This window comes from Lycium barbarum, chromosome 8 (genome assembly GCF_019175385.1).
Source record: "Lycium barbarum isolate Lr01 chromosome 8, ASM1917538v2, whole genome shotgun sequence".
Taxonomy (NCBI): Eukaryota; Viridiplantae; Streptophyta; class Magnoliopsida; order Solanales; family Solanaceae; genus Lycium; species Lycium barbarum.
This window is the reverse complement of record NC_083344.1, coordinates 48,853,445-48,925,533: the sequence shown is the minus strand read 5'-3', so window position 1 is coordinate 48,925,533 and position 72,089 is coordinate 48,853,445. Positions and strand designations below refer to the sequence as shown.

Here is a 72,089-nt window from a genome sequence, read left to right as displayed (position 1 = left end):
CTTCAATGTGACTATTACTTGAAGATTTGCAAATTCAAGTTTTGTTCCCAAAAGAAGACACCCAAACAAGGCCCTTACTTCATTAAGGGTAAAAGTGTAATAGTGTAGTTGTCTTCTTTTGAACCTTAGTATAAGTAGTAGTCTATTTCATTTGGAAGACTTAGTCTATGTTGAATATTGATGTTTTGAAATTGTGAACTCTTTTGAGTGTTGAGAGCTTGCTAAGCTAGAGATTGTGAATCTTGTGAGAGGATTGGTTATTAGGGTATCAAATCCCTATTGGTCATCCTAAGAGTTTGGTGCTCTTTAGTTCCTAAATTAGAGGTCAAGTTGATTCAAGAACTTTGGTTGCTAATTTGGGGTCTTTAGTTGTGTCAAATTATCTATCCTTTATGTGTCTTGTCCTTTTTTCTTCATTTTCGTATGGAATATTGTATCAATTGGTATCAGAGCTTAGTTTAGGTTTGTTCTACCAAATCTAATCTTGGGTTTTGATTCAACAAAAAAAAAAAAAAAAAAATGAATTTTCTTGTTGATTTTGTTGAATCTAGTGTTAGATTAGAGTTTCTTAGTGTTTCTAGAGTCTAAATCTTCAATTTCGAATCCATTTGGAGTTAGGGTTTGCGTTCCACCATTGTTGAGCTTCAAAGCTTCAAGAACTTGAAAGTGGGTCTTGTTGAAGAAGGTGAAGTTAAAGGTTGAAACCTATTGGGCTTTGTTCTCTACATTAAAGAGAACTTAAATCCGAAATTTGAGCCAATTTGGAGTTGATTTGAGGGTGGTTGAATTTTTGAAGTGTTCTTGTGTTCTTGAAGACCTTCAAATCTTCATAAGGAAGAAGACTCTCCAAAGGGCCATTTGATCCAAAAGTTGTCAAATAAAGTTGTGAAAAAGTGTTAGAGGGCCAAAAAAAAAAAACAAAAAAAAAATCAGAAATACTTAGTTCATCAAAAGTGTTTGTGGATCTAAATTTCTGATTTTTGCAAAAAAAAAAAAAAAAAAAAAAATTTAAGTCCCAACGTTGGCCCAAATGCGACGCCATATGCGACATCTGCGAGTCGCATGTATCACCCGCGAGTCGCAGGTGAAGTCGCGCCTGGTGACAGAGAGTTGAACGTTTTGGGGTGCCTCATCTGCGAGCCGCGGAACACCATCGCGGGTTGCACCTGCGAGTCGCAGGTGGTGTCGCACCTTGTGACAGAGAATTGACATTTTTGGCTGCATCAACCGCGAGCCGCGGATCACTATCGCAGGTTGAACCGCGAGTCGCAGGTGCTGCACAGGCGTCGCGGGTTGCGCATTTCAGGTTTTTCAACTTTAATTCTCTTTGATTTCAATTCTCAAAACAAAAATTTCTTGATCCTTAGTTGATGATATTGTGTCCCTAATCCTTTGGTATAGAAATTTAAAAAATTTCATTATTTCAAATTGATACCTTGGATCAATTGGGGCTTCCTGGTCGTGTTTTCAAGTTATCACCTACCCGGGTCCGAAATTTTAGTTATTTTCCCGATTTTTGCACTCCATTTTCTTGTGTCTCTTAACTAGTAGCCATTTAGTAGTTGTTCCTACTTGTGTTTGCTAGTTCTTGTGTCCGCATTTCTTTCGTGCCAATTCTTTCGTGCTTTGCTTCGCTTTTGCTTCGTTGTTAATTTCTTGGCTCAAGTGCGTTTGTTTTAATTGAGTCGTCCTCGTTCTTTTTGAGTCTACAAGAATCTATTCCGACCAAGAGTAGAATTTGAACCTTTGTGACTAGTCAACATTACAAGCACACAATCTTTGGCGGAAGCAATTTGTGAGGCAATCAAAGGTGCGCATACTTGAGCGATTGTGAGTTGATTTTACTAATCTAACGTGTTTGCTTGCTTTGTTGAGTGTCTTAATAGGTACCATGGCTACGGAGGATGAAACTCGAGTTCCCACCGGGGAACTCACACTAGCTGATGTAATGAGAGCCTTACAAGCCTTGAACGATAAAGTGGATAGTATGGGTGGTCGAATGGAAAACTTGGGAAGTAGGGTGGAAGCAATTGAAGGAGGTAGTAGGGAGGTCTCGTATTCGCCCCAAGTGCAATACCAAGGTGGCACAAGTGGAGCTACTCGAAGCACTTCACCTACAGTGTCACCCGGCACCTTCCATCATCTATATAACCCCACTTCCCAAAACACTCCTCAAAACACGACTCTTACCCCACCAAACAACATTCCCATAGGCCAACGGAACAACCTACTCCAACAAGATCAAGCTCCAAATGACCCACATCCAAATGACCCACCCCTAAATGACCCCCACCCAAATGCACCAATGCCACCCCAAAACCGTCCAAACATCCAACAACCAAATGAGGAAGGGATAGAGGAAGCTCTACTTGAGCACGAACATTATGGTGACCAAGGTTGGAGGCCACGAGGGCAAGCACAAGGAGGTTATCGAGGAAGGGGGGGAAGGCATGGTCCTAACCCTCACATGGGTAGGCAAAGAGGGTACCAAGCTCGTGAAGGGTACCAAGGTCGTGACCATCAAGGTTATGACGACGATGGAGATTTTAATAGGAATCACGGTTATGGCGGAGGGCGAGACACGAGTCTCAATTCCATCAAGGTTACTCTCCCAACCTTCAAAGGAAGTAGTGATCCCGATACATTCCTTGATTGGGTGATGCATTGTGATAGAATCTTCTTGACGAATGACATGTCCGAGGTGAAAAAGGCTTCTTACGCCATTGCTCAATTCGAGGGGTATGCCTCCACATGGTGGGAAACTCAAGTGAAGGCAAGAAGAATTATTGGGTTCCCGCCCACACCTACTTGGGATGAATTGAAGGAGGCCATGCGGCGTAAGTATGTCACCGAACGCTACAAACAAGAACAACTCAAGAAGGTGTATACCTTAAGGCAAAACAAAAAGAGTGTGGAAGAATACTATGATGAGTTTCAAATTGTCAAGATGAGAATCGACTTTGACGAGGATGAGTTAAATGCTATGACTCGGTTCCGAGCCGGGTTAAATGGTGACATTGTCTCCCAAATGAGACTCCACAACTATGAGAGCATTGAAGAAACCCTTCAAGCGGCTATTGAAATAGAGGAGGGTCTCAAGGAGGACAAAATCAATAAATCAAGGGGCTATGTGAGTTCATGGAACCATAACAAAGAACGAGGAGCTTTCTTCTCCAATTGGCAAAAGAATAAGGGCCCCATGCAAGAAGCCAAGAAACCATTTGTGAAGAATTCTCAAGTTGAGAAGCAAGTTGACAAGCAACCTCCGAAGTTTGCTCCGAAAGAAGGAGGTACGAAAACTCCTATTCAATGCTTTAAATGTCATGGCTTCGGTCATAGAGCAAGTGAGTGCCCTAATCGTAGAGCGTTTATTTTGAAAGACACTTATAGTGAGGATGAGGAAGAATGTGAGGAAGGGGATGAAGAGGGCAATCATGAGGATGAACATCATGATAGTGAAGGGGATGGTGTTGAAGGTGATGATGAGCCTATTGTAGCTCTATATGTGGTGCGACGAACCATGATAAGTAAAGCAATGGATGACCCAAGTCAACGGGAAAATCTCTTCCATTCCAAGTGCATCATTAACCAAAACACTAGCATCATGATCATTGATAGTGGGAGTTGTGCCAATGTTGCTAGTACCACCCTTGTTGATTTCTTGAAACTTCCCACCACCCGCCATGAAAACCCTTACAAACTTCAATGGCTCAATAAATGTGGTGAATTGAAGGTGACTAGACGAGCTATCATCAAATTCGCGGTTGGGAAGTATCATGATGAGGTGTTGTTCCCATGCAAGCGTGTCATCTTCTACTTGGCCGACCATGGCAATATGATAGGTCCGTCAACCATAATGGGCGAACTAACCAATACACCCTTGGCCACAATGGTGCCAAACATCTCTTGAATCCCATGACCCCCTCACAAGTGGGTGAGATCTATAACAAAATGAGGGAGTTAAAGGAGAAGGGACATGGTGCATTGCAAAAGAAGAATGTGGGGGACGAGGGAGTAGAGGAGAGTAGTTCTCAAGAGTTGAGTGGAAAGAAAGGAGAGCTTAGAGGAAAAACTAAGGTGTCGCTTTTGGCGAATTGTGGGGAAATTAGGGAGGAATTGGGGGAGCGTCAACCGGTGATTCTCCTCATGCATAGGGACTATGCATTGCACACTAATGAACTAACCCCTTCTTTTCCTAGCTCTATTTCTTCTCTTTTGCAGGAATTTGATGATGTGTTCCCAACGGAACTCCCAAAGGGGTTACCACCCGTGAGGGGAATTGAACACCAAATTGACTTTGTTCCGGGGTCTCAATTGCCAAACAACCCAGCTTATAGAGCTAACCCGGATGACACTAAGGAGCTTCAAAGGCAAGTGGATGAGCTCCTTGAAAAGGGAGTTGTGAGAGAAAGCATGAGTCCTTGTGCCGTGCCCGTGATCTTGGTGCCAAAGAAAGATGGATCATGGCGCATGTGTGTTGATTGTCGGGCCATCAACAAGATAACGGTAAAGTATCGCCATCCCATACCCCGTCTTGATGACATGCTTGATGAGTTAAATGGTTCATGTATATTCTCTAAGGTAGATCTTAGGAGTGGGTATCATCAAATCCGGATGAAACCCGGAGATGAGTGGAAAACCGCATTCAAGACCAAGTTTGGTCTATATGAATGGTTGGTGATGCCTTTTGGTCTCACTAACGCTCCTAGTACTTTCATGCGATTGATGAATCATGTGATGAAACCTTTTATTGGCAAATTCGTGGTTGTTTATTTTGATGATATTTTGGTGTATAGCAAAACCATGGATGAGCATGTTAGTCATTTAAAATGTGTGTTTGAAGTGCTTAGACAAGAACAACTTTATGCCAATGTTGATAAATGTTCCTTTTGTGTGGATGAAGTTGTTTTCTTGGGATTTGTCGTGAGCTCAAGGGGGGTTGAGGTTGATGAATCCAAAGTAGAAGCCATAAGAAATTGGCCCACTCCAAAATCCATTGGAGATGTAAGAAGCTTTCATGGCTTGGCTGGTTTCTATAGGCGTTTTGTTAAAGGATTTAGTACCATAGCCGCTCCTTTGACCGAGGTAATCCGAAAGGACAAACCTTTTTCTTGGGGTGTGGAGCAAGCTAATGCCTTTGAAACTTTGAAACAAATGCTTAGCTCCGCACCATTGTTGCAATTACCCGACTTTGACAAAATATTTGAGATTGAATGTGATGCAAGCAAAGTGGGTATTGGAGCCGTTTTAATGCAAGACCAAAAGCCCATAGCCTATTTTAGTGAAAAACTCAAGGGAGCGACTTTGAATTACACTACCTATGATCTTGAGTTGTATGCCTTGATTCGTGCTTTGGGAAATTGGCAACACTACTTGTGGCCTAAAGAGTTTGTAATTCGGACCGACCATGAGTCCTTAAAGCATCTTAAGGCCCAAGGTAAGTTGAACAAAAGGCATGCCAAATGGGTTGAATTCCTTGAAACCTTCCCTTATGTAATCCAATACAAAAAGGGAAAGGAGAATGTAGTGGCGGATGCCCTATCAAGGAAACATGTTTTGATTAATACCTTGTCTTCCAAATTGATGGGTTTTGAAAGCTTGAAGACATTGTATCCCGAGGACCCCGTCTTTGCCAAAATCTTTCTAGATTGCGAAGAATGGGAAAGGGAGAGGTGGATTAGGGATAGGTCTTCTACTCCCTATTCCAAGTTTGATGGTTTCTTGTTCAAGAACAAGCGACTATGTGTGCCCATGAGCTCTTGGAGGGAGTTATTTGTGAGAGAGGCACATAATGGGGGATTGATGGGACATTTTGGGATTGATAAGACTTTGGGGATTCTTGAGGAACAATTTTATTGGCCTCATATGCGGAGGGATGTGGCTAAGATTTGTGGCCAATGCATTGAATGTCGCGGCGCCAAGTCTAGACTCCTTCCCCATGGTTTGTATACCCCTCTCCCCACCCCTCAACAACCTTGGGTTGATATTTCGATGGATTTTGTGTTGGGTTTGCCTAGAACCAAAAGGGGTAAAGATAGCATCTTTGTTGTGGTTGATCGATTTTCTAAAATGGCTCATTTCATTGCTTGTCATAAAGTTGATGATGCTCCTCATGTTGCCTCTTTGTTTGTTGAACATGTGGTAAAGTTGCATGGTATTCCCAAAACCATTGTGAGTGATAGGGATCCAAAATTCCTTAGCCACTTTTGGAAAGAATTGTGGGGACGACTTGGTACTAAATTGTTGTTTTCTACCTCTTGTCACCCACAAACCGATGGCCAAACCGAAGTTGTCAATAGGACCTTGGGTTCTATGCTTAGGGCCATGGTTAAAGGAAAATTAACATCTTGGGAAGATCAATTGCCTTTGGTTGAATTTGCTTACAATAGAGTCATTCATAGCACTATTGGCATGTCACCTTTTGAAGTCGTTTATGGTTTTAACCCCCTAACCCCTTTAGATCTAACCCCTTTATCTCAAGATGTTGTGTTGAGTTTAGATGGAAACAAACGAGCCGAGGCCATGAAGAAGTTGCATGAGAAGGTGAGGCTTCACCTTGAGAAAAAGAATCAAGAAACGGCCAAGAGAGCAAACAAGGGCCGCAAACGAGTTGTGCTTGAACCGGGTGATTGGGTTTGGGTACATTTCCGAAAGGAGAGGTTTCCCAACAAAAGAAAGACCAAGTTGATGCCTAGAGGAGATGGTCCATTTGAAGTACTTGAACGACTCAATGATAATGCATACAAAATTGATCTTCCACCCGAATACCAACTTCATAACACCTTCAATGTGTGTGATCTCTCTCCTATGGTGGTGCAAGATGTTGATCCCTTAAATTTGAGGACAAATTCTCTTCAAGAAGGGGAGAATGATACAACTCGAATGGCATCAAGACCTTTTACAAGGAGCCAAGCGAGGGAACTTCAAGCTATGCAAGCATTGTTCATGAGGAGGGACATACTTGAATACACTCTAACACCTTCCCGGGGATTGCAAGTGTTCATGATAGCATGGGAGGATGTTTTGGAGAAGAGGTTGGAAGATGGTCATACTTCAATGTGACTATTACTTGAAGATTTGCAAATTCAAGTTTTGTTCCCAAAAGAAGACACCCAAACAAGGCCCTTACTTCATTAAGGGTAAAAGTGTAATAGTGTAGTTGTCTTCTTTTGAACCTTAGTATAAGTAGTAGTCTATTTCATTTGGAAGACTTAGTCTATGTTGAATATTGATGTTTTGAAATTGTGAACTCTTTTGAGTGTTGAGAGCTTGCTAAGCTAGAGATTGTGAATCTTGTGAGAGGATTGGTTATTAGGGTATCAAATCCCTATTGGTCATCCTAAGAGTTTGGTGCTCTTTAGTTCCTAAATTAGAGGTCAAGTTGATTCAAGAACTTTGGTTGCTAATTTGGGGTCTTTAGTTGTGTCAAATTATCTATCCTTTATGTGTCTTGTCCTTTTTTCTTCATTTTCGTATGGAATATTGTATCAGTGTTTGAGCACCTTCATTCGATAATGCACTATCATTCAAATCACAAGTGTCAACACTAGGTGGACACAAATCAACCTCGCAAGAAAGATCAATTCGGTCATCAATAGGATCAACTAGTGTAGGGACACTTTCAACAATGACATTATCAAGACATGGCAAGGATTCTCTTGGGAAGTGGCAAGGCTCAATGCAAGGTAAACTAACTTTCATACTCAAATTGGCATTAAGATCACTCAACAAAATAAGAGTATTAGGAGAAATTATTTTACCTTGATTCTCATGTAAGGGATCTTCCTTGCCTTGAGACACCAAAGGGACGCTCATTTGACCACGTGAATTAATGGTCTTGTCCGCCGTTCCTCCTTTCAACCACTTCCTTTTCAATGCCGCCCAAATCTCACTTGGGGTTTCTATAGGAGAGGGAACATGTTGAATTTGTGGCATCTCACAAGAGGGACTTTGCTTCTTCCCTTTTGACATTTTCTCTTGGGAAGTGGTTCTGCTCCTATAACCCTTTTCATGTGGTTCGGGATAATGGCCTCTCAAGCTCTCTTTCATGGCATCCCAAGTAGTGATTGGATCTCCCCTCTTGTATGCCCAATAGTGTGCAAGCTTCTTCTCAAAAGTCCCAATAGCCAATTTCATTTTCCTTTCTTGGGAATAAGGGTAACTAGCAAAGATTTCTTCCATCATGAACTCCCATTTCACATACCCTTCTCCACTAGCTTCCATAATCAAGATAGGCCATCTCACATTGGGCTCTTGCACATATGGAAAGAGAGGTTTCCTCCTTTCATCCATGACATACATACTCTTGCTCATATGGAATCTCATGCATGTGAAACCAAGGGCCACCTAAACATACGTGACAAGTATCCATTGGAAGCACATCACACCAAACCTCCTCTTGGTACTCACCAAGTGAAATGAATACCATCATACTCTTATCAACCCAATACCCTCCCTCGTCATAATAAGGACTTTGCCTATTCACACAAGGTAGCCTTAACTCTTCAACCGCACGAGGGGTGATGAAATTGGTGTAACAATCGTCATCAAGCACAAGGGTTCCCTCTCTACCACAAAGGTTTACCTTGGTCTCCAAGAATCGCCTCTCCATGGAGAAGTACCTGCAGAGAACACTTAGCAAACACGTTAGTAGTAAAGAAACCTCACCACACTCGTGTTTACACTCGTTTGTGCTCGGCTAGCACCACTCAAATGAACTCACGCACTCTTGCCTTTTACCACTCAAATGGATTGGCCGAGGTTGATTCTCGATTGGATTCGGTTGCTTGCAAGGTGCACAATTGCTACTCGAGATCGGAATGGATTCTTGTAGACTCAAAAAGAACGAGGACGACTCAATTAAAACAAACGCACTTGAGCCAAGAAATTAACAACGAGATAAAACGAAGAAAAGCACGAAAGAATTGGCACGAAAGAAATGCGGACACAAGAACTAGCAAACACAAGTAGGAACAACTACTAATTGACTACTAGTTAAGAGACACAAGAAAATTGAATGCAAAAATCGGGAAAATAACTAAAATTTCGGGCCCGGGTAGGTGATAACTTGAAAACACGACCGGGAAACCCCAAGTGATCCAAGGTATCAATTTGAAATAACGGAAAATTTCAAATTTCTATACTTTTTTTTTTGTTCCCTACCAAAGGATTAGGGACACAATACCATCAACTAAGGATCAAGAAATTTTTGTTTTTGAGAAATGGAATCAAAGAGAATTAAAGTTGAAAAAAACCTGAAAATGCGCAACATGCTACGCCTGTGCATCACATGCGACTCGCATGTACAACATGCGAGTGCGATGTGCGTTTCGCAGATGATGCAACCAAGGTGTCAACGCTCTGTCACAGGATGCGACACGAGATGCGACTCGCATGTTCAACATGCAATGGAATATGCGAGTCGCACATGCTGCCACCAAAATCCCAACTCTCTGTCATCAAGTGCGACACAACCTGCGACTCGCAGGTTCAACATGCGACTCGCATGTAGTGTCGCATATGGGCCAATTCGATTCTTTTTTTTTTTTTTTGCAAAAATCAGAAATTTAGATCCACAAACACTTTTGATGAACTAAGTATTTCTGAATTTTTTTTGTTTTTGGCCCTCTAACTGATACAACTCGAATGGCATCAAGACCTTTTACAAGGAGCCAAGCGAGGGAACTTCAAGCTATGCAAGCATTGTTCATGAGGAGGGACATACTTGAATACACTCTAACACCTTTCCGGGGATTGCAAGTGTTCATGATAGCATGGGAGGATGGTTTGGAGAAGAGGTTGGAACATGGTCATACTTTCAATGTGACTATTACTTGAAGATTTACAAATTCAAGTTTTGTTCCCAAAAGAAGACACCCAAACAAGGCCCTTACTTCATTAAGGGTAAAAGTGTAATAGTGTAGTTGTCTTCTTTTGAACCTTAGTATAAGTAGTAGTCTATTTCATTTGGAAGACTTAGTCTATGTTGAATATTGATGTCTTGAAATTGTGAACTCTTTTGAGTGTTGAGAGCTTGCTAAGCTAGAGATTGTGAATCTTGTGAGAGGATTGGTTATTAGGGTATCAAATCCCTATTGGTCATCCTAAGAGTTTGGTGCTCTTTAGCTCCTAAATTAGAGGTCAAGTTAATTCAAGAACTTTGGTTGCTAATTTGGGTCTTTAGTTGTGTCAAATTATCTATCCTTTATGTTTCTTGTCCTTTTTTCTTCATTTTTGTATGGAATATTGTATCAATTGGCATCAGAGCTTAGTTTAGATTTGTTCTACCAAATCTAATCTTGGGTTTTGATTCAACAAAAAAAAAAAAAAATCCGAAATTAAAAAATAAAATAAAAATAAAAAATAAAAAAAAAATCGAATTTTCTTGTTGATTTTGTTGAATCTAGTGTTAGATTAGAGTTTCCTAGTGTTTCTAGAGTCTAAATCTTCCATTTCAAGTCAATTTGGAGTTAGGGTTTGTGTTCCACCATTGTTGAGCTTCAAAGCTTCAAGAACTTGAAAGTGGGTCTTGTTGAAGAAGGTGAAGTTGAAGGTTGAAACCTATTGGGCTTTGTTCTCTACATTAAAGAGAACTTAAATCCGAAATTTGAGCCAATTAGGAGTTGATTTGAGGGTAGTTGAATTTTTGAAGTGTTCTTGTGTTCTTGAAGACCTTCAAATCTTCATAAGGAAGAAGGCTCTCCAAAGGGCCATTTGATCCAAAAGTTGTCAAATATTTCTGATTTTTGCGAAAAAAAAAAAAAAAAAAAAAAAATCGAGTTGGCCCACATGCGACACAACATGCGAATCGCATGTTGAACCTGCGAGTCGCAGGTTATGTCGCATCTTGTGACAGAAAGTTGAAATTTGGCTGCCTCATATGCGAGACGCATCTCACCATCGCATGTAGCACATGCGAGTCGCACATGGTGTCGCATCTTGTGACAGAGAGTTGATACCTTGGTTGCATCATCTGCGAACCGCACATCGCCATCACATGTTTCACATGCGAGTCGCATGTGATGCACAGCCGTCGCATATGGCGCATTTCAGGTTTTTTTTTTTATTTCCAACTTTAATTCTCTTTGATTTCAATTCTCAAAACAAAAATTTCTTGATCCTGAGTTGATGATATTGTGTCCCTAATCCTTTGGTAGGAAAAAAAAAAAAATTTCATTATTTCAAATTGATACCTTGGATCAATTGGGGCTTCCTGGTCGTGTTTTCAAGTTATCACCTACCCGGGCCCGAAATTTAGTTATTTTCCCGATTTTTGCATTCCAATTTTCTTGTGTCTCTCAACTAGTAGCCATTTAGTAGTTGTTCCTACTTGTGTTTGCTAGTTCTAGTGTCCGCATTTCTTTCGTGCCAATTCTTTCGTGCTTTTTCTCTTTTTTACTTCGTTGTTCATTTCTTGGCTCAAGTGCGTTTGTTTTATTGAGTCATCCTCGTTCTTTTTGATAACAAGAATCTATTCCGACCAAGAGTAGAATTTGAACCCTTGTGACTAGTCAACATTAACAAGCACACAATCTTTGGCGGAAGCAATTTGTGAGGCAATCAAAGGTGCGCATACTTGAGCGATTGTGAGTTGATTTTACTAATCTAACGTGTTTGCTTGCTTTGTTGAGTGTCTTAATAGGTACCATGGCTACGGAGGATGAAACTCGAGTTCCCACCGGGGAACTCACACTAGTTGATGTAATGAGAGCCTTACAAGCCTTGAACGATAAAGTGGATAGTATGGGTGGTCGAATGGAAAACTTGGGAAGTAGGGTGGAAGCAATTGAAGGAGGTAGTAGGGAGGTCTCATATTCGCCTCAAGTGCAATACCAAGGTGGCACAAGTGGAGCTACTCGAAGCACTTCACCTACAGTGTCACCCGGCACCTTCCATCATCTATATAACCCCACTTCCCAAAACACTCCTCAAAACACGACTCTTACCCCACCAAACAACATTCCCATAGGCCAACGGAACAACCTACTCCAACAAGATCAAGCTCCAAATGACCCACATCCAAATGACCCACCCCTAAATGACCCCCACCCAAATGCACCAATGCCACCCCAAAACCGTCCAAACATCCAACAACCAAATGAGGAAGGGATAGAGGAAGCTCTACTTGAGCACGAACATTATGGTGACCAAGGTTGGAGGCCACGAGGGCAAGCACAAGGAGGTTATCGAGGAAGGGGGGGAAGGCATGGTCCTAACCCTCACATGGGTAGGCAAAGAGGGTACCAAGCTCGTGAAGGGTACCAAGGTCGTGACCATCAAGGTTATGACGACGATGGAGATTTTAATAGGAATCACGGTTATGGCGGAGGGCGAGACACGAGTCTCAATTCCATCAAGGTTACTCTCCCAACCTTCAAAGGAAGTAGTGATCCCGATACATTCCTTGATTGGGTGATGCATTGTGATAGAATCTTCTTGACGAATGACATGTCCGAGGTGAAAAAGGCTTCTTACGCCATTGCTCAATTCGAGGGGTATGCCTCCACATGGTGGGAAACTCAAGTGAAAGCAAGAAGAATTATTGGACTCCCTCCCACACCTACTTGGGATGAATTGAAGGAGGCCATGCGGCGTAAGTATGTCACCGAGCGCTACAAACAAGAACAACTCAAGAAGGTGTATACCTTAAGGCAAAACAAAAAGAGTGTGGAAGAATACTATGATGAGTTTCAAATTGTCAAGATGAGAATTGACTTTGACGAGGATGAGTTAAATGCTATGACTCGGTTCCGAGCCGGGTTAAATGGTGACATTGTCTCCCAAATGAGACTCCACAACTATGGGAGCATTGAAGAAACCCTTCAAGCGGCTATTGAAATAGAGGAGGGTCTCAAGGAGGACAAAATCAATAAATCAAGGGGCTATGTGAGTTCATGGAACCATAACAAAGAACGAGGAGCTTTCTCCTCCAATTGGCAAAAGAATAAGGGCCCCATGCAAGAAGCCAAGAAACCATTTGTAAAGAATTCTCAAGTTGAGAAGCAAGTTGACAAGCAACCTACGAAGTTTGCTCCAAAAGAAGGAGGTACGAAAACTCCTATTCAATGCTTTAAATGTCATGGCTTCGGTCATAGAGCAAGTGAGTGCCCTAATCGTAGAGCGTTTATTTTGAAAGACACTTATAGTGAGGATGAGGAAGAATGTGAGGAAGGGGATGAAGAGGGCAATCATGAGGATGAACATCATGATAGTGAAGGGGATGGTGTTGAAGGTGATGATGAGCCTATTGTACCTCTATATGTGGTGCGACGAACCATGATAAGTAAAGCAATGGATGACCCAAGTCAACGGGAAAATCTCTTCCATTCCAAGTGCATCATTAACCAAAACACTAGCATCATGATCATTGATAGTGGGAGTTGTGCCAATGTTGCTAGTACCACCCTTGTTGATTTCTTGAAACTTCCCACCACCCGCCATGAAAACCCTTACAAACTTCAATGGCTCAATGAATGTGGTGAATTGAAGGTGACTAGACGAGCTATCATCAAATTCGCGGTTGGGAAGTATCATGATGAGGTGTTGTGTGATGTTGTTCCCATGCAAGCGTGTCATCTTCTACTTGGCCGACCATGGCAATATGATAGGTCCGTCAACCATAATGGGCGAACTAACCAATACACCCTTGGCCACAATGGTGCCAAACATGTCTTGAATCCCATGACCCCCTCCCAAGTGGGTGAGATCTATAACAAAATGAGGGAGTTAAAGGAGAAGGGACATGGTGCATTGCAAAAGAAGAATGTGGGGGACGAGGGAGTCGAGGAGAGTAGTTCTCAAGAGTTGAGTGGAAAGAAAGGGGAGCTTAGAGGAAAAACTAAGGTGTCGCTTTTGGCGAATTGTGGGGAAATTAGGGAGGAATTGGGGGAGCGTCACCCGGTGATTCTCCTCATGCATAGGGACTATGCATTGCACACTAATGAACTAACCCCTTCTTTTCCTAGCTCTATTTCTTCTCTTTTGCAGGAATTTGATGATGTGTTCCCAACGGAACTCCCAAAGGGGTTACCACCCTTGAGGGGAATTGAACACCAAATTGACTTTGTTCCGGGGTCTCAATTGCCAAACAAGCCAGCTTATAGAGCTAACCCGGATGACACTAAGGAGCTTCAAAGGCAAGTGGATGAGCTCCTTGAAAAGGGAGTTGTGAGAGAAAGCATGAGTCCTTGTGCTGTGCCCGTGATCTTGGTGCCAAAGAAAGATGGATCATGGCGCATGTGTGTTGATTGTCGGGCCATCAACAAGATAACGGTAAAGTATCGCCATCCCATACCCCGTCTTGATGACATGCTTGATGAGTTGAATGGTTCATGCATATTCTCTAAGGTAGATCTTAGGAGTGGGTATCATCAAATCCGGATGAAACCCGGAGATGAGTGGAAAACCGCATTCAAGACCAAGTTTGGTCTATATGAATGGTTGGTGATGCCTTTTGGTCTCACTAACGCTCCTAGTACTTTCATGCGATTGATGAATCATGTGATGAAACCTTTTATTGGCAAATTCGTGGTTGTTTATTTTGATGATATTTTGGTGTATAGCAAAACCATGGATGAGCATGTTAGTCATTTGAAATGTGTGTTTGAAGTGCTTAGACAAGAACAACTTTATGCCAATGTTGATAAATGTTCCTTTTGTGTGGATGAAGTTGTTTTCTTGGGATTTGTCGTGAGCTCAAGGGGGGTTGAGGTTGATGAATCCAAAGTACAAGCCATAAGAAATTGGCCCACTCCAAAATCCATTGGAGATGTAAGAAGCTTTCATGGCTTGGCTAGTTTCTATAGGCGTTTTGTTAAAGGATTTAGTACCATAGCCGCTCCTTTGACCGAGGTAATCCGAAAGGACAAACCTTTTTCTTGGGGTGTGGAGCAAGCTAATGCCTTTGAAACTTTGAAACAAATGCTTAGCTCCGCACCATTGTTGCAATTACCCGACTTTGACAAAATATTTGAGATTGAATGTGATGCAAGCAAAGTGGGTATTGGAGCTGTTTTAATGCAAGACCAAAAGCCCATAGCCTATTTTAGTGAAAAACTCAAGGGAGCGACTTTGAATTACACTACCTATGATCTTGAGTTGTATGCCTTGATTCGTGCTTTGGGAAATTGGCAACACTACTTGTGGCCTAAAGAGTTTGTAATTCGGACCGACCATGAGTCCTTAAAGCATCTTAAGGCCCAAGGTAAGTTGAACAAAAGGCATGCCAAATGGGTTGAATTCCTTGAAACCTTCCCTTATGTAATCCAATACAAAAAGGGAAAGGAGAATGTAGTGGCGGATGCCCTATCAAGGAAACATGTTTTGATTAATACCTTGTCTTCCAAATTGATGGGTTTTGAAAGCTTGAAGACATTGTATCCCGAGGACCCCGTCTTTGCCAAAATCTTTCTAGATTGCGAAGAATGGGAAAGGGAGAGGTGGATTAGGGATAGGTCTTCTACTTCCTATTCCAAGTTTGATGGTTTCTTGTTCAAGAACAAGCGACTATGTGTGCCCATGAGCTCTTGGAGGGAGTTATTTGTGAGAGAGGCACATAATGGGGGATTGATGGGACATTTTGGGATTGATAAGACTTTGGGGATTCTTGAGGAACAATTTTATTGGCCTCATATGCGGAGGGATGTGGCTAAGATTTGTGGCCAATGCATTGAATGTCGCGGCGCCAAGTCTAGACTCCTTCCCCATGGTTTGTATACCCCTCTCCCCACCCCTCAACAACCTTGGGTTGATATTTCAATGGATTTTGTGTTGGGTTTGCCTAGAACCAAAAGGGGTAAAGATAGCATCTTTGTTGTGGTTGATCGATTTTCTAAAATGGCTCATTTCATTGCTTGTCATAAAGTTGATGATGCTCCTCATGTTGCCTCTTTGTTTGTTGAACATGTGGTAAAGTTGCATGGTATTCCCAAAACCATTGTGAGCGATAGGGATCCAAAATTCCTTAGCCACTTTTGGAAAGAATTGTGGGGACGACTTGGTACTAAATTGTTGTTTTCTACCTCTTGTCACCCACAAACCGATGGCCAAACCGAAGTTGTCAATAGGACCTTGGGTTCTATGCTTAGGGCCATGGTTAAAGGAAAATTAACATCTTGGGAAGATCAATTGCCTTTGGTTGAATTTGCTTACAATAGAGTCATTCATAGCACTATTGGCATGTCACCTTTTGAAGTCGTTTATGGTTTTAACCCCCTAACCCCTTTAGATCTAACCCCTTTATCTCAAGATGTTGTGTTGAGTTTAGATGGAAACAAACGAGCCGAGGCCATGAAGAAGTTGCATGAGAAGGTGAGGCTTCACCTTGAGAAAAAGAATCAAGAAACGGCCAAGAGAGCAAACAAGGGCCGCAAACGAGTTGTGCTTGAACCGGGTGATTGGGTTTGGGTACATTTCCGAAAGGAGAGGTTTCCCAACAAAAGAAAGACCAAGTTGATGCCTAGAGGAGATGGTCCATTTGAAGTACTTGAACGACTCAATGATAATGCATACAAAATTGATCTTCCACCCGAATACCAAGTTCATAACACCTTCAATGTGTGTGATCTCTCTCCTATGGTGGTGCAAGATGTTGATCCCTTAAATTTGAGGACAAATTCTCTTCAAGAAGGGGAGAATGATACAACTCGAATGGCATCAAGACCTTTTACAAGGAGCCAAGCGAGGGAACTTCAAGCTATGCAAGCATTGTTCATGAGGAGGGACATACTTGAATACACTCTAACACCTTTCCGGGGATTGCAAGTGTTCATGATAGCATGGGAGGATGGTTTGGAGAAGAGGTTGGAACATGGTCATACTTTCAATGTGACTATTACTTGAAGATTTGCAAATTCAAGTTTTGTTCCCAAAAGAAGACACCCAAACAAGGCCCTTACTTCATTAAGGGTAAAAGTGTAATAGTGTAGTTGTCTTCTTTTGAACCTTAGTATAAGTAGTAGTCTATTTCATTTGGAAGACTTAGTCTATGTTGAATATTGATGTCTTGAAATTGTGAACTCTTTTGAGTGTTGAGAGCTTGCTAAGCTAGAGATTGTGAATCTTGTGAGAGGATTGGTTATTAGGGTATCAAATCCCTATTGGTCATCCTAAGAGTTTGGTGCTCTTTAGCTCCTAAATTAGAGGTCAAGTTAATTCAAGAACTTTGGTTGCTAATTTGGGTCTTTAGTTGTGTCAAATTATCTATCCTTTATGTTTCTTGTCCTTTTTTCTTCATTTTTGTATGGAATATTGTATCACTAACACTTTTTCACAACTTTATTTGACAACTTTTGGATCAAATGGCCTTTTGGAGAGTCTTCTTCCTTATGAAGATTTCAAGGTCTTCAAGAACACAAGAACACTTCAAAAATTCAACCACCCTCAAATCAACTCCAAATTGGCTCAAATTTCGGATTTAAGTTCTCTTTAATGTAGAGAACAAAGCCCAATAGGTTTCAACCTTTAACTTCACCTTCTTCAACAAGACCCACTTTCAAGTTCTTGAAGCTTTGAAGCTCAACAATGATGGAACGCAAACCCTAACTCCAAATGGATTCGAAATTGAAGATTTAGACTCTAGAAACACTAAGAAACTCTAATCTAACACTAGATTCAACAAAATCAACAAGAAAAATTCGATTTTTTTTTGTTGAATTTCAGATTTTTTTTTTGTTGAATCAAAACCCAAGATTAGATTTGGTGGAACAAATCTAAACTAAGCTCTGATACCAATTGATACAATAACGGATACGCGGAAGCAATAAATTAACAAGGAAAGTAAAGGATATAGATAGATTGATTGACACAAGAAAATGGAATTAAAAGCAACCTAAAGGTGTATCAAACCTAAAGACCTCAATTAATTAACATAAACAAGCACCAACCTCTTAGGATGACCTCAAGGGAATTGAATTCCCAAGCAACCAATCCTCTCACAATCAAAGATTCAACAAGAGCCATCCATGGCCTCTCTCATAAGTTTCTCTCTCTAGAGACAACTCTCAAAATCACTCATCTTTTCTTCCAAATGTCAAAAGTCCCCTAATGAAATGAAAGACAATGTATTTATACTAACTAAATAATAGAAGACCCTATTATTACATAAATGCCGTTAATGAGGCAAGGGCCTTGTTTGGCTAGTCTTGTGGAGATGGAAATCTTGAATTTGCGGATGTGCCTCTTGCGTATAGCCTTCCTTGCTCGGTGGCCACTTTAATGCTGTTCCATCTCCCATCCGTCCTCTCCATGCTATCATCCAAACTTTGGCTCTACGAGACGGTCCTTTAAGTGTCCTTGAGGCAACTCGTCTTGCATCATCTAGTGTACATGCCCGTAGCATATCTTCCAAAGTCTGAATAGTACGTTCGGCCTGTCCATCGGTCTGCGGATGAAATGCCGTGCTAAACTTCACTTGGGTACCTAGACCCTCTTGAAAAGACTTCCAGAACTTGGCTGTAAATTGGGCTCCTCTATCTGTGATAATGGATAGTGGAATACTATGGAGCCGCACAATTTCTTTGAGATACAACCTCGCATAATCTTCTGCTGAGTTTGTGGTTCTGACTGGAAGAAACTGAGCTGCTTTCGTCAATCTGTCCACAATCACCCATATGGAATCATACTTGCCTCGGGAACGAGGTAATCCTACAATAAAATCCGTATTGATAACTTCTGATAACAACGAGGTTAGGGAGATCCCAAATTTATAATTAAAATATAAGAAGTGCGGAAGCAAATATAGAAAAGAATCTAAAAAATAAAAAATAAAAGATATGGGAAATTCGAAGGAACAATCCACGAATTTCCAAGAACGTTAGTTCTAAAGTCTTGACAAGATCCAAGTAACAACGTATAGATTTATAGGAAGAAATCTAACGCCTTTACTTGAGATAACTAATCAAAAACAGTAGATTAGGATCCTGACCGCTTTGTGAGTAACTTAAGACAACAATTAGTTTTTAGAACTAACCGCCTTCGAAAGAATACCAAAAAGAAATCAAAGATATCAAGGAAGAAATTATCTTACTACCTTGAACTAGGAACTAGTTAGGTTGAAAGATAATTTCTTCCTTGATATCTTTGATTTCTTTTTGGTATTCTTTCGAAGGCGGTTAGTTCTAAATACTAATTGTTGTCTTAAGTTACTCACAAAGCGGTCAGGATCCTAATCTACTGTTTTTGATTAGTTATCTCAAGTAAAGGCGTTAGATTTCTTCCTATAAATCTATACGTTGTTACTTGGATCTTGTCAAGACTTTAGAACTAACGTTCTTGGAAATTCGTGGATTGTTCCTTCGAATTTCCCATATCTTTTATTTTTTAGTTTTTAGATTCTTTTCTATATTTGCTTCCGCACTTCTTATATTTTAATTATAAATTTGGGATCTCCCTAACCTCGTTGTTATCAAGTGGTATCAGAGCGGTTCTATCAAGATTCCGTTCTTGATAATCTTGGGGAATTCTTGAAAAAAAAAAAAAAAAAAGAGCAAAAAAAAAAAAAGTACTGTAGCAGTGAACAGTGACGAAAAAAATTAGTGTTTGCTTTCAAGAAATTTCTTCCATCTTATTTGTTTTCTAAAGATTAAGATAGAAAACAAGAAGAGGGGATCCTAGATCTTTAAAGATAAGAAGCAATCAATTTTTTTTTCTTACTCCTTTTTATCTTGTTTAAAAAAAAAAAAAAAGTCCTTTTGTTCGAGTCTTGTTTCAACTAAATTCTAATTCTTTCTAGGATTGGTTCTTCACTTTCTTTAGTGCCCCAAAATTCTTTATTTTACTACCAAGGGTTTGAATCTAGTGGGGTTTAATTATAAATCCATAAAGTGTTTTTCCAAAGGTTATTTGAGTGGAAAAAGGCAAGAGTGAGTGAGAACAATTGAGAAAAAAAAAAAGCCAAACTTTGAGTGATAAACTATTGTTTTTGAGATGACTAATACAGGTAGTAGTGATGATGAAAGGAGGGCTCGCCAAGAAGCCGAGATCCGAGGAAGAAATGACTTCACTCTACAAGCTATGCACCAACAATTCGAAAGATGGACCTTGCAATTTCAAGAGATCAAGGATGCCATTGCTGAACAAAATGAGACAATAGCTGAACTTAGGAGGGGAGGTCAACATGTTGTCCAACCACAAAATAATCCTAGGCCTCAAAATAGAAGAAATATGCCCCATGGCCCCATTGTAAATCAAGAAAACCCTATAGATGATTTTGTTGATGATCTTGATGTAAATCTAGATAGGGTAGGGAGAGATAGGAGGGGACAACGAGGAAGAGTGGAAGATGATAACATCAATAGCATAAAGATGAAGATGCCAACTTTCAAGGGCACAAGAGATCCAGACTTGTACCTTGATTGGGAGCGGAAAGTTGAAGCCATTTTTGATTGTCACAACTATTCTGAAGCTAAGAAGGTAAAACTTGCCGTTGTTGAATTTTCTGACTATGCTTCTATTTGGTGGAAAAAGCTTACAAGGGATAGACAACAAGATGGAGAACCACCCATTGCTACTTGGGCTGAGATGAAGAGAGTCATGAAGAAGAGGTTCGTGCCTTCCCACTTTCAAAGAGACCTACAAATGCGTCTTCGAAGATTGGAGCAGGGAACCATGACTGTTGATGAATACTTCAAAGCTATGGATATGGCTATGATCCAAGCTAATTGTGTAGAAGATGAAGAGGCCACTATGGCTAGATTTCTTAATGGTTTAAATAAAGAAATAGCTGATGTAGTAGAGATACAACAATATGTAACTTTAGATGAGTTAGTGGATATGGCTGTAAAATTAGAAAAGCAAATTAAAAGAAAGCAGCAAGCTAGCTCATGGAGGAGTCAGCCAAACACCAATTCAAAGAAGCCATGGCCGAAACAAGATGTGACTTCTAGGCCTCAAGAAGGCAAGGGGAAGGCCAAAGTAGATGAAAAGGAGGGAGGTAAAACTTTTAATCCTAAATCACCAAAACCTTCTAGTTCTATTCAATGTTACAAATGTCATGGAAGAGGGCATATGATGCATGAATGTCCAAATAGAAGAAATATTCTCATGAAAGAAGATGGAGAGTATGAGAGTGAAAAAAGTGAGGTAGAGGAAGAAGAGGGAGGTGTGAGTGAAGATGATGTAGAGTTGCCTAATAGTGGTTTTGTTGGGGTAGCTAGGAAGATTCTTGATGGAGAAAATGAGAGTAAAAAAAGTGAGAAAGAGGAAGAAGAGGGAGGTGTGAGTGAAGATGATGTAGAACTTCCTTTTAATGATAGTTTGGTTGCAGTAGTTAGGAGGATTATGGCTATCAATTTGGGAGTCAATAGTGAAGAACAAAGGGAAAATATATTCCATACTAGGTGTGGGATAAGGGGGAGAACTTGTTCTATGATTATTGACAGTGGTAGTTGTGCTAATGTAGTGAGTTCACACTTGGTAGATACGTTAGGGCTTGCATGCATGAAACACCCTAAGCCCTATAGACTCCAATGGTTGAATGATAGTGGTGAACTGAAAGTCAACAAACAATGCATGATTTCATTCAATGTTAGCAGGTATGAGGATGATACTCTTTGTGATGTCATTCCTATGCAAGCTTGTCATATCTTGCTTGGTCGTCCATGGCAGTTCGATAGGAATACTTTTCATGATGGAAGGAAGAACAGATATTCACTTGAGCTTAATGGCAAGAAGTATACTCTTGCACCTTTAACACCTTCTCAGGTGTTTGAAGATCAAAAGAGATTGAGGGAATCAATGGGAAAACAAAGGGGACAGAAAAAAGGTGAGCTTGAGGGAAAAGAAATGAAAGATGGCCAAGAGAGAGAGAAAGAGGGCAGCAACTTAAGCAAAGAGGTAAAAGAGGGTTTGAGTGGAAAAAAAGAAAGTTTTGGTGAGAGGAAAGAGGCTAAGGGAAAGAAAAAAGAGAGTCTCTATATAAAAGCCAAAGAGTGTTTGAATGCAAGAAAAGAGGGACAGCCCATAATACTACTTACTTACAAAGAAGTCTTGATTAATTCTGAGCTACTTACTTCTTCTTTGCCAAGTAGTGTTTTTTCTCTTTTGCAGGACTTTGATGATATCTTTCCTGAAGATATTCCTAAAGGTCTTCCACCTTTGCGTGGAATTGAACACCAAATTGACTTTGTGCCTGGTGCACAGATTCCAAATAGGCCTGCTTATAGGAGTAATCCTGAAGAGACAAAGGAGTTGCAAAGGCAGGTTGAAGAGTTGCTTAAAAAAGGGTTTGTGCGAGAGAGCTTGAGTCCTTGCTCAGTTCCTGTTCTATTGGTGCCCAAAAAAGATGGATCTTGGAGGATGTGCGTGGATTGTCGAGCTATCAACAAGATTACGGTAAAGTATCGTCATCCTATTCCTCGTCTTGATGACATGTTGGATCAATTGCATGGGTCCAAAATCTTTTCTAAAATTGATCTAAAAAGTGGTTACCATCAGATTCGAATGAATCCTGGAGATGAATGGAAAACTGCTTTTAAGACCAAATATGGGCTTTATGAGTGGTTAGTTATGCCTTTTGGCTTGACTAATGCACCCAGCACGTTCATGAGATTGATGAATCATGTTTTTAAGGATTTTCATGGAAAGTTTGTGGTGGTTTATTTTGATGATATCTTGATCTTTTCTAAAACTCTAGATGAGCATGTAGAACACCTAAAACAAGTTTTTGAAGTTCTTAGAAAACAACAATTGTTTGCTAATCTCAAAAAGTGTGCCTTTTGTGTGGATCGTGTGGTATTCTTGGGTTTTGTGGTCAGTTCTAAGGGAGTTGAGGTTGATGAAGAGAAAATCAAGGCAATTAGAGAGTGGCCTAAACCTAAGAGTGTAACTGAGGTTAGAAGTTTTCATGGGCTTGCTAGTTTTTATAGGAGATTTGTTAGAGATTTTAGCACCATTGCTGCTCCTCTAACTGAAGTTATCAAGAAAGATAAGGGTTTTACATGGGGGAAAGACCAAGATGATGCTTTTAACTTGTTGAAAGAAAAATTATGTTCTGCTCCTCTTTTGCAATTACCTAATTTTTCTAAGTCTTTTGAGGTTGAATGTGATGCTTCTGGAAAAGGAATAGGTGCTGTTTTAATGCAGGAATCCAAGCCTATTGCATACTTTAGTGAAAAGTTGAGTGGAGCTACATTGAACTACTCAACTTATGACAAAGAGCTCTATGCTTTGGTAAAGGCTTTAGCTACTTGGCAGCATTATTTGTGGCCTAGAGAGTTTGTGGTTAAGACTGATCATGAATCCTTGAGATATTTGAAGAGCCAAGGTAAGCTTAATCGTAGGCATGCAAAATGGGTTGAATTTATTGAAACTTTCCCATATGTGATTGCTTACAAGCAAGGAAAGGAGAATGTGGTTGCTGATGCACTGTCAAGAAGGTATGTCTTAGTCTCTACTCTTACTTCTAAGCTGATGGGTTTTGATCAAATCAAGGGCCTTTATGCTAATGATTCTGATTTTGGCAAGGTTTTTGCAGAATGTAAGTTGGGTCCTTATGAACGGTTTAATCTTCAAGATGGATTTCTTTTTAAGGAAAATAAATTGTGTATCCCTAATTGCTCTTTGCGTGAATTGTTTGTTAGGGAAGCACATTGTGGTGGACTCATGGGACACTTCGGAGTGCCCAAAACATTGGATATACTTGCTGAACATTTCTTTTGGCCAGGCATGCGAAAGGATGTTGAGAAAGTGTGCTCTCAATGTCTTGAATGTAAACAAGCCAAATCGAAAGTGTTACCACATGGTCTTTATACTCCTTTACCTGTTCCCACTTCCCCTTGGCTTGATATTTCCATGGATTTTGTGTTAGGTTTGCCTAGAACTAAGCATGGTAAGGACAGTATATTTGTGGTGGTAGATAGATTTTCAAAAATGGCTCGCTTTATTCCATGTTTGAAGACTAATGATGCATCACATGTGGCTGATCTGTTTGTAAAAGAAGTGGTTAAATTACATGGTATACCTAAAACTATTATTAGTGATAGGGATGCTAAGTTTTTAAGTCACTTTTGGAGAGTTCTTTGGGGAAAGTTGGGAACTAAACTACTATTTTCTACGTCTTGTCACCCGCAAACTGACGGGCAAACAGAAGTAGTTAATAGGACTTTAGGGAATATGTTGAGGGCTGTTCTAAAAGGAAAATTAACATTTTGGGAAGAACATTTGTCCATGGTAGAGTTTGCCTATAATAGAACTGTCCATTCTTCTACAGGTAAGTCTCCTTTTGAAGTTGTTTATGGCTTTAATCCCCTCACCCCCCTTGATTTGCTGCCTTTGCCTACTGATAATATTGTTAATCTTGATGGTAGGAAGAAGGCTGAAATGATGAAGAAGATTCATGAACAAACAAAGCTTGCAATTGAGCGGAAGAATGAGCAGACTGCCTTAAGGAGAAATAAGGGGCGAAAATCTGTTATTTTTAAGCCCGGGGATCAAGTATGGGTGCATTTCAGGAAGGAAAGGTTTCCTGCCAAAAGAAGATCCAAACTAGACCCAAGAGGAGATGGTCCATTTGAAGTCCTTGAAAGGATTGGAGACAATGCTTACAAACTTGATCTTCCTAGTGAGTATCAAGTTAGTGCTACTTTCAATGTTTCTGATCTTTCCTTATTTGATGCAGGTTTAAATTCGAGGACGAATTCATCTCAAGAAGAGGGGAATGATAGCATCCATGGTAGCTCAGAATTATTGAAGGACGTGGATGAAGATTTGGAAGTTCCAAGAAGACCCATGACAAGATCTCAAACGAGGAAATTGCAAGACATGCTTAATGGGCTGCAATCAACAATTCAAAAGTGTCTTATGAGGAAGAAGAGCTCCAGCCCAATTCAGATTTTTTCCTCAAGTCTTATACTTATTTGGAGGCCCAAATTAAAGTCCAAAGTGAGATGGAATGAGGTCCAAATCAGCCCCAAAAGAAGAAGTTTCCAGCAGCCCAAAATTAGCCCAAATATTATTATTTTCTAGAATAAATATTTAATTGTTGTTTTTAATCTATCTATGTTGACTTGCATTGGTCCAAGTGTGGGTAGTCTTCTAGGTTGTTTTAATCTATGTTGACTGCCTTGGTCCAAGTGTGGGAAGTCTTCTATGCTTCTAGGGAAGATAATTCCCATTTATTTCTATTTTGACTAGCTCCTTCTTTACAACTATATAAAGGGGTGATTGTCATTCATTGTAAAGCAGATTTTGAAGAATATATTATATTGAGAGTTCTTTTGAACCTTTGTGGCATTACTTTAGGATTTATCTTTCAACCTAACTAGTTCCTAGTTCAAGGTAGTAAGATAATTTCTTCCTTGATATCTTTGATTTCTTTTTGGTATTCTTTGGAAGGCGGTTAGTTCTAAATACTAATCGTTGTCTTAAGTTACTCACAAAGCGGTCAGGATCCTAATCTACTGTTTTTTATTTGTTATCTCAAGTAAAGGCGTTAGATTTCTTCCTATAAATCTATACGTTGTTACTTGGATCTTGTCAAGACTTTAGAACTAACGTTCTTGGAAATTCGTGGATTGTTCCTTCGAATTTCCCATATCTTTTATTTTCTAGTTTTTAGATTCTTTTCTATATTTGCTTCCGCACTTCTTATATTTTAATTATAAATTTGGGATCTCCCTAACCTCGTTGTTATCAAGTGAAGGTTGAAAGATAATTTCTTCCTTGATATCTTTGATTTCTTTTTGGTATTCTTTCGAAGGCGGTTAGTTCTAAATACTAATTGTTGTCTTAAGTTACTCACAAAGCGGCCAGGATCCTAATCTACTGTTTTTGATTAGTTATCTCAAGTAAAGGCGTTAGATTTCTTCCTATAAATCTATACGTTGTTACTTGGATCTTGTCAAGACTTTAGAACTAACGTTCTTGGAAATTCGTGGATTGTTCCTTCGAATTTCCCATATCTTTTATTTTTTTAGTTTTTAGATTCTTTTCTATATTTGCTTCCGCACTTCTTATATTTTAATTATAAATTTGGGATCTCCCTAACCTCGTTGTTATCAACTTCCCATTTCCACGTAGGAATTTCTATTGCTTGCAATAATCCTCCTGGGTTTGGATGTTCGATCTTTACTTGTTGGCAATTTGGACATTGGGCTACAAATTCTGCTATGTCTCTCTTCATGCCATCCCACCACTTTATTAATTTGAGATCATGATACATCTTTGTTGCACCTGGGTGAATAGAATACCAAGAATAATGGGCTTTTTCCAAAATTTGACCGCGCAACTCTGCAGCATTCGGCACACATAGCCTGCCTCGGTATCTAAGAATTCCATCCATAGAAACTTCAAATGGGGACTTCTCTTTTTCATGAGATGCATCTCTATAATGGCTCAATTGAGGATCTTCATATTGCTGCTCTCTCACTTCCATATACAAGGACGAAATTGTGGGATTATTAACACTAACTCCTGCATCACCTGAATCAACTAAACATACTCCAAGATTAGATAGTTGGTGGAGCTCATGAATCAATTCTTTCTTCTCCAAAGGAACTTCATATAGGCTGATACAATTCGAGTGGCATCAAGACCTTTTACAAGGAGCCAAGCGAAGGAACTTCAAGCGATGTAAGCATTGTTCATGAGGAGGGACATACTTGAATACACTCTAGCACCTTCCCGGGGATTGCAAGTGTTCATGATAGCATGGGAGGATGGTTTAGAGAAGAGGTTTGAAGATGACCATACTTGCAATGTGGCCATTACTTGAAGATTTGCAAATTCAAGCTTTGTTCCCAAAAGAAGACACCCAAACAAGGCCCTAACTTCATTAAGGGTAAAAGTGTAATAGAGTAGTTGTCTTCTTTTGAGCCTTAGTATAAATAGTAGTTTGTTTCATTTAGAAGACTTAGTCTATGTTGAATATTGATATCTTGAAATTGTGAACTCTTTTGAGTGTTGAGAGCTTGCTAAGCTAGAGATTGTGAATCTTGTGAGAGGATTGGTTATTAGGGTATCAAATCCCTATTGGTCATCCTAAGAGTTTAGTGCTCTTTAGTTCTTAAATTAGAGGTCAAGTTAATTCAAGAACTTTGGTTGCTAATTTGGGTCTTGAGTTGTGTCAAATTATCTATCCTTTACTTTTCTTGTCCTTTTTTCTTCATTTTCGTTTTGAATATTGTATCAATTGGTATCAAAGCTTAGTTTAAGTTTGTTCTACCAAATCTAATCTTGGATTTTGATTCAACAAAAAAATAAAAAAAATAAAAAATCCGAAATTCAAAAAAAAAATAAAAAAAAAATCGGATTTTCTTGTTGATTTTGTTGAATCTAGTGTTAGATTAGAGTTTCTTAGTGTTTCTAGAGTCTAAATCTTCAATTTCGAATCCATTTGGAGTTAGGGTTTGTGTTCCACCATTGTTGAGCTTCAAAGCTTCAAGAACTTGAAAGTGGGTCTTGTTGGAGAAGGTGAAGTTGAAGGTTGAAACCTAATGGGCTTTGTTGTCTACATTGAAGAGAACTTAAATCCGAAATTTGAGTCAATTTGGAGTTGATTTGAGGGTAGTTGAATTTTTGACTTGTTCTTGTGTTCTTGAACACCTTCAAATCTTCATAAGGAAGAAGACTCTCCAAAGGGCCATTTGATCCAAAAGTTGTCAAATTTGTTTATGATTTTTGCGGAAAAAAAAATCGAATTGGCCCATATGCGACACTACATGCGAGTCGCATGTTGAACCTGCGAGTCGCAGGTTGTGTCGCACTTGATGACAGAGAGTTGGGATTTTGGTGGCAGCATGTGCGACTCGCATATTCCATCGCATGTTGAGCATGCGAGTCGCATCTCGTGTCGCATCCTGTGACAGAGAGTTGATCCTTTGGCTGCCTCATCTGCGAAACGCATATTACCCTCGCATGTTGAACATGCGAGTCGCATGTGATGCACCGGTGTCGCATGTTGCGCATTTCAGGTTTTTCCAACTTTAATTCTCTTTGATTCCATTTCTCAAAACAAAAAAAATTGGGGCTTCCCGGTCGTGTTTCCAAGTTATCACTTACCCGGGCCCGAAATTTTAGTTATTTTTCCGATTTTTGCACTCAATTTTCTTGTGTCTCTCAACTAGTAGCCGTTTAGTAGTTGTTCCTACTTGTGTTTGCTAGTTCTTGTGTCCGCATTTCTTCGTGCCAATTCTTTCGTGCTTTTCTTCGTTTTTACTTCGTTGTTATAATTTCTTGGCTCAAGTGCGTTTGTTTTATTGAGTCATCTTCGTTCTTCTTGGTCTAACAAGAATTTATTCCAACCAAGAGTAGAATTTGAACCCTTGTGACTAGTCGACTTTAACAAGCACACAATCTTTGGCGGAAGCAATTTGTGAGGCAATCAAAGGTGCGCATACTTGAGCGCTTGTGAGTTGATTTTACTAATCTAACGTGAACGCTTGTTTTGTTGAGTGTATTAATAGGTACCATGGCTACTGAGGATGAAACTCGAGTTCCCACCGGGGAACTCACACTAGTTGATGTAATGAGAGCCTTACAAGCCTTGAACGATAAGGTGGATAGTATGGGTGGTCGAATGGAAAACTTGGGAAGTAGGGTGGAAGCAATTGAAGGAGACCGTAGGGAGGTCTCATATTCGCCCCAAGTGGCACAAGTGGAGCTACTCGAAGCACTTCACCTACATTGTCACCCGGCACCTTCCATCATCTATATAACCCCACTCCCCGAAACACTCCTCAAAACACGACTCTCACCCCACCAAACAACATTCCCATAGGCCAACGGGACAACCCACTCCCACCAGATCAAAATCCAAATGATCCACCCCTAAATGCACCAATGCCACCCCAAAACCGACCAAACATCCAACAACCAAATGAGGAAGAGATAGAGGAAGCTATTCATGAGCACGAACATTATGGTGACCAAGGTTGGAGGCAACGAGGGCAAGCACAAGGAGGTTATCGAGGGAGGGGTGGAAGACATGGTCCTAACCCTCACATGGGAAGACAAAGAGGGTACCAAGCTCGTGAAGGGTACCAAGGTCGTGACCATCAAGGTTATGATGGCGATGGAGATGTCAATGGGAATCACGGTTATGGAGGAGGGCGAGACACGAGTCTCAATTCCATTAAGGTTACTCTCCCATCCTTCAAAGGAAGTAGTGATCCCGATACATTCCTTGATTGGGTCATTGTGATAGAATCTTCTTGACGAATGACATGTCCGAGGTGAAAAAGGCGTCTTACGCCATTGCTCAATTCGAAGGTTATGCCTCCACGTGGTGGGAAACTCAAGTGAAGGCAAGAAGAATTATTGGACTCCCGCCCACACCTACTTGGGATGAATTGAAGGAGGCCATGCGGCGTAAGTATGTCACCGAACGCTACAAACAAGAACAACTCAAGAAGGTGTACACCTTAAGGCAAAACAAAAAGAGTGTGGAAGAATACTATGATGAGTTCCAAATTGTCAAGATGAGGATCGACTTTGACGAGGATGAATTAAATGCTATGACTCGGTTCCGAGCCGGGTTAAATGTGACATTGTCTCCCAAATGAGACTCCACAACTATGGGAGCATTGAAGAAACCCTTCAAGCGGCTATTGAAATAGAGGAGGGTCTCAAGGAAGACAAAATCAATAAGTCAAGGGGCTATGTGAGTTCATGGAACAATAACAAAGAACGAGGGGCTTTCTCCTCCAATTGGCAAAAGAATAAGGGCCCCATGCAAGAAGCCAAGAAACCATTTGTCAAGAATGCTCAAGTTGAGAAGCAAGTTGACAAACAACCTCCGAAATTTGCTCCAAAGGAAGGAGGTACGAAAACTCCTGTTCAATGTTTTAAATGTCATGGCTTCGGTCATAGAGCAAGCGAGTGCCCTAATCGTAGAGCGTTTATTTTGAGAGACACTTATAGTGAGGATGAGGAAGAATGTGAGGAAGCGGATGATGAGGGCAATCATGAGAATGAACTTCATGATAGTGAAGGGGATGGAGTTGAAGGTGATGATGAGCCTATTGTACCTCTCTATGTGGTGCGTAGGACCCCCTCCCAAGTGGGTGAGATCTATAACAAAATGAGGGAGTTGAAGGAGAAGGGTCATAGTGCATTGCAAAAAAAAATGCGGGGGATGAGGGAGTAGAGGAGAGTAGTTCTCAAGAGGTGAGTGCAAAGAAAGGAGAGCTTAGAGGAAAAACCAAGGTGTCACTTTTGGCGAATTGTGGGGAAATTAGGGAGGAATTGGGGGAGCGTCAACCGGTGATTCTCCTCATGCATAGGAACTATGCATTGCACACTAATGAACTAACCCCTTCTTTTCCTAGCTCTATGTCTTCTCTTTTGCAGGAATTTGATGATGTGTTCCCAACGGAACTCCCAAAGGGGTTACCACCTTTGAGGGGAATTGAACACCAAATTGACTTTGTTCCGGGGTCTCAATTGCCAAACAAACCGGCTTATAGAGCCAACCCAGATGACACTAAGGAGCTTCAAAGGCAAGTGGATGAGCTCTTTGAAAAGGGAGTTGTGCGAGAAAGTATGAGTCCTTGTGCCGTGCCCGTGATCTTGGTGCCAAAGAAGGATGGATCATGGCGCATGTGTGTTGATTGTCGAGCCATCAATAAGATAACGGTAAAGTATCGCCATCCCATACCTCGCCTTGACGACATGCTTGATGAGTTGAATGGTTTATGCATATTCTCTAAGGTAGATCTTAGGAGTGGGTTTCATCAAATCCGGATGAATCCCGGAGATGAGTGGAAAACCGCATTCAAGACCAAGTTTGGTCTATATGAATGGTTGGTGATGCCTTTTGGTCTCACTAACGCTCCTAGTACTTTCATGCGTTTGATGAATCATGTCATGAAACCTTTTATTGGCAAATTCGTGGTTGTTTACTTTGATGATATTGTGGTGTATAGTAAAACCATGGATAAGCATGTTTTTCACTTGAAATGTGTGTTTGAAGTGCTTAGACAAGAACAATTTTATGCTAATGTTGCTAAATGCTCTTTTTGTGTTGATGAAGTTGTTTTCTTGGGTTTTGTTGTGAGTTCAAGGGGTGTTGAGGTTGATGAATCCAAAATAGACGATATTAAGAATTGGCCAATTCCTAAATCCATTGGTGATGTTAGAAGCTTTCATGGATTGGCTAGTTTTTATAGACGGTTTGTTAAGGGGTTTAGTACCATAGCCGCTCCTTTGACTGAGGTAATCCGAAAGGATAGACCTTTTTCTTGGGGTGTGGAGCAAGCAAAGGCTTTTGAAACTCTAAAACAAATGCTTAGCTCCGCACCGTTGTTGCAATTACCCGATTTTGACAAAATCTTTGAAATTGAATGTGATGCTAGCAAAGTAGGTATTGGTGTCGTTTTGATGCAAGACCAAAAACCCATTGCCTATTTTAGTGAAAAGCTTAAGGGTGCGACGTTGAACTACTCCACCTATGATCTTGAATTGTATGCTTTGATTAGAGCTTTGGGTAATTGGCAACACTACTTGTGGCCTAAAGAGTTTGTGATTAGGACCGACCATGAGTCCTTAAAACATCTCAAGCCCCAAGGAAAGTTGAACAAAAGGCATGCTAAATGGGTTGAATTCCTTGAAACCTTCCCTTATGTAATCCAATACAAAAAGGGAAAGGAGAATGTAGTGGCGGATGCCCTATCAAGGAAACATGTTTTGATTAATACCTTGTCTTCCAAATTGATGGGTTTTGAAAGCTTGAAGACATTGTATCCCGAGGACCCCGTCTTTGCCAAAATCTTTCTAGATTGCGAAGAGTGGGAAAGGGAGAGGTGGATTAGGGATAGGTCTTCTACTCCCTATTCTAGGTTTGATGGTTTCTTGTTAAAAAACAAGCGTTTGTGTGTGCCCATGAGCTCTTGGAGGGAATTATTTGTGAGGGAGGCACACAATGGGGGATTGATGGGACATTTTGGGATTGATAAGACTTTGGGAATTCTTGAGGAGCAATTTTATTGGCCTCATATGCGGAGGGATGTGGCTAAGATTTGTGGCCAATGCATTGAATGTCGCGGCGCCAAGTCTAGACTCCTTCCCCATGGTTTGTATACCCCTCTCCCCACCCCTCAACAACCTTGGTTTGATATTTCGATGGATTTTGTGTTGGGTTTGTTTGCCTAGAACCAAAAGGGGTAAAGATAGCATCTTTGTTGTGGTTGATCGATTTTCTAAAATGACTCATTTCATTGCTTGTCATAAAGTTGATGATGCTCCTCATGTTGCCTCTTTGTTTGTTGAACATGTTGTAAAGTTGCATGGTATTCCCAAAACCATTGTGAGCGATAGGGATCCAAAATTCCTTAGCCACTTTTAGAAAGAATTGTGGGGACGACTTGGGACTAAATTGTTGTTTTCTACCTCTTGTCACCCACAAACCGATGGCCAAACCGAAGTTGTCAATAGGACCTTGGGTTCTATGCTTAGGGCCATGGTTAAAGGAAAATTAGCATCTTGGGAAGATCAATTGCCATTGGTTTAATTTGCTTACAATAGAGTCATTCATAGCACTATTGGCATGTCACCTTTTGAAGTGGTTTATGGTTTTAACCCCCTAACCCCTTTAGATCTAACCCCTTTATCTCAAGATGTTGTGTTGAGTTTAGATGGAAACAAACGAGCCGAGGCCATGAAGAAGTTGCATGAGAAGGTGAGGCTTCACCTTGAGAAAAAGAATCAAGAAACGGCCAAGAGAGCAAACAAGGGTCGCAAACGAGTTGTGCTTGAACGGGGTGATTGGGTTTGGGTACATTTCCGAAAAGAGAGGTTTCCCAACAAAAGAAAGACCAAGTTGATGCCTCGAGGAGATGGTCCATTTGAAGTACTTGAACGACTTAATGATAATGCCTACAAAATTAATCTTCCATCCGAATATCAAGTTCATAACACCTTCAATGTTTGTGATCTCTCTCCTATGGTGGTGCAAGATGATGATCCCTTAAATTTGAGGACAAATTCTCTTCAAGAAGGGGAGAATGATACAATTCGAGTGGCATCAAGACCTTTTACAAGGAGCCAAGCGAAGGAACTTCAAGCGATGCAAGCATTGTTCATGAGGAGGGACATACTTGAATACACTCTAGCACCTTCCCGGGGATTGCAAGAGTTCATGATAGCATGGGAGGATGGTTTAGAGAAGAGGTTTGAAGATGACCATACTTGCAATGTGGCCATTACTTGAAGATTTGCAAATTCAAGCTTTGTTCCCAAAAGAAGACACCCAAACAAGGCCCTAACTTCATTAAGGGTAAAAGTGTAATAGAGTAGTTGTCTTCTTTTGAGCCTTAGTATAAATAGTAGTTTGTTTCATTTAGAAGACTTAGTCTATGTTGAATATTGATATCTTGAAATTGTGAACTCTTTTGAGTGTTGAGAGCTTGCTAAGCTAGAGATTGTGAATCTTGTGAGAGGATTGGTTATTAGGGTATCAAATCCCTATTGGTCATCCTAAGAGTTTGGTGCTCTTTAGTTCCTAAATTAGAGGTCAAGTTAATTCAAGAACTTTGGTTGCTAATTTGGGTCTTGAGTTGTGTCAAATTATCTATCCTTTACTTTTCTTGTCCTTTTTTCTTCATTTTCGTTTTGAATATTGTATCATAGGCTGCCCATAGATCGGCGGCTAAGCGCATCAGCTACTACATTTGCCTTTCCAGGGTGGTATAAAATATTCACATCATAGTCTTTCAATAATTCTAACCACCGCCTCTGTCGCAGATTCAACTCTTTCTGTTTGAAAATGTATTGGAGACTCTTGTGATCTGTATAGATACCAACACGCACACCATACAGGTAATGTCTCCACATCTTTAACGCATGAATAACTGCAGCCAATTCGAGATCATAAGTTGGGTAGCTCTTTTCATGTTTCCGTAGCTGCCTCGAAGCATAAGCAATGACTCTACCGTGCTGCATCAATACGCATCCTAACCTAACACCAGAAGCATCACAGTACACAACATAACCATCTGGCCCTTCTGGAAGTATTAAGACAGGAGCTGAGGTTAATTTGTCCTTCAACTCCTGGAAACTACGCTCACAAGCATCATTCCACTGAAATTTAGCTGACTTTTGGGTCAGCTTTGTCAATGGGGCGGAAATAGATGAGAAGCCCTCTACAAATCTTCTATAATATCCTGCCAATCCCAGAAAACTACGAACTTCTGTAGGCGTCGTAGGCCTTGGCCAATTCTTCACAGCTTCAATTTTCTGAGTATCAACTCTAATGTCATCATCTGAAATAACATAACCCAGAAATGTTACAGAATTTAGCCAAAACTCGCACTTTGAAAATTTTACATATAATTCTCGGGCTCGAAGAATCCCCAGAACGATACGTAAATGATCTGCATGCTCTGATTCTGTGCGAGAGTATACTAGAATATCATCAATGAATACTATCACGAATAAATCCAAGAGTGGCTTGAATACATTATTCATCAAATTCGTAAACACTGTCGGGGCATTAGTTAACCCAAATGACATCACCCGGAATTCATAATGACCATATCTCGTTCTGAAAGCTGTTTTGGGAATATCTTCTTCTCTAACTCTCACTTGATGATAACCCGACCTCAAATCTATTTTAGAAAACCATTTGGCACCCTGTAATTGATCAAACAATTCATCAATCCTTGGAAGAGGATATTTGTTCTTTATTGTCACCTTATTCAACTGCCTATAATCAATGCACATTCGTAGGGAGCCATCTTTCTTCCTTACAAATAGAACAGGTGCTCCCCACGGTGATGAACTGGGTCTAATAAACCCCTTTTCAAGCAAATCTTTCAACTGTGCCTTTAGCTCTTTCAATTTTGCCAGAGCCATTCCATACGGAGGAATAGAAATAGGCTTGGTGTCTGTCAACACATCGATGGCAAAATCAATCTCTCTTTCTGGGGGAAGGCCTGGAAGTTCATCTGGAAATACATCCGGAAATTCATTCACTACCGGAACGGATTGGAAAGTTGGCGACGTTGCTTCGGTGTCATGAACTCGGACTAGATGATAAATATAGCCCTTAACTATCATCTTTCTTGCCTTAAAGGTAGGAAATAAACCTACCTTTTAGAGACGCTGTATTACCCCATTCAAGCACGGGCTCTCCCGGAAATTGAAATCGAACTACTTTCAATCGGCAATCAACATTAGCATAGCACGAGGCCAACCAATCCATACCCATAATTACATCGAAATCTAACATTTCCAGCTCAACTAAATCAGCTTTAGTTTGGCGGTCACATATCATAATTACACAATCTTTGTACACTTGTCTAGCTATCACGGGATCACCAACCGGAGTAGATACCTCAAAAGGCTTAATTGGCTCGGTTTTCACCCCAATACTACCAGTAATATAAGAGAAGGTAGAACCCAGATCTATCAATGCCTACACATCATGGGAAAATATGCATAATGTACCTGTAACCACATCTGGGGAGGACTCAAGATCCCGTCGTCCGGCTAAAGCATAAATGCGGGGCTGAGTGGCACCTAAAGTAGATGCTCCCCCTCGGCCTCTGTCACGACCCAGCCCCGTGGGCCATGACTAGTGCCCGAGCAGGACACTCATATACGTACCTGTTAGATATAGTCAAACTAGACCTAAGAACAATATGGAAGCATGCAAAAGAACTCCAAAGGTCCATAACGTCGTCATATATACATATATCGATAACCTGTCTCCTGAGGAGTCACAACTAATCAAAACATAATATGATACGCAAGCCGACAAGGCTGCCACTACATGTTAATATGCTACGCAAGCCGACAAGGCTGCCACTACATATCAATACCATACGCAGGCCGACAAGGCTGCCCCTACAGACGAACATATCCATAGCACATCGTATAGACACAGCTGAACAAAACTTAAACACAACCCACACATATGTCTACAGACCTCTAAGAGTATTGATAGTGAAATATGACGGTACAGGGCCCCGCCGTACCCTTGGATAAACATATATATACATCAAAAGATTTGTACCAAAAGTCTAGGCTCCGGAACAATGGAGCTCTCCAAGACAGCTGAGTGGAAATCCTAAGCTGGAGGATCACCAAATTGAGTATCTGTACCTGCGGGCATGAAATGCAGCCCCCCGGAGAAAGGGGGTCAGTACAAGATATATACTGAGTATATAAAGCATGAAATACAATAAAGAGGATCGTGACTGAAGTAGAGATCACAGGAGACAAGTATGACATTCAAAATACCAATACACTTGCCTTATGAAATGTAAATCATGCATATCAATATCATATATCATACCCGGCCCATTATGGGACTCGGTGAATAAAGTCATCACATGCCATCCTTAGCGTCATAATCACATCATCATATAATCATATCATCATATCATCACATCATCATATCATCATATATATATATATATATATATATATATACCGTACCCGGCCCTCTAGTGAGGGACTCGGTGAATAATGCAGTGAAACTGTGCACGAAAACATACCCGGCCCGGGACTCGGTGAAAGATATAATGACAGTATGCATGAGCAGAGTAGTGAGTAACCATATGCAAATCAAATCATCATTTGGGACTCGATAGGATAGACAGAATGAACTAACACTTGAATATCAACGAAGGCAGTTATGTCAAGTATCCCTCGAACGTCATTATGAATTATGTCAAATGGGACTTCAAGAATCATAAACGTGTACCAATATGAAATAACTTATGAAAATCAAAGACGTTAACCACCCTAGTGTCTCTAAGAATAGGAGCTTATACATTCGTCGTTTGTTCATTTCACGTAAATCATGCAAAAAAGAAAGAAGGGTTAGCTTTACAAACCTTGTCGCTTCTCAAGTTAACACCAAATCAGATCCCGGGCTTCCCAATCTACAACAACATTATTGATATAAAGTATTAACTATAGCGCGCTCAAAATCCAAAGCCTAAGCTTGCACGTTACTTAACAAAATTCGGGCAGCATTTCCCCTGAAAACTTAACAATCCTCGGGATTCCAATTTAGCCAAGACATCAATCAAACTACCAACAACAACACTACCAAAGATTTCATATCAAACTAGAATTAAGTCCACCTTTAGATCACTCTCAAAACAGCCCACAATTACAATATTAACTCAATAACTTATCCGATTTCCCGCAATTATTTCATAATTCCCGTCTCTTAATTTAACTATGACCTGGACGAATTTAAATATATCTAATAGAGGAGAATTCTTACCTTATAATCCAAGAAATACTCTTCGTCAACCTTACTTCTCTTCGAAGAAAGCCCGAATTCAACAACGCGATAAAATGGAATAACGAGATCGAAATGGTGAATAAAACCCGAATAAAATGAGACTTTGATCTTCTTGAAATCTACAGGTTGTTGTATATAGGGAGTATTACATTGCTGCTATAAAGGGAGTATTACGTTGCTGCTACAGCTACGGATATCACCTTCAAAATAAAAACAACAATGTTGTTGCCTATTTACTCCATTTCTACATATGAAATACACAACCTCACATCTTAAAATATGCTGCTGCTCCTCTCTTCTCTTATTTCTTTAATCCATTACAAATGAATTGGAATAGGAATTTATATGTATAGCAACTCCTTTACACGTGGGCTCCCTAAAGTCACCCTTATTAATCTCTCTTAATCTTTTGCCACCTAACAACCTTATGTAGGTGTCATATTGCTGCTTTGTCACGTACTATGGGTATATATTTGTATATATATACTAGCACTTATCCAATTGACCCTAATTAATACCACAATTAATTCCTTTACTCTCCCACTTTATTTCAATATTTAACCAATTAATTTCTTGATCTCCATTCACTTAAATAGTATCTATTTTTAACATACCTCATGTGCTCATTATCATACTTATGGGATATAGCACTAGCCATAACACCTTTTGGCACACCCGAAATATTATTCCCAATCCCCGTCATCACACTTTTTGTCTTAAATCATTTTTGGACTTCATTCCTCGTATACACTGAGTTCTTTATTTTCATGCTTGAATATGACCAAATCCTACAGCCTCGGTAAAATTTGCTCATGTTGGACGGTTCCATTTCCTGGTACAAAAATACAGGGTATTATAGCTTGGACCGTATTTCACTCAAATAAACGTTGAAAGTGTTTATTTCTTGCATTTAGTTTTCTTTATGTTCTCTTACTAGATACTTGAAGTATTTGTCCATACTTAGAGTTGTCTAGTAATTTTGTGTCTATTTCTTTGTTTCGTGTTTTTTTTCTCTCTCTATTTTCATTGTGTATTTCTTATTTCCTGTCTGTCTAAGTTTTTTGTTGTCCTTTCTTTGTTTCAAAATCACTCATCTTCTCTTCCAAATGTCAAAAGTCCCCTAATGAAATGAAAGACAATGTATTTATACTAACTAACTAATAGAAGACACTACATTATTACAATTATACCCTTAATGAAGTAAGGGCCTTGTTTGGATGTCTTCCATGGAAGTGAAACTTGAAAAGGCTTGCATTTAAGTGCTAGCTCCTTTTGCATGCTATCTTCCATATCTTGAATGTGACGTTCTTGAAGCCTTCCATCCAAGCTATCTCCCATATCTTGAAGGCCATCCTATGTGGACCTCCCATGATCTTCAAAGACTCCATCTTCATGAAGCTCGATGGAGTTAGTCTTGTATCACTAATTGTTGTCTTAAGTTACTCACAAAGCGGTCAGGATCCTAATCTACTGTTTTTGATTTGTTATCTCAAGTAAAGGCGTTAGATTTCTTCCTATAAATCTATACGTTGTTACTTGGATCTTGTCAAGACTTTAGAACTAACGTTCTTGAAAATTCGTGGATTGTTCCTTCGAATTTCCCATATCTTTTATTTTCTAGTTTTTAGATTCTTTTCTATATTTGCTTCCGCACTTCTTATATTTTAATTATAAATTTGGGATCTCCCTAACCTCATTGTTATCAAGTGGTATCAGAGCGGTTTTATCAAGATTCCGTTCTTGATAATCTTGGGGATTTCTTGAAGATTTTTTTTTAAAAAAGTACTGTAGCAGTGAACAGTGACGAAAAAAAAAAGAAAAAAAAAGTTTAGTGTTTGCTCTTCAAGAAATTTCTTCCATTTATTTGTTTTCTAAAGATTAAGATAGAAAACAAGAAGAGGGGATCCTAGATCTTTAAAGCTAAGAAGCAATCAATTTTTTTTCTTACTCCTTTTATCTTGTTAAAAAAAAATCCTTTTTGTTCGAGTCTTGTTTCAACTAAATTCTAATTCTTTCTAGGATTGGTTCTTCATTTTCTTTAGTGCCCAAAATTCTTTATTTTACTACTAAGGGCTTTGATTCTAGTGGGGTTTAATTATAAATCCATAAAGTGTTTTCCCAAAGGTTATTTGAGTGGAAAAAGGCAAGAGTGCATGAGAATAATTGAGGGAAAAAGCCAAAAAAAAAAAAAAAAAAACTGAGTGATACGTTTCTTTAAAATAACTATGTCTTTCACAATTGCAAGAATTTATGATTATGAAGGATTGTCCAAGTGCGGTAGTAATCATGTGGTACTACCAAGATTGTGCATGTGTGCTACTAAAGAAACTTACCTACGATGGGAATACTATATGGAGCATATATTTGCTTGTAACAATTTTTGGGAGATGGAAAAATTGGAGTTTGCCACAAGAGCATTGTCCTTGAAATTACGGAAGTTAGTCGATGATTATCGTAACCCTCATTGGGTGAAATTTAATCGGCTACTTTTGACGTGGAGTGATTTAAAGGAGGAATTGAGGTGCATTCATTCTATAACACTGTCCCAAGATAAAGCTAACTCCAAAAGTCCTATTCGTTCCAATACGATGGTTAAGTATGTAATCTTCCAAGAGGAGGAGTCAAGTTGTGAACAAAAGAGTGACTCTTCATCATGTGTAACTTCTCTTACACTAACAGAAGTTCCTAAACCTCTAGAAAAAAGAGAAGATGAGAGAATAAAAGAAATGAATGAAAAAGAAAATGATAAGGAAGAGAGATACAAAATTGGGAGGAGTAAGGGAGTGCAAAATGTTAACTCAAGTGAGGAAAAAGGAAAGTTTCAGTTGAGAAAAATGAGTGAGTTATCACAAGAAAAGAATGGAGAGAAAAACAAAAGCAAGAGTGAAAAGAATGAGAGTGAAGGCAGAGATGTTAGAGCAAAAAGTGTTTTGTTACAAGAATTGAGAGAATCAAAAGAGAGCTTAAGTGAGAATGGTTCTTGTTTATCTTCTAACCTCCTTACTCTTTGTCTTTCTAGTGTTTTTGAATCTACATTGCAGGTTTCGGAACAAGCGCCCATGCGGTCTTTAGAACAGCAAAGAAAAGAGATAAAGATCTTATGTTGCCAAGAAGATTCCACAAAATTTTCAAGTGCTACATCACATGTAGACCAAGGTAGAGGATCCTTTAAGGAAGCAACTTGTGGTAAAATGGCTAAACCTAATACTGTATGTGCTTTAAAAGCCATTGAATGTGAAGGAATTGTAGGTAAGAGTTATGATAATTCAATTTTTGAATCTGTTGTTTCATCACCTATGGATGAGAGTTATGCTCCTTGTTTAGGTCACTCTTTATTTGACTCTAGTGATGCAGTTGTTGATGAGAACTCATTCATGTCTAATGTGTATGCTAGTAATCTTTTATTTGTAGCAATGGAAGGGGATATGACTAATCTCATTAGTCAAGGTTTTAAATTGTGGGATGATAATAAAGATGAGTTTGCAGTTTATTTTTGTCCACTTTGGGATACCAATGAAGGAAGAAAAGATGGTGAAATTCCCAATGAAGATAATGAGACACATGAAGCTTTTGGTGTCTTAGATATTAAGGAAGTTGAGCTAAATGCAGGATATAGTCACTCAAGTGTGGAAAAGGATAAGTGCTCACACATTGCTAATTTCACAATAGCTTTATCTTGTTTCGTCGATCCTTTTTTGCAGGTTTATTCCAAGACACTTCTTGAGGAAATTACTTTTGATCCATATCTTGATTATGGTATATCTAATGGTGAGGTTAAATTATTTAGCAAGAGCAAATATGGTATATTTTCCTTGTATTCATACGCTTTTGGTCTAGCTAATGACCCTCTGCAGTTTAAAGAGCTTATGAATTGTGTTTTTAGTGCTTGTGTTGGTGATTACATTTTCCTGTTAGCTGATGTTATACTTGGACATTTAAAAGGAGTGTTTGTGTATAAAAATAATAAGTGGATTAAATGGTTGCACGGTCACTACCTTGTGTTACTCATACCAAGTGGTTGTTGTGTTTTTCTACTTATTGTGATTATCATGTTGGTTGCAGGAAAATATCAAGATTCAAGGATGAGAATCATCTTTAAGAGAGGAAGAATGATAGCAACCATGAAGGCTCAAATGCATTAAATAGCAAATAAGGTCACCACCAAGATTCGAGACGAATCTTCTTTAAGAGGGGGAGAATGATAGCAGCCATGGAAGCTCAACTCCATTGAAGGACAAGGAAATGTTATGTCAAGATCAACGGGCTTCAATTAGCAATTAAAAAATTGTCTTGTGATGGCAGAAGAGCTCCAGCCCTATTCAGATTTTTTCCTCAAGTCTTACACCTATTTGGAGGCCCAAATTAAAGTCCAAAGTAAGATGAAATGAGGCCCAAATCAGCCCCAAAAGAAGAAGTTTCCAACAGCCCAAATTAGCCCAAATATTAGTTTCTAGAATAAATATTTAATTGTTGTTTTAATCTATGTTGACTTGCGTTGGTCCAAGTGTGGGTAGTCTTCTAGGTTGTTTTAATCTATGTTGACTGCCTTGGTCCAAGTGTGGGAAGTCTTCTATGCTTCTAGGGAAGATAATTCTCATTTATTTCTATTTTGACTAGCTCCTTCTTTACAACTATATAAAGGGTTAATTGTCATTCATTGTAAATCAGATTTTGAAGAATATATTATATTGAAAGTTCTTTTGAACCTTTGTGGCATTACTTTAGGATTTATCTTTCAACCTAACTAGTTCCTAGTTCAAGGTAGTAAGATAATTTCTTCCTTGATATCTTTGATTTCTTTTTGGTATTCTTTCGAAGGCGGTTAGTTCTAAATACTAATTGTTGTCTTAAGTTACTCACAAAGCGGTCAGGATCCTAATCTAATGTTTTTGATTTGTTATCTCAAGTAAAGGCGTTAGATTTCTTCCTATAAATCTATACGTTGTTACTTGGATCTTGTCAAGACTTTAGAACTAACGTTCTTGAAAATTCGTGGATTGTTCGTTCGAATTTCCCATATATTTTATTTTCTAGTTTTTAGATTCTTTTCTATATTTGCTTCCGCACTTCTTATATTTTAATTATAAATTTGGGATCTCCCTAACCTCATCATTGTTATCAGGTAGACAGGGAGGTGATCTTGATCCAGACTCGTAGGAGCTATTAGCTGACTTGAGAGCACTCCATTGTTCCGGAGGTGCCTTTGATTATTCTTTTGTGTACATATGTATATTTTGCGCACGACGGGGTCCTGTCCCGTCCCTATGTCTAGTACTCTAGTAGAGACTCGTAGATGCGCAATATGGGTTATATGGTCTCACGAGGTTGCCATTATGTATGTATGTATATATATATTATTTTGATAGCCGAGAGGCTTATGTATATGATAGTGTTTATGTTCTCAGAAGGAAAAAAATGATTTTCTTATGATATAAGTATTAATTTGATAAAAGAATGTTTAATAAGTATGATGAGTAGTAGAACGAATGGTGCTCGGTGGTTAGCCCCGGGTACCCGTCATGGCCCCTAGTCGGGTCGTGACAGAGGTACGCCATTTACTACTTTTCTAGCAGATGTTTCTAGAAGGATTTGGGACTAGAGTGAAATTGAGTACTGCCTTTCATCCTCAAACTGACGGGCAGGCAGAGAGAACTATTCAAACTTTGGAAGATATGTTGCGTGCTTGTGCAATCGATTTTGGAGGAAGTTGGGATGAACACCGACCTCTGGTGGAATTCGCTTACAACAATAGCGATCAGGCGAGTATTCAGATGGCTTCTTATGAGGCTTTTTATGGGAGGCGTTATCGGTCTCCAATTGGTTGGTTTGAACCAACAGAAGTAGAGTTGTTGGGTCCCGATTCAGTTCATGAGGTGATTGAAAAGGTAAATCTTATTATGCAGCGACTGAATACCGCTAAGAGTAGACAAAAGTCTTATACGGACATGAGGCGTAGGAAATTGGAATTTGTTGTAGGTGACAAGGTTTTCTTGAAAGTGACACCTATGAAGGGGGTAATGCATTTTGGCAGAAAGGGCAACCTTAGTCCTCGCTATATTGGTCCTTACGAGATTTCAAAAATAGTTAGGAAGGTAGCTTACGAGTTGAGATTACCGGCTGAGATGTCCATGTTTCATTCGGTGTTTCACATTTCGATGTTGAGATTGTACAAACCTGATCCTTCCCATGTGTTGCACCGTGAAGATATTGAAATTGATGAAGCTCTGTCATATGAAGAAGAAACAGCTCGAATTTTAGATCGCCAAGTTAGACGGTTGAGAACAAAGGATGTTGCATCGGTTAAAGTTTTATGGCGAAACCATAATACTGAGGAAGCTACTTGGGAAGCAGAGGAGGACATGAAGAAGAGATATCCTCACATGTTTAATATGGAAGGTGTGAGCTAGCGTATTAAATCCTTCATAGATAAATCATTGTATTGTTTGAAACAACTTGTGGTTTAGTGAATTCTTTCTAGGCCACGATTCTCATTCGAGGACGAATGATCTTAATGGGGGGAAAATGTAACACTGTGTCAATTTGAGTCACGTGTGAATGTATTAAATGAAAATTAATGTGACAATTTAGGCATATGAAGTCCTATCGATATAAGTTTGGCTGGAAATAGTTGATTTAAGATCAATACCAAATAATGAAGTTCGTAAGAGTTCTCAAGCTCGTCTAAATTTCAGTAGGTCTGAATTCTAAGCCAGTTTTGTGAAAATTGGTAGAGAATTTGTTAAAATTTCGTCAATGAAATTTTTAGATATTTAAAATACCTTTCCAACGGCAGGTTGCCCAGCTCCAACATAGCTCTTTGCTAGGAGTTATGCCCATTTTACAGAGCATCATCTGTGTAGTGCGAAAACTAGGCGTGTGCGGAGTCCTTGGCGGTGCCCCAGGCAAAATTTACAGGAAACTCAAAAGTTTGATGTCGTCGAAATGGATACAATGTGTGCGCCGCCCTGGGTGACGCACACTAGGCCATTTTATGCCTAAAGCGACTTTTCCTAAAATTTATAAAAGCCTAACTTCATTATATTCATTCCCACTTCTTTTTGATCGACCTTTTGAGAGGAACAACCCTAGGGTTTCCCCAAAACATATGAGGTAAGTTCTTGACCAATTCCCATCATTACCTCATCAATCTAACATCAAATTAAACACTAGTTCATCCTCCACAAACCCTAGATTCTTGAAACCCAAGAAAGAAAAGAAGAAAGGGACGTTTGGAAGAAGTTAATATTCCTTCAATAAGGTATGATCCCTGAATTTTGTGATATTATTGAAAGGGTTTAGACTAGTGTAGGTTGTCCTATGAGATTAGAGTCCATGATTGATTTATGAAGTGGTGAAGAACACGTTGTAGTCATAATAACCCTAGCTTTCGTTGGTAAGAAGGGTTTATGGGTGGATATAGGTTTGAGTTCTAATCTCTCCTATCTAAAAATATTGTAGAATAATTGTTGGATTGTGGGAAGTATTCTTGAGAGGGAATTAAGGTATGTTTCTTTTGAACATACTCTTTCGATCGGTTTTGATGAACTCATGGGTTATGATTTGCATGTCACTTTTTGGAAACTTGTTTTGGATGTATATCTTTTTCTTTTAAGGTTCTTTATTGAATAAAAAGGTGAAATTTTTAGGCTTTTGAACTCTATTCCTTGCCTTGATTATGGTTGGTGTGCATGAGGGGGAAAACCCATACTAAACCTTAGTTGTTTATATGTATATGAAATCATAATCGTTTTTCCTCGAGAAGAGATAATCAATAATGATGGATAAGGATTGGTATTAATGTTTTCATGATGAATTATGACATTGAGATCTTGGTTAAAGAAGTGTGAACGTTTTCAGGACATTCATTGAAATGATTTATCTTTACGATATGGCATACTAAACTTTAATGCTAATTGATGGTGTGACATACTTTGAGACAAATTGTGAATCGGCTTCTATGCTATGAACTTTGTTGTTGTGTTTGGCCTAGCTACTCGGGAGGAAGGGTAGCCACTATGGATCCTAGTGTGGTAATTGCCTAGCCATTCGGGAGGAAGAGTGGCCACTATCGAGTTCGCTACCCGGAGTGCGGTTAATGCCTAGCAATTCAGGAGGAAGGATAGCCACCGAGAATTCCATATTCCGGTGTGGTGCGCTGTGACAAGGGAACCTCTGCGGTCACCCCTTCGATGTGCTTGATTCTTGGGCCTGTATTGGCATGTGTGATATTCTTAATCTTTCATGGCACTGTTGTTGACAATCTTGATAAATTGTAAAAGGCATATTTGAAAGTTGTAATTGACAAGAGGCTTTCAAATCGGTTTTGATAATGCTTATTGAGATACACCAATTGAATAACTGTTTTTACACTGATTTCATATGGTTTTCAGAACTGACTTCTTTATGTATTATTGGACCTTATTTTCATATTACTTGTCGTCCCCGAGGCACTCACTGAGTAAGAAGTACTCAGCCATACCATTGTTGTTTTTATGGTATGTTAGGTAACGTTGAAGAGCAGGTTCTTGATACTCCAGGCATTTAGGAAAGACTTGCGGTTGCTGCTGATCTGGTGAGCCCACACATTCATTCGTGGGACACCCTATTTATTTAATTCCATTTATTTATATTAGTTTCCGGGCTGCGTCCCGATAAGTTAGACATTTATTCCTTATTCTTAGAAGCTCCTTAGTATACATTCGAATGTGGGTAGAAGAAGAGTTGTTGTTTAACTCTTTCGGGCACACTATCATGTTTTGGTTGAATTATTTAAATTATGAAGACTTCCGCTGATTTAATTCATATATTCATGATTTGTTACATTTATTTTATAAACTATTGGAGGTAAATATTGAACCTGGCGGGTTCAAGTGTTATTATTGTGTCGTTTAGGTTCTTCCGATATTGTTCAAATAATTATTTATGTTGTGTATACATATATATTTTGGGCACGACGGGGTCCTGTCCCGTCCAAATGTCTAGTACTCTAGTAGAGGCTCGTAGATACGTATGTGTGGGTAGTATGGTCTCACGATATCCTTACTGTATGTATATCATTTTGATAGCCGAAGAGCTTATGTATCAAAGTGAAAATGGTTTTCTTATGATTATAAGCATGAGAATATTGAATGGACGCAGGGTGAGTACGATGAGTAATAGAATGAGTGGTGCTCGGTGGTTAGCTCCGGGTACCCGTGATGGCCCTTAGTTGGGTCGTGATAAAAGTGGTATCAGAGCAGTTCAGTCCTAGGAAGTGTCTACGAGCCGTGTGTAGTAGAGTCTTGTTTATGGTGTGTTGTGCGCCACATTCATAAACAGGAGGCTACAGGGCATTTAGGAAACATGACCGTTCTTCTTCTTATGAAATCGTGTGATAGAGCCGTGTTATAAGATTTTCTCTTCCTTAACAGTGTGTTATGATTTTAGAAATGCCGGTAAAGAGAAAAGCTACAGCCGCCCAAAAGGGCAAGACTACGATAGAAAGACGGGTAGAAAGGGAGCCGCCGACAAATATGGAAGAGGGTGAATCATATAATGAGGCCCCATCTAATACTTCTCCCACTCCGGCTGTTTTAGAAGAACAAGAGGGGGCTTCGGTTTCTGCTCCTATGCCAACAGTTCCTCCACCGGCTGCTTCGAGTCAACAAATGACCGAAGTTATCCATTTATTGATATAGTTAGTTGCTGCCCAGGTACAGCGGCAGAGTTCGGGTCCAAGTGGCAGGGCAGTTAGTATTAGAGCCCGTGATTTCATGAGTTTGAATCCTCTGAAGTTCTTCGGGTCAAAGCCAGATGAAGACCTCCAAAGGTTTTATTGATGAAATGCTGAGAACATTGAAGATTATTCATGCCTTCGAGACTGAATCTGTGGAGTTGTCATCTTATAGACTCCGAGATGTGGCGGTACTTTGGTATAATAATTGGATATCTCCAAGAAAAGAGAATGCGCCTCCTCCAATTTGGCAAGAATTTGTAGATGCCTTCATCTGCCACTGTGTACCACCCGAGATCCGTCGAGCTAGACCGGATAGATTCTTAAAATTGAAGCAAGGAAGTATGAGTGCCCGGAAGTATAGTCTCTAGTTTAATTCATTGGCTAGATATGCTCCGACTATGGTAGCCGATGATACAATATTCCATACGAAAATGAAGAAAAAAGGACAAGAAACATAAAGGATAGATAATTTGACACAACTAAAGACCCAAATTAGCAACCAAAGTTCTTGAATTAACTTGACCTCTAATTTAGGAACTAAAGAGCACCAAACTCTTAGGATGACCAATAGGGATTTGATACCCTAATAACCAATCCTCTCACAAGATTCACAATCTCTAGCTTAGCAAGCTCTCAACACTCCAAAGAGTTCACAATTTCAAGACATCAATATTCAACATAGACTAAGTCTTCCAAATGAAATAGACTACTACTTATACTAAGGTTCAAAAGAAGACAACTACACTATTACACTTTTACCCTTAATGAAGTAAGGGCCTTGTTTGGGTGTCTTCTTTTGGGAACAAAACTTGAATTTGCAAATCTTCAAGTAATAGTCACATTGAAAGTATGACCATGTTCCAACCTCTTCTCCAAACCATCCTCCCATGCTATCATGAACACTTGCAATCCCCGGAAAGGTGTTAGAGTGTATTCAAGTATGTCCCTCCTCATGAACAATGCTTGCATAGCTTGAAGTTCCCTCGCTTGGCTCCTTGTAAAAGGTCTTGATGCCATTCGAGTTGTATCATTCTCCCCTTCTTGAAGAGAATTTGTCCTCAAATTTAAGGGATCAACATCTTGCACCACCATAGGAGAGAGATCACACACATTGAAGGTGTTATGAACTTGGTATTCGGGTGGAAGATCAATTTTGTATGCATTATCATTGAGTCGTTCAAGTACTTCAAATGGACCATCTCCTCTAGGCATCAACTTGGTCTTTCTTTTGTTGGGAAACCTCTCCTTTCGGAAATGTACCCAAACCCAATCACCCGGTTCAAGCACAACTCGTTTGCGGCCCTTGTTTGCTCTCTTGGCCGTTTCTTGATTCTTTTTCTCAAGGTGAAGCCTCACCTTCTCATGCAACTTCTTCATGGCCTCGGCTCGTTTGTTTCCATCTAAACTCAACACAACATCTTGAGATAAAGGGGTTAGATCTAAAGGGGTTAGGGGGTTAAAACCATAAACGACTTCAAAAGGTGACATGCCAATAGTGCTATGAATGACTCTATTGTAAGCAAATTCAACCAAAGGCAATTGATCTTCCCAAGATGTTAATTTTCCTTTAACCCCACCCTAAGCATAGAACCCAAGGTCCTATTGACAACTTCGGTTTGGCCATCGGTTTGTGGGTGACAAGAGGTAGAAAACAACAATTTAGTACCAAGTCGTCCCCACAATTCTTTCCAAAAGTGGCTAAGGAATTTTGGATCCCTATCGCTCACAATGGTTTTGGGAATACCATGCAACTTTACCACATGTTCAACAAACAAAGAGGCAACATGAGGAGCATCATCAACTTTATGACAAGCAATGAAATGAGCCATTTTAGAAAATCGATCAACCACAACAAAGATGCTATCTTTACCCCTTTTGGTTCTAGGCAAACCCAACACAAAATCCATTGAAATATCAACCCAAGGTTGTTGAGGGGTGGGGAGAGGGGTATACAAACCATGGGGAAGGAGTCTAGACTTGGCGCCGCGACATTCAATGCATTGGCCACAAATCTTAGCCACATCCCTCCGCATATGAGGCCAATAAAATTGTTCCTCAAGAATCCCCAAAGTCTTATCAATCCCAAAATGTCCCATCAATCCCCCATTATGTGCCTCTCTCACAAATAACTCCCTCCAAGAGCTCATGGGCACACATAGTCGCTTGTTCTTGAACAAGAAACCATCAAACTTGGAATAGGAAGTAGAAGACCTATCCCTAATCCACCTCTCCCTTTCCCATTCTTCGCAATCTAGAAAGATTTTAGCAAAGACGGGGTCCTCGGGATACAATGTCTTCAAGCTTTCAAAACCCATCAATTTGGAAGACAAGGTATTAATCAAAACATGTTTCCTTGATAGGGCATCCGCCACTACATTCTCCTTTCCCTTTTTGTATTGGATTACATAAGGGAAGGTTTCAAGGAATTCAACCCATTTGGCATGCCTTTTGTTCAACTTACCTTGGGCCTTAAGATGCTTTAAGGACTCATGGTCGGTCCGAATTACAAACTCTTTAGGCCACAAGTAGTGTTGCCAATTTCCCAAAGCACGAATCAAGGCATACAACTCAAGATCATAGGTAGTGTAATTCAAAGTCGCTCCCTTGAGTTTTTCACTAAAATAGGCTATGGGCTTTTGGTCTTGCATTAAAACAGCTCCAATACCCACTTTGCTTGCATCACATTCAATCTCAAATATTTTGTCAAAGTCGGGTAATTGCAACAATGGTGCGGAGCTAAGCATTTGTTTCAAAGTTTCAAAGGCTAATGCTTGCTCCACACCCCAAGAAAAAGGTTTGTCCTTTCGGATTACCTCGGTCAAAGGAGCGGCTATGGTACTAAATCCTTTAACAAAACGCCTATAGAAACTAGCCAAGCCATGAAAGCTTCTTACATCTCCAATGGATTTTGGAGTGGGCCAATTTCTTATGGCTTCTACTTTGGATTCATCAACCTCAACCCCCCTTGAGCTCACGACAAATCCCAAGAAAACAACTTCATCCACACAAAAGGAACATTTATCAACATTGGCATAAAGTTGTTCTTGTCTAAGCACTTCAAACACACATTTCAAATGACTAACATGCTCATCCATGGTTTTGCTATACACCAAAATATCATCAAAATAAACAACCACGAATTTGCCAATAAAAGGTTTCATCACATGATTCATCAATCGCATGAAAGTACTAGGAGCGTTAGTGAGACCAAAAGGCATCACCAACCATTCATATAGACCAAACTTGGTCTTGAATGCGGTTTTCCACTCATCTCCGGGTTTCATCCGGATTTGATGATACCCACTCCTAAGATCTACCTTAGAGAATATGCATGAACCATTCAACTCATCAAGCATGTCATCAAGACGGGGTATGGGATGGCGATACTTTACCGTTATCTTGTTGATGGCCCGACAATCAACACACATGCGCCATGATCCATCTTTCTTTGGCACCAAGATCACGGGCACAGCACAAGGACTCATGCTTTCTCTCACAACTCCCTTTTCAAGGAGCTCATCCACTTGCCTTTGAAGCTCCTTAGTGTCATCCGGGTTAGCTCTATAAGCTGGCTTGTTTGGCAATTGAGACCCCGGAACAAAGTCAATTTGGTGTTCAATTCCCCTCAAGGGTGGTAACCCATTTGGGAGTTCCGTTGGGAACACATCATCAAATTCCTGCAAAAGAGAAGAAATAGAGCTAGGAAAAGAAGGGGTTAGTTCATTAGTGTGCAATGCATAGTCCCTATGCATGAGGAGAATCACCAGGTGACGCTCCCCCAATTCCTCCCTAATTTCCCCACAATTCGCCAAAAGCGACACCTTAGTTTTTCCTCTAAGCTCCCCTTTCTTTCCACTCAACTCTTGAGAACTACTCTCCTCTACTCCCTCGTCCCCCACATTCTTCTTTTGCAATGCACCATGTCCCTTCTCCTTTAACTCCCTCATTTTGTTATAGATCTCACCCACTTGGGAGGGGGTCATGGGATTCAAGACATGTTTGGCACCATTGTGGCCAAGGGTGTATTGGTTAGTTCGCCCATTATGGTTGACGGACCTATCATATTGCCATGGTCGGCCAAGTAGAAGATGACACGCTTGCATGGGAACAACATCACACAACACCTCATCATGATACTTCCCAACCGCGAATTTGATGATAGCTCGTCTAGTCACCTTCAATTCACCACATTCATTGAGCCATTGAAGTTTGTAAGGGTTTTCATGGCGGGTGGTGGGAAGTTTCAAGAAATCAACAAGGGTGGTACTAGCAACATTGGCACAACTCCCACTATCAATGATCATGATGCTAGTGTTTTGGTTAACGATGCACTTGGAATGGAAGAGATTTTCCCGTTGACTTGGGTCATCCATTGCTTTACTTATCATGGTTCGTCGCACCACATATAGAGGTACAATAGGCTCATCATCACCTTCAACACCATCCCCTTCACTATCATGATGTTCATCCTCATGATTGCCCTCTTCATCCCCTTCCTCACATTCTTCCTCATCCTCACTATAAGTGTCTTTCAAAATAAACGCTCTACGATTAGGGCACTCACTTGCTCTATGACCGAAGCCATGACATTTAAAGCATTGAATAGGAGTTTTCGTACCTCCTTCTTTTGGAGCAAACTTCGTAGGTTGCTTGTCAACTTGCTTCTCAACTTGAGAATTCTTCACAAATGGTTTCTTGGCTTCTTGCATGGGGCCCTTATTCTTTTGCCAATTGGAGGAGAAAGCTCCTCGTTCTTTGTTATGGTTCCATGAACTCACATAGGCCCCTTGATTTATTGATTTTGTCCTCCTTGAGACCCTCCTCTATTTCAATAGCCGCTTGAAGGGTTTCTTCAATGCTCCCATAGTTGTGGAGTCTCATTTGGGAGACAATGTCACCATTTAACCCGGCTCGGAACCGAGTCATAGCATTTAACTCATCCTCGTCAAAGTCAATTCTCATCTTGACAATTTGAAACTCATCATAGTATTCTTCCACACTCTTTTTGTTTTGCCTTAAGGTATACACCTTCTTGAGTTGTTCTTGTTTGTAGCGCTCGGTGACATACTTACGCCGCATGGCCTCCTTCAATTCATCCCAAGTAGGTGTGGGAGGGAGTCCAATAATTCTTCTTGCTTTCACTTGAGTTTCCCACCATGTGGAGGCATACCCCTCGAATTGAGCAATGGCGTAAGAAGCCTCTTTCACCTCGGACATGTCATTCGTCAAGAAGATTCTATCACAATGCATCACCCAATCAAGGAATGTATCGGGATCACTACTTCCTTTGAAGGTTGGGAGAGTAACCTTGATGGAATTGAGACTCGTGTCTCGCCCTCCGCCATAACCGTGATTCCTATTAAAATCTCCATCGTCGTCATAACCTTGATGGTCACGACCTTGGTACCCTTCACGAGCTTGGTACCCTCTTTGCCTACCCATGTGAGGGTTAGGACCATGCCTTCCCCCCCTTCCTCGATAACCTCCTTGTGCTTGCCCTCGTGGCCTCCAACCTTGGTCACCATAATGTTCGTGCTCAAGTAGAGCTTCCTCTATCCCTTCCTCATTTGGTTGTTGGATGTTTGGACGGTTTTGGGGTGGCATTGGTGCATTTGGGTGGGGGTCATTTAGGGGTGGGTCATTTGGATGTGGGTCATTTGGAGCTTGATCTTGTTGGAGTAGGTTGTTCCGTTGGCCTATGGGGATGTTGTTTGGTGGGGTAAGAGTCGTGTTTTGAGGAGTGTTTTGGGAAGTGGGGTTATATAGATGATGGAAGGTGCCGGGTGACACTGTAGGTGAAGTGCTTCGAGTAGCTCCACTTGTGCCACCTTGGTATTGCACTTGAGGCGAATATGAGACCTCCCTACTACCTCCTTCAATTGCTTCCACCCTACTTCCCAAGTTTTCCATTCGACCACCCATACTATCCACTTTATCGTTCAAGGCTTGTAAGGCTCTCATTACATCAACAAGTGTGAGTTCCCCGGTGGGAACTCGAGTTTCATCCTCCGTAGCCATGGTACCTATTAAGACACTCAACAAAGCAAGCAAACACGTTAGATTAGTAAAATCAACTCACAATCGCTCAAGTATGCGCACCTTTGATTGCCTCACAAATTGCTTCCGCCAAAGATTGTGTGCTTGTTAATGTTGACTAGTCACAAGGGTTCAAATTCTACTCTTGGTCGGAATAGATTCTTGTTATCAAAAAGAACGAGGATGACTCAATAAAACAAACGCACTTGAGCCAAGAAATGAACAACGAAGTAAAAAAAAGAGAAAAAGCACGAAAGAATTGGCACGAAAGAAATGCGGACACTAGAACTAGCAAACACAAGTAGGAACAACTACTAAATGGCTACTAGTTGAGAGACACAAGAAAATTGGAATGCAAAAATCGGGAAAATAACTAAATTTCGGGCCCGGGTAGGTGATAACTTGAAAACACGACCAGGAAGCCCCAATTGATCCAAGGTATCAGTTTGAAATAATGAAATTTTTTAAATTTCTATACTTTTTTTTTTTTTTTTTTTCCTACCAAAGGATTAGGGACACAATATCATCAACTAAGGATCAAGAAATTTTTGTTTTGAGAATTGAAATCAAAGAGAATTAAAGTTGGAAATAAAAAAAACCTGAAATGCGCCATATGCGACGGCTGTGCATCACATGCGACTCGCATGTGAAACATGCGATGGCGATGTGCGGTTCGCAGATGATGCAACCAAGGTATCAACTCTCTGTCACAAGATGCGACACCATGTGCGACTCGCATGTGCTACATGCGATGGTGAGATGCGTCTCGCATATGAGGCAGCCAAATTTCAACTTTCTGTCACAAGATGCGACATAACCTGCGACTCGCAGGTTCAACATGCGATTCGCATGTTGTGTCGCATGTGGGCCAACTCGATTTTTTTTTTTTTTTTTTTTCGCAAAAATCAGAAATATTTGACAACTTTTGGATCAAATGGCCCTTTGGAGAGCCTTCTTCCTTATGAAGATTTGAAGGTCTTCAAGAACACAAGAACACTTCAAAAATTCAACTACCCTCAAATCAACTCCTAATTGGCTCAAATTTCGGATTTAAGTTCTCTTTAATGTAGAGAACAAAGCCCAATAGGTTTCAACCTTCAACTTCACCTTCTTCAACAAGACCCACTTTCAAGTTCTTGAAGCTTTGAAGCTCAACAATGGTGGAACACAAACCCTAACCCCAAATTGACTTGAAATGGAAGATTTAGACTCTAGAAACACTAGGAAACTCTAATCTAACACTAGATTCAACAAAATCAACAAGAAAATTCGATTTTTTTTTTTTTTTTTTTTTTTTAATTTCGGATTTTTTTTTTGTTGAATCAAAACCCAAGATTAGATTTGGTAGAACAAATCTAAACTAAGCTCTGATACCAATTGATACAATATTCCATACGAAAATGAAGAAAAAAGGACAAGAAACATAAAGGATAGATAATTTGACACAACTAAAGACCCAAATTAGCAACCAAAGTTCTTGAATTAACTTGACCTCTAATTTAGGAACTAAAGAGCACCAAACTCTTAGGATGACCAATAGGGATTTGATACCCTAATAACCAATCCTCTCACAAGATTCACAATCTCTAGCTTAGCAAGCTCTCAACACTCAAAAGAGTTCACAATTTCAAGACATCAATATTCAACATAGACTAAGTCTTCCAAATGAAATAGACTACTACTTATACTAAGGTTCAAAAGAAGACAACTACACTATTACACTTTTACCCTTAATGAAGTAAGGGCCTTGTTTGGGTGTCTTCTTTTGGGAACAAAACTTGAATTTGCAAATCTTCAAGTAATAGTCACATTGAAAGTATGACCATGTTCCAACCTCTTCTCCAAACCATCCTCCCATGCTATCATGAACACTTGCAATCCCCGGAAAGGTGTTAGAGTGTATTCAAGTATGTCCCTCCTCATGAACAATGCTTGCATAGCTTGAAGTTCCCTCGCTTGGCTCCTTGTAAAAGGTCTTGATGCCATTCGAGTTGTATCAGCCGACATGGGAGATAGGGTGTAGGTTTGTGAGTGGCTTAGGGCCACTTTTATTTAAGGATTGTCTAACAGCTTCATTGCAAGATGGGATGGATATTTCCTGCATTCAGGCCTATGCCAAGATGGGTGAGCGTGATATTGATAGAGGCCAAACTAAGAGGGCCAGATCTATGGGTGCCGGTAGCGACTATAGAGGGGGATCGAGGCAGTCGTATTCTAAACACTCAGGCCAGTCGGCGACTAGTGCACCTCCTCAGTTTGCAGGAAGGAGATTTGATCACTCCACTCATTCAGGACAGGGTCAGAGTTTGAGTGCCTCAGGTTCTAAGTTTGGGGGTGATTATAGCCAGAGGAGACCACCAATACTACGATGTAGTCAGTGCGGTAAGTTACATTCTGGTCAGTGTCGCCGACGTTCAGATGCTTGCTATGCCTGTGGCCAGGTTGGACATATGATGCAAGATTTCTCATCGATGAGTGGTAGAGTCGGGTTTCAGCCCACAGGATCTACGGTTGGTTCTTTTTCTGTGTGCCTGACAGGGCAGACTCCCCAGATTCCAGCAGGTCGAGGTAGAGGCAGAGGGGGAGCATCCAGTTCAGGTGGTATCCAGCTCCGTATCTATGCTTTAGCCGGACAACAGGATTGTTATACTCCGTATTTTTATAGGTCGAGTTATTCGCAAAGGAGTCGACGCGAGTAAAAGATGGAACCCTTCCCGGACACGGAATAGGAACCCTTAATTTTTAATTTCTAAATTAGAATTAATTGTTTATAAATTTTATTTAGTGTAAAAAAATATTATCATTGGATATTAGGAACTAATTAATTGTGATTAGATTATTAAGTGGGAATTAGTAATTAATTAAAATTAATTATGCAAGTGGGCCCCACCCGATTTTTAATTAAAAAAAAAGAGTCATCAACTAGATGACACCTAGGGAGGCACGTGTGGGGCTTAGGGGCCTCACATATATAGCACAAAATGATGCCTTAAACATCATTCACCAAGTTGAACAAGAAAAGAAAAGGTTGAAGAAAAAAAATTTGAAGCTCTCGGCCAAGGCAAGGTTTGGCCGAGATTTGAGAAGGTGAGGGAGTGAAATTGAGATTGCAAATTGTTATACACATTCAAAAGGGTTACGACGTGAATTGATTCTTGGAGCCAAGTTGATTAAGGTAATATGATACAATTCGAGTGGCATCAAGACCTTTTACAAGGAGCCAAGCGAGGGAACTTCAAGCTATGCAAGCATTGTTCATGAGGAGGGACATACTTGAATACACTCTAGCACCTTCTCGGGGATTTCAAGTGTTCATGATAGCATGGAGGATGGTTTGGAGAAGAGGGTTGATGATGGTCATACTTGCAATGTGGCTATTACTTGAAGATTTGCAAATTCAAGCTTTGTTCCCAAAAGAAGACACCCAAACAAGGCCCTTACTTCATTAAGGGTAAAAGTGTAATAGTGTAGTTGTCTTCTTTTGAGCTAGTATAAGTAGTAGTTTCTTTCATTTAGAAGACTTAGACTATTTTGAATATTATTACTTGATATTTGGATATTGTAACTCTTGAGAGTTGAGTGATTGTTTAGCCTTGGATTGGGTGTTTTTGTTGAGAGGATAGGTTATTAGGGCCTCTTGGTCATCCTAAGAATTTGGTTGCTTCTTACTCTTAAATTTAGAGGTCTTAGTTTTCTATAACTTTGGTTGCTAAATTGAGTTTAAGTTGTGTCAAATTATCTATCTCTTTATTTTCTTGCATTTTCTTGTTGTTTTCGTTCTTAATATTGCATCAATTGGTATCAGAGCTTAGTTTAGGTTTGTTCCACCAAATCTAATCTTGGATTTTGATTCAACACAAAAAAAAAATCAAAATTAAAAAACAAAATCGAATTTTCTTGTTGATTTTGTTGAATCTAGTGTTAGATTAGAGTTTCTTAGTGTTTCTAGAGTCTAAATCTTCAATTTCGAGTCAATTTGGAGTTAGGGTTTGTGTTCCACCATTGTTGAGCTTCAAAACTTCAAGAACAAGGTTGGTGGGTTTGAAAAAGGAGAAAAATTGAGGGTTCAAGTTGATTGGGTTTGTTCTCTAGTTGATAAGGACTCTAAATCCGAAATTTGGAGGTATTTGGCTAAGGATTGTAGGATCTACCATTTTTGAAATTTGAAGCTTTGAAAACTTCAAGAACTTGAAAGTGGGTCTTGTTGAAGAAGGTGAAATTGAAGAGAACCTATTGGGCTTTGTTCTCTACATTAAAGAGAACTTAAATCTGAAATTTGAGCCAATTTGGAGTTGATTTGAGGGTAGTTGAATTTTTGAATTGTTCTTGTGAACTTGAAGATCTTCAAATCTTCATAAGGAAGAAGACTATCCAAAGGGCCATTTGATCCGAAAGTTGTCAAACAAAGTTGTGAAAAGTGTTATAAGACCCAAAAGAGGAAGATACCAGGTTTTGTGGGCAAAAAATAAAATAAAAATAAAAATAAAAAATATTAACGTCACAAAAGTTGGCCCTTATGCGACACTACATGCGACACATGCGAGTCGCATGTAGAACCTGCTAGTCGCAGGTGGTGTCGCACCTTGTGACAGAGAGTTGAACATTTTGGGGTGCATCATCTGCGAGACGCAGATCACCATCGCATGTAGAACCTGCTAGTCGCAGGTGGTGTCGCACCTTGTGACAGAGAGTTGAACATTTTGGGGTGCATCATCTGCGAGACGCAGATCACCATCGCATGTTGAACCTGCGAGTAGCATGTTCTGCACAGGTGGCGTATGTTGCGCATTTCAGGTTGTTTCAACTCTAATTCTCTTTGATTCCATTCCTAATCCTTTTCTTTGATTCTTACAACTAATTAGCCACTAGTAATCGACCTTATTAGTTACTAATTAGTTCTTGAGTCCACATTTCTTTCGTGCCATTTCTTTCGTGCTTTTCTTAGTTTGTGCTTCGTCGTTAATTTCTTGGTTCAAGTCCGTTAGATTTAATTGAGTCGTCCGTCTTTCTTAGCCTAACAAGAATCTATTCTGACCAAGAGTAGAATTTGAATCCTTGTGACTAGTCGGCATTAACAAGCACACAATCTTTGGCGGAAGCAATTTTGTGAGGCAATTAAAGGTGCGCATACTTGAGCGATTGTGAGTTGTTTTTACTAATCTAACGTGTTTGCTTGTTTTGTTGAGTGTCTTAATAGGTACCATGGCTACGGAGAGGGAAACACAAGTTCCCACCGGGGAACTCACACTAGTTGATGTAATGAGGGCCTTACAAGCCTTGAACGATACAGTGGATAGTATGGGTGGTCGAATGGAAAACTTGGGAAGTAGGGTGGAAGCAATTGAAGGAGGTAGTAGGGAGGTCTCGTATTCGCCCCGAGTGCAATACCAAGGTGGCACAAGTGGAGCTACTCGAAGCACTTCACTTACATTGTCACCCGGCACCTTCCATCATCCATATAACCTCACTCCCCAAAACACTCCCCAAAACTGATAGCAGCCATGGAAGCTCAACTCCATTGAAGGACAAGGAAATGTTATGTCAAGATCAACGGGCTTCAATTAGCAATTAAAAAAATTGTCTTGTGATGGCAGAAGACCTCCAGCCCTATTCAGATTTTTTTCCTCAAGTCTTACACCTATTTTGCTACTGTAGCACGTGAAACTCTCTAAGTTTTCTTTACTTATTCTTGATTTCTTCAATCCTTTATCTTGTGATTTGTTGACTTTAAATTATTGGGAAACCCATTGTGGTTGTTATCTCTTGAAAATCCCATTAGTTTTAAAGACTCTTTGACTAAAACTCATCAAGGAACTCAAAAGTCACATTGAGGAGTGCAAGATCATTACAATACATTTGTATCCAAACTCATTGATATGTTCTAAATCTTTTCTTGAAAGTGTTTATTTCTTGCATTTGGTTTTCTTTATGTTCTCTTACTAGATACTTGAAGTATTTGTCCATACTTAGAGTTGTCTAGTAATTTTGTGTCTATTTCTTTGTTTCGTGCTAATTTGTTCCGTGTTTTTCTCTCTCTCTATTTTCATTGTGTATTTCTTGTTTCCTGTCAGTTTAAGTTTTTGTTGTCCTTTTCTTTGTTTGATATAAACTCCATTCTTGAACCCAGCTTTGGAACTTACTTTGAGGTAAACAAGTTGCTGGTTTATTGAAGAACTTCGAGGAGCAGCCCTTGAGTGGTAAAAGGCGAGAGTGGTGAGATTCTTTGAGGGTAAAAGCCTACTTGTGTGATACACGAGTGTTGAGAGTCACTACTTGAGTGATGTAAGGGTGTGATGCTTTTGGTGAGGTCCTTTTGCTTCTAACAATTTTTTGTTTGTAATTAAGCAATTTGCAGGTCTTTGGGAGGTTGTGGCTACATCCATGGATACCAAAAGAAAGGAAGAAGATAAAATATTAAAAGAAAGAGATGAAAATGACTTTTACTGGTTACGAAAACTCTATGAAGCAATGAAGAAAGCAAATGATGAGTGGGATGAAAGAAAGAAGAAACAACATAATTCCAAAAAAACATCTTCAAACTATCCTTCATCTAATGAGGGGGAGTTGAAGCACAAGGCGTATGAAAAGAAGGACCAAAGGGACACATCAAGTGCTTGTAGAAAATCAAAAATCAGAGTTGATGTTAGAAGTCCTCCAAAAGATAGTAGAGGAATTCTTGGCAAGTATGTGGGTGCTTATGATACTTCAAATAACATATTCTTCCAAGGAAAGCAAGGGAGTGTTTCTTCATCAGTTGGATCCTTTTTCAATTCAAATAAAAGTGAGGATGAGCGACAAAAGAAAGAGAGAAGTAAGGGTGAGAAACTTGACAACTCAAGAGAGGAAAAAGTAGAGGAAGTGATGAATGAAGAGAGTGAGTTGTCAAGAACTGGAAATGAGTGGACAGAATCGAGTGAAGTGCGTTTGGGAGGTAAAATAGAGGGTGAACAAAAGCACTTGAGAGATGATAGAAAAGAAGTGCTTAAAAGAAAAGAGTGCATAAGTGTGAAAGGATCTTGTTCAAGCTCTAACCTTTTAACTCATTCTTTTTCTAGTATTTGTGCTCCAAATGTGCAGGTTGTTGAAGAAGAACCCATTGAAGTGTTGGAACAACAATTGAAGGAAGAATCTAGCTTCAAATGGGATTTGAAAGTAGCAAAGGCTGATGATTTGTGGAAACAATTGCAAGTAGAAGACAAAGTTGAGCTTGATGATCTCATGTGGTATGACCTTATCGATGATCTATTTGTAGATGCAAACAAAACTGAACTTGTACCACAATTTGTTGAATCAAGGGTTTTAGGTGAAGATATAACTCAAATTGAGAGTGAACATAACTTTTTTTGTTGTTCTTCTCACGTGAGCAGTCTGCCACAATGTGGTGAACGTGGGAAACGAGATAATCTTTTATCTCCTTTCATGCAGAACATTGAGGATGAACTTTGTGTAAAGGATGATGACAGCTCACTTGAAGAAGACAATCTCATGGGTCAAGGTTTTAAAGTGTGGGATAACCCATTGTGGGATGATACTAAACATGAGTTTACTGTACATTTTTGTCCACTTTGGGATTCCAATGAAGGAAGCAAAGGTGATGAAGTTTCCAATGAAGACAATAGACACATGAAGCTTTTGGTGCCGTAGATATTGAGAAAGTTGAGCTAGGTGCAGAATGTAGTAGCTCAAGTGTGGAAAAGGACAAGTGCTCACATGTTTTCAACTTCACAATATCTTTATCTTGTTTTCTAGATCCTTATTTGCAGGTTCATTCCAAGCCACTTCACAAGAAAATAACTTTTGATCCATATCATGACCATGGTATATTGAATGGTGAGGTTAAGTTGTTTAGAAAGAGCAAATATGGTATGTTTTCTTGGTATTCATATGCTTTTGGTCTGGCTAATGATCCTCTACTGTTTAAAGAGCTAATGAATTGTGTTTTTAGTTCTTGTGTTGGAAATTACATTGTTCTATTAGATGATGTAATGCTTGGATATTTAAAAGGGGTGTTTGTGCATAAAAATAATAAGTGGATTAAACCGCATGGTCACTACCTTGTGTTACTCATACCAAGTGGTTGTTGTGTTTTTCTACTTATTGTGATTATCATGTTGGTTGCAGGAAAATATCAAGATTCAAGGACAAGAATAATCTTTAAGAGAGGAAGAATGATAGCAACCATGAAGGCTCAAATGCATTAAATAGAAAATAAGGTCACCACCAAGATTCGAGACGAATCTTCTTTAAGAGGGGGAGAATGATAGCAGCCATGGAAGCTCAACTCCATTGAAGGACAAGGAAATGTTATGTCAAGATCAACGGGCTTCAATTAGCAATTAAAAAAATTGTCTTGTGATGGCAGAAGAGCTCCAGCCCTATTCAGATTTTTTTCCTCAAGTCTTACACCTATTTGGAGGCCCAAATTAAAGTCCAAAGTGAGATGAAATGAGGCCCAAATCAGCCCCAAAAGAAGAAGTTTCCAGCAGCCCAAAATTAGCCCAAATATTATTATTTTCAAGAATAAATATTTAATTGTTGTTTTAATCTATGTTGACTTGCATTGGTCCAAGTGTGGGTAGTCTTCTAGGTTGTTTTAATCTATGTTGACTGCCTTGGTCCAAGTGTGGGAAGTCTTCTATGCTTCTAGGGAAGATAATTCCCATTTATTTCTATTTTGACTAGTTCCTTCCTTTACAACTATATATAGGGGTGATTGTCATTCATTGTAAGTCAGATTTTGAAGAATATATTATATTGAGAGTTCTTTTGAACCTTTGTGGCATTACTTTAGGATTTATCTTTCAACCTAACTAGTTCCTAGTTCAAGGTAGTAAGATAATTTCTTCCTTGATATCTTTGATTTCTTTTTGGTATTCTTTCGAAGGCGGTTAGTTCTAAATACTAATTGTTGTCTTAAGTTACTCACAAAGCGGTCAGGATCCTAATCTACTGTTTTTGATTTGTTATCTCTAGTAAAGGCGTTAGATTTCTTCCTATAAATCTATACATTGTTACTTGGATCTTGTCAAGACTTTAGAACTAACGTTCTTGGAAATTCGTGGATTGTTCCTTCGAATTTCCCATATCTTTTATTTTCTAGTTTTTAGATTCTTTTCTATATTTGCTTCCGCACTTCTTATATTTTAATTATAAATTTGGGATCTCCCTAACCTCGTTGTTATCAAAAACACCCCTCAAAACACGACTCTCACCCCACCAAACAACATTCCCCTAGGCCAATGGAACAACCCACCCCAACAAGATCAAACTCCAAATGACCCACCCCTAAATGACCCACACCCAAATGCTCCAATGCCACCCCAAAACCGTCCAGACATCCAACAACCAAATGAGGAAGAGATAGAGGAAGCTATACTTGAGCACGAACGTTATGGTGACCAAGGTTGGAGGCCACGAGGGCAAGCACAAGGAGGTTATCGGGGAAGGGGTGGAAGGCATGGTCCTAACCCTCACATGGGTAGGCAGAAAGGGTACCTAGCTCGTGAAAGGTACCAAGGTCGTGACCATCAAGGTTATGACGACGATGAAGATTTTAATAGGAATCACGGTTATGGCGGAGGGCGAGACACGAGTCTCAATTCCATCAAGGTTACTCTCCCAACCTTCAAAGGAAGTAGTGATCCCGATACATTCCTTGATTGGGTGATGCATTGTAATAGAATATTCTTGACAAATGACATGTCCGAGGTGAAAAAGGCTTCTTACGCCATTGCTCAATTCGAAGGGTATGCCTCCACATGGTGGGAAACTCAAATGAAAGCAAGAAGAATTATTGGACTCCCGCCCACACCTACTTGGGATGAATTGAAGGAGGCCATGCGGCGTAAGTATGTCATCGAACGCTACAAACAAGAACAACTCAAGAAGGTGTATACCTTAAGGCAAAACAAAAAGAGCGTGGAAGAATACTATGATGAGTTCCAAATTGTCAAGATGAGAATCGACTTTGATGAGGATGAGTTAAATGCTATGACTCGGTTCCGAGCCGGGTTAAATGGTTACATTGTCTCCCAAATGAGACTCCACAACTATGGGAGCATTGAAGAAACCCTTCAAGCGGCTATCGAAATAGAAGATGACCTCAAGGAGGAAAAAATCAATAAATCAAGGGGCTATGTGAGTTCATGGAACCATAACAAAGAACGAGGAGCCTTCTCCTTCAATTGGAAAAAGAATAAGGGCCCCATGCAAGAAGCCAAGAAACCATTTGTGAAGAATTCTCAAGTTGAGAAGCAAGTTGACAAACAACCTCTGAAGTTTGCTCCAAATGAAGGAGGTACGAAAACTCCTATTCAATGTTTCAAATGTCATGGCTTCGGTCATAGAGCAAGCGAGTGCCCTAATCGTAGAGCGTTTATTTTGAGAGACACTTATAGTGAGGATGAGGAAGAATGTGAGGAAGGGGATGATGAGGGCAATCATAAGAATGAACTTCATGATAGTGAAGGGGATGGAGTTGAAGGTGATGATGAGCCTATTGTACCTCTCTATGTGGTGCGACGGACCATGATAAGCAAAGCAATGGATGACCCAAGTTAACGGGAAAATCTCTTCCATTCCAAGTGCATCATTAACCAAAACACTAGCATCATGATCATTGATAGTGGGAGTTGTGCCAATGTTTCTAGTACCACCCTTGTTGATTTCTTGAAACTTCCCACCACCCGCCATGAAAAACCCTTACAAGCTTCAATGGCTCAATGAATGTGGTGAATTGAAGGTGACTAGGCAAGCTCTCATCAAATTCGCGGTTGGGAAGTATCACGATGAGGTGTTATGTGATGTTGTTCCCATGCAAGCGTGTCATCTTCTACTTGGCCGACCATGGCAATATGATAGGTCCGTCAACCATAATGGGAGAACTAACCAATACACCCTTGTCCACAATGGTGTCAAACATGTCTTGAATCCCATGACCCCCTCCCAAGTGGGTGAGATCTATAACAAAATGAGGGAGTTAAAGGAGAAGGGTCATGTTGCATTGCAAAAGAAGAATGTGGGGAACGAGGGAGTAGAGGAGAGTAGTTCTCAAGAGGTGAGTGTAAAGAAAGGAGAGCTTAGAGGAAAACTCAAGGTGTCGCTTTTGGCGAATAGTGGGGAAATTAGGGAGGAATTGGGGGAGCGTCAACCGATGATTCTCCTCATGCATAGGGACTATGCATTGCACACTAATGAACTAACCCCTTCTTTTCCTAGTTCTATTTCTTCTCTTTTGCAGGAATTTGATGATGTGTTCCTAACGGATCTCCCAAAGGGGTTACCACCCTTGAGGGGAATTGAACACCAAATTGACTTTGTCCCGGGGTCTCAATTACCAAAAAAACCGGCTTATAGAGCCAACCCGGATGACACTAAGGAGCTTCAAAGACAAGTGGATGAGCTCCTTGAAAAGGGAGTTGTGCGAGAAAGTATGAGTCCTTGTGCCGTGCCCGTGATCTTGGTGCCAAAAAAAGATGGATCATGGCGCATATGTGTTGATTGCCGAGCCATTAACAAGATAACGGTAAAGTATCGTCATCCCATACCTCGTCTTGACGACATGCTTGATGAGTTGAATGGTTCATGCATATTCTCTAAGGTAGATCTTAGGAGTGGGTATCATCAAATCCGGATGAACCCCGGAGATGAGTGGAAAACCGCATTCAAGACCAAGTTTGGTCTATATGAATGGTTGGTGATGCCTTTTGGTCTCACTAACGCTCCTAGTACTTTTATACGTTTGATGAATCATGTCATGAAACCTTTTATTGGCAAATTCGTGGTTGTTTACTTTGACGATATTTTGGTGTATAGTAAAGCCATGGATGAGCATGTTATTCACTTGAAATGTGTGTTTGAAGTGCTTAGACAAGAACAACTTTATGATAATGTTGATAAATGCTCCTTTTGTGTTGATGAAGTTGTTTTCTTGGGTTTTGTTGTTAGTTCAAGGGGCGTTGAGGTTGATGAATCCAAAATAGACGCTATTAAGAATTGGCCAACTCCTAAATCCATTGGTGATATTAGAAGTTTTCATGGATTGGCTAGTTTTTATAGGCGGTTTATTAAGAGGTTTAGTACCATAGCCGCTCCTTTGACTGAGGTAATCCGAAAGGATAAACCATTTTCTTGGGGTGTGGAGCAAGCAAAGGCTTTTGAAACTCTAAAACAAATGCTTAGCTCCGCCCCGTTGTTGCAATTACCCGATTTTGACAAAATCTTTGAAATTGAATGTGATGCTAACAAAGTAGGTATTGGTGCCATTTTGATGCAAGACCAAAAATCCATTGCCTATTTTAGTGAAAAGCTTAAGGGTGCGACGTTGAACTACTCCACCTATGATCTTGAATTGTATGCTTTGATTCTTTGGGTAATTGGCAACACTACTTGTGGCCTAAAGAGTTTGTGATTAGGACCGATCATGAGTCCTTAAAGCATCTTAAGGCCCAAGGAAAGTTGAACAAAAGGCATGCTAAATGGGTTGAATTCCTTGAAACCTTCCCTTATGTAATCCAATACAAAAAGGGAAAGGAGAATGTAGTGGCGGATGCCCTATCAAGGAAACATGTTTTGATGATTAACCTTGTCTTCCAAATTGATGGGTTTTGAAAGCTTGAAGACATTGTATCCCGAGGACCCCGTCTTTGCCAAAATCTTTCTAGATTGCGAAGAGTGGGAAAGGGAGAGGTGGATTAGGGATAGGTCTTCTACTCCCTATTCTAGGTTTGATGGTTTCTTGTTCAAAAACAAGCGTTTGTGTGTGCCCATGAGCTCTTGGAGGGAATTATTTGTGAGGGAGGCACACAATGGGGGATTGATGGGACATTTTGGGATTGATAAGACTTTGGGGTTTCTTGAGGAGCAATTTTATTGGCCTCATATGCGGAGGGATGTGGCTAAGATTTGTGGCCAATGCATTGAATGTCGTGGCGCCAAGTCTAGACTCCTTCCCCATGGTTTGTATACCCCTCTCCCCACCCCTCAACAACCTTGGGTTGATATTTCGATGGACTTTGTGTTGGGTCTGCCTAGAACCAAAAGAGGTAAAGATAGCATCTTTGTTGTGGTTGATCGATTCTCTAAAATGGCTCATTTCATTGCTTGTCATAAAGTTGATGATGCTCCTGATGTTGCCTCTTTGTTTGTTGAACATGTGGTAAAGTTGCATGGTATTCCCAAAACCATTGTGAGCGATAGGGATCCAAAATTCCTTAGCCACTTTTGGAAAGAATTGTGGGGAAGACTTGGTACTAAATTGTTTTTTTCTACCTCTTGTCACCCACAAACCGATGGCCAAACCGACGTTGTCAATAAGACCTTGGGTTCTATGCTTAGGGCCATGGTTAAAGGAAAATTAGCATCTTGGGAAGATCAATTGCCTTTGGTTGAATTTTCTTACAATAGAGTCATTCATAGCACTATTGGCATGTCACCATTTGAAGTGGTTTATGGTTTTAACCCCCTAACCCCTTTAGATCTAACCCCTTATCTCAAGATGTTGTGTTGAGATTAGATGCCAACAAAAGAGCCGAGGCGATGAAGAAGTTGCGTGAGAAGGTGAGGCTTCACCTTGAGAAAAAGAATCAAGAAACGGCCAAGAGAGCAAACAAGGATCGCAAACGAGTTGTGCTTGAACCGGGTGATTGGGTTTGGGTACATTTCCGAAAAGAGAGGTTTCCCAACAAAAGAAAGACCAAGTTGATGCCTAGAGGAGATGGTCCATTTGAAGTACTTGAACGACTCAATGATAATGCATACAAAATTGATCTTCCACCAGAATACCAAGTTCATAACACCTTCAATGTGTGTGATCTCTCTCCTATGGTGGTGCAAGATGATGATCCCTTAAATTTGAGGACAAATTCTCTTCAAGAAGGGGAGAATGATACAATTCGAGTGGCATCAAGACCTTTTACAAGGAGCCAAGCGAGAGAACTTCAAGCTATGCAAGCATTGTTCATGAGGAGGGACATACTTGAATACACTCTAGCACCTTCTCGGGGATTTCAAGTGTTCATGATAGCATGGGAGGATGGTTTGGAGAAGAGGGTTGAAGATGGTCATACTTGCAATGTGGCTATTACTTGAATATTTGCAAATTCAAGCTTTGTTCCCAAAAGAAGACACCCAAACAAGGCCCTTACTTCATTAAGGGTAAAAGTGTAATAGTGTAGTTGTCTTCGTTTGAGCCTTAGTATAAGTAGTAGTTTCTTTCATTTAGAAGACTTAGACTATTTTGAATATTATTACTTGATATTTGGATTTTGTAACTCTTGAGAGTTGAGTGATTGTTTAGCCTTGGATTGGGTGTTTTTGTTGAGAGGATAGGTTATTAGGGATTCTAATCCCTCTTGGTCATCCTAAGAATTTAGTTGTTTCTTACTCTTAAATTTAGAGGTCTTAGTTTTCTATAACTTTGGTTGCTAAATTGAGTTTAAGTTGTGTCAAATTATCTATCTCTCTATTTTCTTGCATTTTCTTGTTGTTTTCGTTCTTAATATTGCATCATAATATTTGATCTCTTTTTATACACATTTTTGAAACAATTTAAACTTGTATAAATTGGTAGATATGTGATGAATATAAGAAGTTGTAGATGTTGGTGTTGAAATGTAAATTGAGCCGTGTAGGGGGCTGCTCTAATTAGGCGTGGTAAATTAATTTTAAGTTGTATTATAGTTGTTGTTGTTGTCATGGATTATATGGTGAAGGAATGAAAAGAATTAGAAAGTTAAGGTTGAAGTTGTGTTGATATGAACATGTTGTTATTCTTGTTGAATTGAAAGAATTGAAGGTACGAGTCCATACGTTGTTGTTGGTATTTCTGTGTCAACAGGAGGGCAACTGGAAATTTGGGATAGGCGAACATATAGGGGAAGTGCTGCCCGATTTTCATTAAGTCTTTAGTTAATAGGAAACTCTAAACGAGAGTATATAAGCTAAAATATAGGTTCGATAAGAAATGGGCTATAGATTGTGAACTAGAAAATATAGTACTAACGATAACGTTACTCTTATATAAATAGGCTAAAAGAGCGATGAGGCGAAAGGATTCACGAATAGTCGCTAACAGGTATGTAAAGCTGTCCCTTCTTTCTTTTGGCATGTCTTAGATCTAAGTGATGAATGATATGAACTTTGGGGTAACTCTATTCATAAGTTCCGAATGTGATTTATAATTCTTGTTCACTTCTTGATGTTAAAACTCTCAAGTGATTGAGCCTCCCTCTTCAGTTTCCTATACGTTGGATAATAGTCGATATATATATAAGCTCCTATCTCTAGAAACTCTACGATAACGGATGTCCTTGACTTCGATAAGCTGTTTCATACTATATTGACATATGTCTATGGTTCCTAAGGCTCTTTTGATATGATCTATAATGACATTCGAGGGATACTTGATATGATTGTCGCTATTGATACTCAGGTGTTAATCCCTTCTTCTCATTCTGTTTGAGTCTTGATAATGTTTTAAATTGCATATGGTTTCTCACTACTCTGCTCGTGCATGCCTCAATATGTCTTTCACCGAGTCCCGGGCCGGGTATGTTATCGTGCACAGTTTCACTGCATTGTTCACCGAGTCCCTCACTAGAGGGCCGGGTACGGTATATATACATATATATGATGATATGATGATATGATGACATGTTATGGCGGCCAGCAGGGCATATGATGACTTTATTCACCGGAGGGCCGGGTACGGGTATATATGTATATGATATATGATATTGACATGCATGATTTATGTTTCAAAGGCAAGTGTTTTGGTATTCTGAACATTGTACTTGTTTCCTGTACTCCTTATTTCAATTATGATCCTTTTACTGTATTTCATGCTTTACATACTCAGTACATATTCCGTACTGACCCCCTTTCTTCGGGGGGCTGCGTTTCATGCCCGCAGGTGCAGATACTCGCTTTGGTAATCCGCCAGCTTAGGATTTCCTTTATGCTGTCTTGGAGAGCTCCGTCGTTCCGGAGCCTAGATTTTGGTACAGACTTCCTGATATGTATATATGTATGTATATGTTTTTGTCCAGGGGTACGACGGGGCCCTGTCCTGTCATATGTTACTATTGATACTCTTAGAGGTCTGTAGACGTGTATGTGGGTTGTGTTCAGATGTGGTCAGTTGTGCCTATATGGTCATTATAGATGTTCTAGCATTGTAGCAGCCTTGTCGGCTTGCATATATTATCGTTTTGTTGTGGCAGCCTTGCCGGCTTGCATATATTATTGTTCTGTTGTAGCAGCCTTGCCGGCTTGCATATATCATCGTTTCGTAGTGGCAGCCTTGTCGGCTTGCGTAATATTCTGATATGTAGTGGTAGCCTTGTCGGCTTGCGTGGAATAAAAGTATGTACAGTGGCAGCCTCGTCGGCTTGCGTATGTTATTACGTTGTGATTGATTGAGGACCTGTTATATCCCGTATTTTTATACGACAGATTATTCGTAAGCTAATCGGCATAAGTCCAAGGACAAGATTAGTTATGGATATGAGGCAAGGACTTTTAATTCCCGATTTTTATGAATGCACGAATTGCTTATAAATTTTAATTGGTATAGAAATATTAATGGAGATTAGGGATTATTAAATGGGATTAAAAGTTTAATTAGTCACTAAATGGCCGTGTGGGTCCCACCCATGGCTTGGCCATATTTGATTGGCTGAAGCCATGAGTGGGACATTTGTCCAACATATAGGCATAATATAAATGCTAAATTGATGACAAGGAAAGTCATATTTCATCTTCACAACTCAAGAAAACCTAGAGAGGGAGAGAGAGGCTCTCGGCCATGGCTGGCCGAGATTGAATCCTTGTGTGTTGATCAAAAAATATTTTCTTCAAGCATTTCAACCCTTTGGAAGGTGTATAACAACGTGGGATTGATCCTAGATAGCAAGAACAAGTATTAAATTCAAGGCACAAATTCTAGTCAAGTTGAGAAGTCAAGTGTTTAAGGCAAGGTTTGACTTTCTTTTGCATATTAAGGGTGGTTTGAAAGTGTTGTAGTGTGTAGAAATGAATGAAATTCATGGAACTATGTGTGATGGTGTTGAGGCCGTGTAGGGGCTGTTTGTGCATGCAATGGTGAATTGATTTTACTTGGTATTTTGGTTGTTGTTGTTATGGATTGTATGGTGAGAATGAAGGCTTAATGGTTCAAGTTGGAGTTGTAATTGTTTGTGGGCTGTTGTAGAAGCTAATATGATGTTAATATAGTTTCTTGCATTTATATGAATAATATTGTAACGTGTGGATTGTTGGTATAGTTCATGAAATTGGAAGAAAAGAAAGTGTTGTTGTTATTCTTGTCGAACTTGGAAGATTAGATGTTGTATTGTGTGTTGGTTGGGCTGTTTCGGAATGTTGTACGGACTGTCCGGAGCATTCTCGAGTCTTGTTTGAATAGTCTCGGGTTGGTACTTGAACGTATAATTGTTGATGTTGGCTTGGTTGTATGTGGCTGGTTTGAATATAAGGGAAACGTCGTCTAATTATCTAGAAGGGAGTTACTCTAACATTAGAATACGTTTTGAATCTCCCCGTAGCTTAACCGTAGTTCTTGACGTCTTAATATAGGTTGAAATACTATTGGGCAGCGTATACGTGTTGTGTTGCGAGTAAACGCTAAAGGTATGTAAAGCCTATCCCTTCTTTCTTTTGGCATGTCTTAGAAGTAAGTGATGAATGATATAAGCTTTGGGGTAATTCCATTCATAAGTTCCGAATATGATCTATGATTCTTATTCACTTCTTGATGTTAGAGCTTTTAAAGTAGTTAAGCTACTGCCCTCGAACTTTCTATATGTTGGATAGTATAATCGTATGTATAAGTTTCTATTCCTAAAGGCTCTATAATGACTAATGTCCTTAACTTTCATAAGCTGTCTCGTATTGATTTGATACCTGTCTATGATCCCTGAGACTTTATTTGATATAGTTCATAATGATATTCAAAGAGCACTGAATATGACTATCATCCTGATACCCGAGCGTTGATTAGTCTACTTATCTATTGGGTCTCAAAAGATGATTTATATGCATATGGTTACTCACTATTCTACTCGTGCATACTGTTGTTACATCATTCACCGAGTCCCGGGCCGGGTATGTTATCATGCACAGTGTCAATGCATTATTCACCGAGTCCCTTACTAAAGGGCCGGGTACGGTATATGATGATATGATGATATGATATATGATTATGGCACCGAGTCCCATGATGGGCCGGGTACGGTATACGTGTACACGACTTTATTCACCGAGTCCCTTACTAGAGGGCCGGGTACGGTATATGTATATGATGATATGATGATATGATATGATTATGGCACCGAGTCCCATAATGGGCCAGGTACGGTATATGATAATGATATGCATGATTTTGTTTCGTAAGGCACAGGTACAGTGACTTCTAGATTATTATACTCTTTTCTGGTAATCTCTACTTCAGATGTTATCTCCTTTATGGTATTCCATGCTTTATATACTCAGTACATATTTCGTACTGACCCCCTTTCATCGGGGGGCTGCGTTTCATGCTCGCAGGTATAGACGCTCGTTTTGGTGATCCGCCAGCTTAGGATATCTATTCAGCTATCTTGGAGTGCTCCCTTGTCGCGCCTAGCTTTTTGGTACAGATCCTTTTGTTGCATATATGTGTTTATCCAGGGGTACGGCGGGGCCCTATCCCGTCATATGATACTGTTGTTACTCTTAGAGGTCTGTAGACATATGTGTGGGTTGTATGTACATGCTGTCCAGCTGTGTTAGTATGACTTATGTTTTGGGACGTTCCCACTCGTAGTGGCAGGCTCGTCGGCTTGCGTGGCAGCCTCGTCGGCTTGCGTGTTTTGGGATGTTGTGTGTAGTGGCAGCCTTGCCGGCTTGCGTATATATTTAGTTGGGACGTTCCCACATGCTATGACAGCCTTGTCAGCTTATATACTGCGTTATCTGTTGTTAGTTGTGACTCCTTATGATACAAGACGAGTTGCCTCAAGGACACTTAAAGGACCGTCTCGTAGAGCCAAAGTTTGGATGATAGCATGGAGAGGACGGATGGGAGATGGAACAACATTAAAGTGGCCACCGAGCAAGGAAGGCTATACGCAAGAGGCCACATCCGCAAATTCA

The 72,089-nt window shown here is 39.9% G+C and overlaps 1 protein-coding gene across 1 annotated transcript; it reads left to right on the top strand.

The window, feature by feature from the left end:
* The first annotated feature begins 20,134 nt into the window (after positions 1–20,134).
* On the top strand, positions 20,135–61,091 carry LOC132607815 (uncharacterized). The gene is made up of 9 exons (XM_060321894.1): positions 20,135–21,178; positions 21,296–21,425; positions 21,459–21,760; positions 21,902–22,195; positions 22,274–24,891; positions 40,267–40,636; positions 59,296–60,435; positions 60,864–60,922; positions 61,062–61,091. The coding sequence occupies exons 1-9, from the start codon at positions 20,161–20,163 to the stop codon at positions 61,089–61,091; spliced, it is 5,961 nt and encodes a 1,986-aa protein (XP_060177877.1). The 5' UTR covers positions 20,135–20,160.
* Positions 61,092–72,089: the final 10,998 nt, after the last annotated feature.

Coding starts and splice junctions, on each gene's coding strand:
- LOC132607815 (XM_060321894.1), top strand. CDS start 20,161: ATGCCCCATGGCCCCATTGTAAATCAAGAAAACCCTATAGATGATTTT. Junction 24,892..40,266: donor CCAAAGTGAGATGGAATGAG/GTCCAAATCAGC, acceptor TCTTTAGAACAG/CAAAGAAAAGAGATAAAGAT. Junction 40,637..59,295: donor GACTAATCTCATTAGTCAAG/GTTTTAAATTGT, acceptor AGCAATTTGCAG/GTCTTTGGGAGGTTGTGGCT.